This window comes from Podarcis cretensis (assembly GCF_951804945.1).
Source record: "Podarcis cretensis genome assembly, chromosome: 16".
In the NCBI taxonomy this organism is placed as follows: Eukaryota; Metazoa; Chordata; class Lepidosauria; order Squamata; family Lacertidae; genus Podarcis; species Podarcis cretensis.
The window spans coordinates 3,001,955-3,072,918 of NC_137186.1; the positions used below are offsets into that span (position 1 = coordinate 3,001,955).

The 70,964-nt window shown below is 47.9% G+C and overlaps 3 protein-coding genes and 1 long non-coding RNA gene across 4 annotated transcripts in view; 3 read left to right on the forward strand and 1 right to left on the reverse strand.

Moving 5' to 3' along the window:
* S100A11 (S100 calcium binding protein A11) overlaps positions 1-11,500 on the forward strand; it is a 13,271-nt gene extending 1,771 nt beyond the window's left edge. Inside the window, exons 2-3 of the mRNA XM_079958545.1 lie at positions 4,271-4,429; positions 11,166-11,500. Coding sequence (XP_079814671.1) covers positions 4,271-4,429; positions 11,166-11,333 — 327 coding nt within the window. The 3' untranslated portion in view covers positions 11,334-11,500. The remainder of the gene's footprint in view (positions 1-4,270; positions 4,430-11,165) is intronic.
* Positions 11,501-32,431: 20,931 nt separating this feature from the next.
* Positions 32,432-52,890, forward strand: S100A10 (S100 calcium binding protein A10). Its single transcript, XM_079958563.1, has 3 exons — positions 32,432-32,586; positions 50,393-50,555; positions 52,278-52,890. Exons 2-3 carry the CDS (start codon positions 50,424-50,426, stop codon positions 52,443-52,445), a joined length of 300 nt encoding a protein of 99 aa, XP_079814689.1. The 5' UTR covers positions 32,432-32,586; positions 50,393-50,423; the 3' UTR covers positions 52,446-52,890.
* An 11,372-nt stretch (positions 52,891-64,262) lies between these two features.
* Positions 64,263-70,964, forward strand: part of LOC307205711 (acyl-coenzyme A thioesterase THEM4-like) — an 18,339-nt gene continuing 11,637 nt past the window's right edge. The window contains exons 1-2 of the mRNA XM_079958458.1: positions 64,263-64,346; positions 68,340-68,549. Coding sequence (XP_079814584.1) covers positions 68,418-68,549 — 132 coding nt within the window. The 5' untranslated portion in view covers positions 64,263-64,346; positions 68,340-68,417. The remainder of the gene's footprint in view (positions 64,347-68,339; positions 68,550-70,964) is intronic.
* LOC307205904 overlaps positions 69,485-70,964 on the reverse strand; it is a 260,341-nt gene continuing 258,861 nt past the window's right edge. Inside the window, exon 3 of the long non-coding RNA XR_013834177.1 lies at positions 69,485-69,640. This is a non-coding gene — a long non-coding RNA (uncharacterized lncRNA). The remainder of the gene's footprint in view (positions 69,641-70,964) is intronic.

Sequence of the window (70,964 nt, forward strand, 5' to 3'; positions counted from 1 at the left end):
TATTATTGAGTTTTCATATTTAATTACATCTCATTACACAAATTTATAACATAAAACATTGCTCATACTGAGCATTGACTTCCTTCCCCCCTCTGACTTCCAAACATTTTTTGCTAAATTCTCGCATTTCTATAATCACTTTTTTACCTTAAAGCTTCTTCTTCTTTATGATAATTACCTCTTTATATGTAAATCAGGTCCTTCTTTTCACATTACAAAACATTTCAGTTTAAGCCTACAAACGTTTTCAAATGTTTACAATTATTACTTTTATTATTATTAGGGCTAAGGAGGTGGAGATTTTGCACCCGAAATGAAATCTCTCCACCTTCAGAGTCAGGAAGCCTCTCAATACCAGTTGGTGCGACTCTCAAGTAGGGAGGGTTGCTGTGATTCAGGCTTCCTGCTGGGGTGTCTGGGTGGCCAATGCAAGGACAAGATGCTGGACTAGGTGGGTCTCTTTGGACCTGATCCGGCAGCTGGGCTTTTCTGACGTTCTTATGGAACCTCCAGGTCCACTGGCAGTCTATCTGGATTCCTAGAGGGTATTTGGCCACTGCCAGAAGCAGGGTGCTGGACCAAATGGGCCTCCTCAGGACCTGATCCAAATTCAGGGCTCTTCTTGTGATCTTAGCCCGCTGTTCTCTTGAGCCACCAGGATATTGAATTACAGAAGCGCTGAGAAGAGTTGGCAGCTTTTCTCTTTCAGCCGAAAAAGGCCGTGTTATTTTAGCTCCGTGCATTTCCGGGGAATGGGGGTTAGGAGACAATAGCGGCTGGAAGAATGAGGAAGAAATGCTTATTCATCATACTTCCCTTCCAAACATGCTCTCCCCCCCCCCCACCAATGTTGCCAATTGTTCCTCCCCTCTGCGTGGCTCATCCGAGGGGTTGCCAACTTCCTCACAGCGTAACTGCGCTTCCAACAGGCAGAAACCCAACAGAGAGAGTTCCTCACCTGGCGGGGAACCTTGAGCTCTGAATCCATGAGGAACGGCCCTTTTCCCTATTTGATTGCCCCTGTTTAAAGAATCGCAGAATTTTAGAGTTCGAAGGGAAGGAACCGCAACTGAAGAGTCCCTATTCAATTCCTCATGACACCCCAAGCCATAAATTAGTAACTGCAGAAATTCCACAGCTCCAATAGAGCCTCTCTCTTGCATGCAAGGAGGGCTGGGAATCTCCCCTGCCTGGAACCCTGGAATGATGCTGCCAGCCCATGTAGACAGTATCAAGCTAGATGGGCCAGTGCCCTGTCTCGGCATAAGGCAGCTTCTTACATCCCCTGCAAAAAACCCAAATAAACTTGGGCAACTTTAATGCCCCTCCTTCAAAACCCTTTTACCTGGAACCATGAGGACTAGAATCTTACTTTAATTTGGGGAGAAGAGGAGGCATCTCTAAGCGGCTGCCAGTCAGTGCCAAGAAAACTGAGCTAGGCAGATCCTGACTCAGTAGAAGGCCGATTCCGATGTTCTGCCTTCCAGGTTTTTGTCACACAAGGGCAAAAAAATGGCTAGGCTGGAAAGGAGGCCCAAGGGATCATCTGCCTCCTTCTCCTCCCCTCCAACGCCCCCCCCCAAAAAAAAAACACAACCCGCAAATTTCATCCAGACCCGCCCAAGTTTCCCATCCGCCCACCCGGTCCGCTCATTCCTTTGCTCTGAGCAAACAGGCCGTTTCACACAGGCTTTCTTGGCAGGGCAGAGTCAGCGCGGGAGCAGCTCCCAAAAAATGACTCATCACCCATGACATCCCCCCCCCACTCTACCCCACCCCACCGCTGCCCCAGGGCTCCTCTCTCTCTCTCTCTCACTCACTCACTCACTCAGAGGCTGCAAGGACACATAAAACCACTAGAGTGCGGAATGAGGGCAGCTTATATTTCTTTGGATTTGGTCTAAATTTATTCTCTGCGTACCCATTCCACCTTTTTCCTCCCAGGAGCTCAGGGGGGGGACATGCACAATTTTTCTCCCTCCCCATTTCATCCTCACAACAACCTGGTGAGGTAGGTTATGCTGAGAGACACAAACTGCAAGAAAGAAGATTCCACCAAAACATTAGGAAGAGCTTCCTGACAGTAAGAGCTGTTGGACAGTGGAATTTGCTGCCAAGGAGTGTGGTGGAGTCTCCTTCTTTGGATGTCTTTAAGCAGAGGCTTGACAACCAAATGTCAGGAGTGCTCTGATGGTGTTTCCTGCTTGGCAGGGGGTTGGACTCGATGGCCCTTGTGGTCTCTTCCAACTCTATGATTCTATGATTCTATGAGATGGGTTGACGGCTGAGCGAGAATCTGAACCCGGCTCTGCCAAGAGTCCTATTTGATAGCAGGAAGGCTTCCTAGTTACTGGGAATATCAGGTAGGAAAAGGGCTCGGTTCCGGCTGGATTAGATGCCCCCCCCCCCAATAGACTGATCCAGCCAGGGTCTTCCGGTGTCCTTCTGGAACCCCCAGGTCCAGAAGCAGTCTATCTAGAGCAGGGGTCGGCAAGGTGTACCGGCCATGGGCCGGATCGCTCCCACGGAGATCATCCGTGGAGCAGACTGGCACAGCGCAACGCTGGAAACCACGTCTGCACATGTCTATGGCGCCGGAAATTGCTTCTGCACATGCCCAGATGCCAGAAATCACGTCTGCGCAAGTCCACAGTGCCGGAAATTGCTTCTGCGCATGCCCAGATGGCGGAAATCACGTCTGCACATGTCCATGGCACCGGAAATTGCTTCTGCGCATGCCCAGATGCCGGAAATCACGTCTGCACATGTCCACGGCACTGGAAATTGCATCTACGCATGCCCAGACACCGGAAATCACGCCTGCACAGAAGCAATTTTCGGCGTCTGGATATGCGCAGGCGCAATTTCCAGTATCTGCACATGCACAGACGCCATTTCCGGCACCACTCGCTGAGAACCCGCACCGGTTTAGCAGGCAGCTCAGTTCAGGGGCGGCTCATGGGCCAGTAAAATGGTCTTCATGGGCCGCATCCAGCCTATGGGCCGCACGTTGCCAACCCCTGATCCAGAGTCCTATGTTCTCAGGGGTATGCGGCCACGGCAAGGACAGAATGCTAGACAAGGCAGGCCATTGGCCTAGTCTTCTGATGTTCTTCATTAAAACAATTTCAGATTTACAAATGATTTGAATCCAGTGCAAACACAGATTTTAAGGAGGTGAGCTGCTTCCAGATGTTCCTTTTATTATGCATTAAAGATAACAATATCAGGGTGGTTATCTGCAAACCTGTTTTCAATACCATTTGCAGCTGCAAAATTGTGCACACACAGAAATTGATACCCAATACGAAGTATTTTTTTATAATACAATGGAACCTCGGTTTTCAAACGGCTTGGCTCCCAAACAGATCAGCTCCTGGACGCCGCGAAGTGAGTGTTCCAGTTTGCGAACATTTTTTGGAAGCTGAATGTCCGACGCAGCCTCCTATTGGAAGCTCCTGCAGCCAATTGGAAGCCGCGCCTTCATTTTCTAACGGTTTTGGGAGTTGAACAAACTCCCAGAACAGATTAAGTTCCAGAACCAAGGTACCACTGTACATCAGAATAAAAGAAATACTTTAAAAATCTAATCTAACAAGGAAAAAGAACAAAATAAAGGAAAAAGAGAAAAGAAAAAGAAAAGAAAAGGGGAAAAGATTTTTAAAAATACTTCTGGCTCTGTGTCTTACAGCTAAATATAGTATTCACTGATTAACATCCAACTACAGTCCATACCTCGGGTTAAAGACACTTCAGTTTGTGCGTTTTCAGGTTGCGTCCCGCAGAAACACGGAAGTAACAGAACAGGTTACTTTAGGGTTTCGCCGCTCACGCATATGCAGATGCACAAAATGACGTCATGTGCAGAATCTGTAAATCGCGACCTGCAGACGTAGGTTGCGTTCTGCTCTGGTTGCGAACGGGGCTCAGGAACGGATCCCACTCGCAACCAGAGGTACCACTGTATTTGTAAAAAAAAATTAAGCTCCTGCTTCGTTTCTGATCTGCACATGGCCCATAGCTTCCTACTGAAATCCTTTAATTTTTTCAACCATAAAAGTGTAATATGAAAACTTCAGTAAGTCGAAAGTGGTGTTGTGTAATTTTTCTGTTGCTAGTTACCGTATATATTGTTAAAATCAGTGAATTGTAATGAATTGGTGTAACAATTATTGCGGGTGTTTTCCTTTGTTTTTGTTGAATTCTAAAGAAAGTATTATTCTTCTCTTAAAAAAACAAAACAAAACAAATCGCTCTCTCGTTCCTCCAGTCGTCCAAGTACCCCGTCGGTCCCACGGAAACAGAGCGCTGCATCGAATCGCTCCTCGCCGTTTTCCAGCGCTACGCTGGCCGGGATGGCAACGCCTGTACCCTGTCCAAAAGGGAGTTCCTGACCTTCATGAACACCGAGCTGGCAAGTTTCAGCAAGGTATGGTTTCCAAAGGTTCTGGAGCAGAGAAGGTTGGTCTCCTTGGGCGAATGGGGCATTGCCCCACCAACCTCTGCCTGCCTTCTGACTTCTGAACAGCCCAGCATGTGGGGCTAGCTATAGTTTTCTCCTCCTCAGTCTCAGCACTGACCCCTTCTAGGACTGAACAGGGAGGAGGGTGAGAACAAAACTAGAATTGGTCTGCCCTTGGCACTCTGGCACCACCTACTGCTGGGCTCCCTTCCTTCCAGCCTACCAGCATCCATGGTCTGGGCAGGTGTCAAAACTATAAACCGATGGACCTCCAGATCTTTCTTCAGCTTTCCCACAGCGAGAAAGTAGAAACAGACCAGCGTAGAGACAAGGAGCCAGAGAGGGAGGGAAGGTCGAGAAGGAATCAAAGAAATCAGGGGACACACACCAAAGATAACTGAGGATGAATGAATGAATTTTATCATTTCGGTCCTAGACCAGTTCCAGCCCACATACAATATCAAGGAAGTCATAAAACACGATAGTGATACATTTGAATTTGCAATTAGGTATAACAGGGACAATACAGATATAGCAACAGTTTAAAAATATATAAATTTAAACTTATGCAGGAACACTCTGGAACTCAGATTATATTGCTCAAGAAAGGGGCAGAACACAGAGGTCATTTCTATGTTGATTTGTAGCAGTGTCCGTGCACAGCGGAATGATGAGGAATACGTGCTCATACTCTAAGTTGCTTTATTTACATTTCAAAGCTGGTAGATTACAGAAAAACATCTTTACTCTGCCGGAGCAGAAAAAGGCATCCTCTCTCCTCTGAAGCACGGAGAGAATCACACACTGAGAGAACAGTGAAAAACAGGAAACCAGTGTACGTCACATCCAGTCTCCCCTTTCCCGTGGGAAAACCCAACAGTACAGACTGTGGAATGTAAACATTGTCTTGTGACAAGCCTTTCGCTGCACAGTGAAGAGAGCAGAAACCAACATCCTCCCCCTTTCTGTGAACATCACTGGGCAGCGTGTTCGTACAATATCAGTACAAACCCAACTTCTGCACATAGGTACAGTGTTGATCCCTTGATACAATCTTGGACAATACATCAGCAGGAATTTCATTACCTGGCATATAGGACACCGTTACGAGTCCCTTCTGAATACGTTCCCTAGCATGTTGCAACTTCAATTGCAAGTGCTTCGTGCTTTGCTTACAACCTTCAGAATTCAGCAAAGCCAAACATGCTTTGTTGTCCTGGTAAACCTGGATTGGACATTTGACAGGAATTTTCATGTCTTTGCACAATTGTAACAACCATTCACAATCTTTGAGTGAATAAGACAGTGCATTCAGTTCAGCTTCACAAGTACTTAAGCTAACTGTTGTTTGCTTCTTGCATGACCAATCAAATAGACCCTGATTGTACATATAGCAAACTCCAGACGTGCTTTTCCTGTCTGTTGTGTCACTTCCAAAACTTGCATCTGCAAATATCTCAAGACCACCAGACTTCTGATTGTTAAATCTCAGTCTGTAATGCATAGTGCCTTTCAAATACCGCGCTATGCGTTTCAGAGCTTTCCAATCCTTAACAGTAGGATTGTTGACTTGTCTGCTTAGCAAATTACAGCTAACAGCAATGTCTGGTCTTGAACATCTGGCAATGAAGTTTAGCTTGCCTAGCACACTTCTGTACAGTGTAGTGTCAGAAAATGCTTCTTCAGTGTCATCTACCTGATAACCTGTTATCATCGGTGTGTCTACAGGGTTAGCATCCATCAGGTTTAGTTTGCTTAACACATCAGCAATTTTCCGTGACTGGTGTACTAGAATATTACCATCTTGATCTCTCTCTATTTCAAGAGATAGGTAGTTGTTTACCTCACCAAGATCTTTCATGTCAAAGTGTTCTTTCAGTTGAGCTAGGGCGTTATTGTACATTGTGACATCTTTCCAAAAGAATAATAAATCATCAACATAAAACAAACAATACAGTTTCTTTTGCCCCTCCTCTTTGACAAATACACATGGATCAGCTTTCCCTTGCCGAAAACCTAGAGAAAACAATACTTCAGTGAGTTTTGTGTGCCAACACCGTGCACTTTGTTTGAGACCATAAAGGGACTTCTTCAGAGCACAAACAAATCCCTGTTTTACCTGTACGCCATCAGGTGGAAGCATATAAAGTGATTCATCTAGAGATCCGTACAGAAAAGCTGTATTCACATCATGGTGACTAATGTGTAGATTCTCCTCTGCAGCTAGCTTGAGCATAAGCCTAATGCTCTCATACCTCACTGTGGGTGAGTAGGTCTCGTGATAGTCTTCACCTGGTACCTGTGCAAAACCTCTGGCTACCAATCTGGCTTTGTGTCTGACTATCTTGCCATTTTGAACAGTCTTCGCTTTGAAGACCCATTTGCTTCCTAGCAGTTTCATTCCTGGAACTACTGGAACAAGTTCCCATGTTTTGTTCCTTTCCAAGGAATCAAGCTCAGCCTTCATGGCATTTAACCATGGCTCAGCTTCCTTTGAATCCAAATCCTGGATCTCTTGGAAACTTGAAGGTTCAAATACCTTCTTGGAGCTTTTAACAGCTGTTACTGCTATCTTAGCAAACTCATCAGCAAATCTCTTTGGAGGTCTGCCTTTTGTGGCTCTTTGTGACCTGCGAATTAGCCTTAGGTCTTCAACACTCTCCTCTTCCTTCTTAGGAGAAAAGCGACCTATTGTGAACAATGGTTCCTCCAATTCCTGATCAGAGCTTTCAGAGGGTCGCATAGAGGCTTTCGCACTCTTGAAATCCTCTGAATCACCTGATTCAGTTTCAGACTCAGAATCAGAACTTTCATCAGTGGGTGTGGGTTGCTGTGGTTGCTTTTGACTATCCTCAGTCTCCTCACTGTCATCAGGATAACATTGGAAAATTCCCACATTCTCCCCCCACTTGGCATTGTACTCAACACTTCTTGTGAGCTTAATTGTCTTAGAGTCAGTCATCCTTATTCTGTAAGAACCTTTCTCATAACCTAGAAAGATACCATGCAAACCACGCTTGTCTAACTTGGAGTTTTGTGGTGAGTGAACCCACATGTCAGACCCAAAAATTCTCATGTGTTTGATGTATGGCTTCTTGCCAAACATCTTCTCATAGGGGGTACAACCAATCGCTGAAGATAACCTGCGATTATAACTGTAAGTGAAACATGAGAGAGCTTCGGCCCAATAACTCTCTGGAAGATTTGCATCATGTAGCAAGGTTTTTAACCCTTGAAGCAATGTCTGATTTGCTCGTTCCGCAAGTCCATTCTGCCATGGCGAGCGAGGACTAGACAAATCGTGTTGAATTCCTTTCTCAGACAGAAAAGCTTCAAACTGCTGAGAAGTGAATTCTCCCCCACGATCTGTGAAAAGAATTTTTACCTTCTTACCATGCACATTTCCAACCAAGCACAGAATTCCTTGAACCTAGGAAAAGCCTCTGATTTCTGCTTGAGATTGTACACATAAATATACCTGGAAAATGCATCAATGAGAACCATGAAGTACCTATTTCCACCCAAAGAGGGCGCTAGTGGTCCAACCAAATCAGCATGAATAATTTGGTATGGTTCTGTAGCTTGCCTACTAGACACCTTACCTTTCGCAGCCATTTTCACCTTGTTTGCTGCGCATGCCTTGCACTTCATGTGGTACCTGCAGGGTTTAATAGTCATACCTTCAACCAAGGCAGGCATTTTAGATACTGCCTCAAAACCCAAATGACCAAATTTTCGATGAAAATCATGAATACATTCTGCATGCAAACTTTTGTTAGAACCTGCAATGCAACAAGTGTCATCCTGCACAACATCATCATAATATAAAACATATAAACGATCAACATATTCAGCATACAATACATAATCATTTTTCTTTGTGATGATGCACCTTTTGTTCTTAAAGGAAACGTCAATGTTCCGCTCATTCAACTGTCCAACGCTGAGCAGATTATGTTTGGCATCTGGAACATAAAGTACATTCTGTATCGATAAGTCCAAACTGTGAAGAACAACAGTTCCGTAGCCTTTACTGGGGATTGTGTGGTCATCTGCCTGGTGAATCGCACCTTCCTGCGGTGTAAAAGACACGAACAGTCGCTTATCGTTGCACATGTGGTGGGTAGCCGCTGAATCAACAACGAAGAAAGATCTAGACGTCTTCTGGACCTCTGCAACTTTTGGAGTGAAGCGTGAGACCATTGCTTTGTGCTGCGTTGTCCTGGACACCGGACCTTTGCCTTTGCCTCGGCCTTTTCCACGCGATGAGCTTTCGCTGCGCTGCTCTGTCTTGGCCCTGGGATATTTGCATTCCCTCTTCATATGGCCTAGACGTCCACACGAGTAGCATTTCACTGCCTTCAACGCTTTGGCGCCATCTGGTGGTTCCACTGCACTATGGGATGACGTCTGTGAAGACTCCCCCTTACCCATGCAGCTATCACCCTGGCGGTTTGCTTCATTCTGAATCATGGCAGTATCACAAGCTACTCTGAGCTGAGCATGTGGCTGATTGGCATCAGATTCCCCACTTGCATCAGCCAGCCTTCTGCAGCTAGCCATCTTATGCAGCTTGTTAAAATAAAACATAGTAGATCCAGCTTCTGTCCTCAAGTGAGCCTCTCTCAAAGCGCCCCAAATTTCTCTGGCTGAGGTCTTATCACGCAATAGACAGAGCTCTTCTGGGGATACTATCAATGTAAGAGTTCCCCTTGCTTTGGAATCTTTAGCCTTCCATGCATCTGTAATTGGAGCTGGGGGGGTGTCTGTAATAACTTCAAACAGAGCCTCTGCATAGATAACCCAGTCCACATAATTTTTCTTATTGAGCTTGGGAATCCCACAAGCATCCTGAAGGGCCATCATGACTCTGGCATTAGCCTTCTGCGTCATCTCTGCTGCTTTAAACAAGCTGCTTTATGCAAGCTGCGTCTCTGCTGTTTCAAGCCTCATTCCAAAGGCAAGTTCAAAAGTGCTTTCTCTCTGCTGCCCTAAATCATGCTGCGTCACTTCTGCAGCTGCTTCAGCCCTTTTAAAAGTTACTTTCGATTTCCCCAGCATAGCCATAGCCGCTGCCTGTTCCCGGCAAACGGACATAAAAGTTCAAAGTCCAGCCATAAAGCCATTAATTAGATGCTGGCAGGCTGCCCGGAGCAGTAGCACATACCTCATCAATCATCTTGACGCACAGATACCGTCCGATCCGTCCTTCTGCATTCCGATCCTTTTGCCGGCATCAGATGACTGCGTTGTTTCTGGGCCCGATAACCATAAATGTTGATTTGTAGCAGTGTCCGTGCACAGCGGAATGATGAGGAATACGTGCTCATACTCTAAGTTGCTTTATTTACATTTCAAAGCTGGTAGATTACAGAAAAACATCTTTACTCTGCCGGAGCAGAAAAAGGCATCCTCTCTCCTCTGAAGCACGGAGAGAATCACACACTGAGAGAACAGTGAAAAACAGGAAACCAGTGTACGTCACATCCAGTCTCCCCTTTCCCGTGGGAAAACCCAACAGTACAGACTGTGGAATGTAAACATTGTCTTGTGACAAGCCTTTCGCTGCACAGTGAAGAGAGCAGAAACCAACATTCTACTCCCAGACTATGAAATTCCCAGAGTGGTTAAACCAGGCATGTCCAAAGTCCGTTTTAGGGGCCTAATCTGGCCCACTGGTCAATTTAATCCGGCCCTTGCGGCAATTTATTTCCTCAACAACTTCAATCCTAAAAAAAAGGTCAACAAAACCTTGGTTGGCCTTTTGGCCGGCCCTCACGGCCCTTCACCATCAAAAGATTGGACACCACTGGGTTAAACAATCACGGGCGAACTCTGGGAATTGTAGCTCCGGGAGGGGAATTGGAGTCTCCTAACAACTCTCAGGGACACAGGTGGCGCTGTGGGTTAAAGCCTCAGTGCCTAGGACTTGCCGATCGAAAGGTCGGCGGTTCGAATCCCTGCGGCGGGGTGCGCTCCTGCTGCTCGGTCCCAGCGCCTGCCAACCTAGCAGTTCGAAAGCACCTCCGGGTGCAAGTAGATAAATAGGGACCGCTTACCAGCGGGAAGGTAAACGGCATTTCCGTGTGCGGCTCTGGCTCGCCAGAGCAGCGATGTCACACTGGCCACGTGACCCGGAAGTGTCTCCGGACAGCGCTGGCCCCTGGCCTCTTAAGTGAGATGGGCACACAACTCCAGAGTCTGTCAAGACTGGCCCGTACGGGCAGGGGTACCTTTACCTTTACCTTTAACAACTCTCAGGCATGTGGGTGGCGCTGTGGGTTAAACCACAGAGCCTAGGGCTTGCCGATCAGAAGGTCGGCGGTTCGAATCCCCGCAACAGGGTGAGCTCCCATTGCTCGGTCCCTGCTCCTGCCAACCTAGCAGTTCAAAAGCACGTCAAAGTGCAAGTAGATAAATAGGTAACGCTCCGGTGGTAAAATAGGTACCACTCCTAATGGTCAGGGGTCCCTTTGCCTTTACCTTTAACAACTCTCAGCACCCATAACAAACTACAACTCCTAGGATTCTTTGGGGGAAGCCGTGACTGTTTATTGTGGCATCGTGGTGCTTTCAATGTATGGTGTGTGTGTGTGTGTGCGTGTGTGTGTGCGTGTGTGTGTGTGTGTGTGTGTGTGTGTGTGTGTGTTGTATAGCCTTATGCAGAGTGAATCCTCATCCAAAACTCCTCCCTGCCTTTCAGAATCAGAAAGACCCGGGTGTCCTCGATCGCATGATGAAGAGGCTTGACATGAACAACGATGGACAGCTGGACTTTGCCGAGTTCCTGAACCTCATTGGGGGCTTGGCCGAGGCCTGCCACAACCAGGTGCTGGCATCCCCCACAGCTGGTGTCCCCCAAAAACCATGAAACACCCCAATTTCTTGGCCTTTCTGAGCTAAGACCAACGTCTTCCCAAACATTCCGAAATCTAGCACTTCTGTGAGTCACCAAAACACATCCGACATGGAAAAGCGAGCGACCCTCTCTTCATATATATTTTTTTTTCTCAATAAAACGGATGGGTTAAACACAAAGGTCTTGTCGTTTTATGTACAAAGCACCCGGTAGGAAACATTTGACTGCACTCTTGCCAGAGGACTTAGCCATGTGAGGCCCCTGCCCCAGAATTTTTTTAACAATTAAAAAATAAGACTCTATAGTCCTTTACCTATTTATCTACTTGTACTTTGACATGCTTTCGAACTGCTATTAGGTCTGTAAAATGCCAAATAGCATATATTCAACACAAAAAACAGCGACAATTTGTTGTGGACAAAGGACAGCTGGACATAGAAAGGGCCCCATCACCTTCAGGAGCTGAGGGCCACATCAAACCTAAATCTGGCCCTGTTTCTGCTCTACCAGTTACAGGGCAGTCTTAAGCATATCCAGGGCCGCGGTGCAAAGATCCCTCTGACGCCCCCCCCCCTCAGCAACTCCAAAACAAGAGAGGGGGCAGTGGAAAATGTCCTCTGCCTCCCCCACCTCCCTGATCCCCGGCGTGGTGGCAGCGATCAAGCAGGATCAAGCTGGCGGATATGCTCTCCAGTGTCGCGGCGCCCGAGAAGGCAGCCCAGGAAGGCTGCACATCGCCTTTCACCAGGAAGCAGGAGGACGACGACAACTTGGATCAGGGCCGTCTTTAGCAGATGCAGAGTCTTGGGAGGGAAGCTGCATGTGATCTGTGGGGATCACTCTCCTCCTGCAGAGGCTTGGGAAGGAAGCTGCACGCCCGCACGCCATATACCGTATTTTTCGCCCCATAGGACGCACTTTTTCCCCTCCAAAAATGAAGGGGAAATGTGTGTGCGTCCTATGGGGCGAATGCAGGCTTTCGCTGAAGCCTGAAGGGCGAGAGGGGTCGGTGCGCACCGATGCCTCTAGCTCTCCAGGCTTCAGGAAGCTATCCGCAAGCCTTGCTAGCCCGGCAGGAGTTCCCGCGGGCTCACAAAGCTTGCGGGCAGCAGTCTGCAGCCCGAAGCATGGGGCACCCTCCGGAGGGCTCCCCGTGCTTCGGGCAGGTGTGCACAAGGCTTGGGGCTGCAGCCACGGCTGGGGGGGGGATATTTTTTTTTTATTCATTTCCCCCCCAAAAAACGAGGTGCGTCCTATGGGCCGGTGCGCCCTATAGGACGAAAAATACGGTAGTTGGTGGGGCACAGCTGGCGGGTGTGCAGGGAAAGGGGAGGCTGCTGGCAAAGCTGCACAGCTTCCTCAGTCGCTAGGACACCCCTGAGAGGCCCGCGCCCTGGCGCAACGCACCACTAACACCAATGGGAAAGACGGCTCTGACCAGTTGTAATGGGCACCAGCCAACACTGCAGAGTTCTGTGTACTGGGAGGCCTGCCCTGATCCCCCTAAAAGCTGGCATGCTGACCTCATGAGAGGTGGTGGAAACTGCCCCACTGGCGGCGTCCAAGAGATAACCGCCAGCCCAGTTGGTTTCTGGGTGCTGAATGAGGAGCGGGAGGCCACAAACCACCTTCTCCTTTGCAGAGGCAGCAAAACATTCCTGGCAGGGGAGATCCTTTGAGATCAAAGGTGATAAAAAGTCCCAAATGCTGTAATCATTCCTCCTAGGGGAGTTCCTCTACCAGGCATGTCCAAGGGCCTAATCCAGCCTGCCGGTCACTTTAATCTGGCCCCTGTGGCAGTTTATTTCCTGGGGTAAAATCATTTTAAAAAAACCTTAACAGCTTCAATCCTAAAAGAAGCTCAACAACTCCAATCCTAAAAATTGCTCAACAACTTCAATCCTAAAAAAAGCTGAACTGTGGGGTAAAATCATTCAAAAAGGTCAACAACTTTGGTCGGCCCCCACGGCCCTTCACGTCATCAAATCTGGCCCTCTTTGAAAAAAAGTTTGGACACCACTTGATCATTTTGCTCACCCCTTTTCCAATTCTCCAATATCCTTTCTGAGCTGACAAGAACCACACATGGTATTCCAAACGCAGCAGCATCACAGATTTGCATAACAGCATTATGATACCGGCCATTTTATTTCCAATTCCTTTCCTAACGATGGCCAGTGTGGGATTCGCCATTTTCATGGCTGGGTTGGCATTTTCCTTGACCTGTTCATGATGCCGCCAAGGTCTCATTGCCACCAATTTCAGAACTCCTGAGTGCATTTGTGAAATTAATATTTCCTTGCCCACTTTACACTTCTTTGCACTAAATTGCATTTGCCATTTTACTGCCCTTCCACTCAGCTTTTGGAGCTCTTCACAATCTCTTTGTATTTAAAAGACCCTGAGCTATTTAATCTCATTAGCAAATGCAGCCACCTCACTGCTCACCCCTATCTCTGGATCGCAGCCAAGGTCCTGGCGGGTGGAAGTGATTTCATCCTCAAAATGCTTTGCAAATATGTACACAGTGACACACAAGTCCCAATACTGATCCATGGGGGACCTCCATCTTTGGACGTGGGTGGCACTGTGGGTTAAACCACAGAGCCTAGGACTTGCCGATCAGAAGGTCGGTGGTTCAAATCCCCACAACGGGATGAGCTCCTGTTGCTCGGACCCAGCTCCTGCCAACCTAGCAGTTCAAAAGCACACCTGTGCAAGTAGATAAATAGGTACTGCTCCAGTGGGAAGGTAAACGGCGTTTCCGTGCGCTGCTCTGGTTCGCCAGAAGCGGCTTAGTCCTGCTGACCACATGACCTGGAAGCTGTACACTGGCTCCCTCGGCCAGTAAAGCGAGATGAGCGCCGCAACCCCAGAGTCGGCCACGACTGGAACTAATGGCCAGGGGTCCCTTTACATGCAGAGAACTGTGCACTTATTTTACTCCTCTCTGCTTCCTGCTGCCTAACCAATTCCTGATCCACAAGAGGCCCTCTCCTCTTATTCCCAGCTTACTCAGGAATCTTTGGTGAGGTACTTTGTCCAATGCTTTTTCAAAGACCAAGTGCTTTTACCCTTTCGTACCACAGTGGTACATCGGTTTGCGAACGTCTTGAAAGTCGGACCTTTCGGTTTTTGAACGCCGAAACCCCAGACGTAACTCATTCGGTTTTTGAATGCTTTTCGGAAGTCAAACGTACCACATGGCTTCTGTATTGAGTTTTCCAGAAGTAAATGCTTCTGGAAGTAAATGCTTTGGTTTTCAAACATTTCAGAAATTGAATGGTCTTCCAGAACGGATTACGTTCAAAAACCAAGGTAACACTGTACCAGTTAGGAAAGAAGCTAGTTTTAGTTCCATAACATCTTATATGTGGTCAGTTTAGAGCAGCCTTTCTCAACCCGTGGGTCCCCAGCTAGCAAGGCAAGAGCTCAGGGATGATGGGAGTTGTAGTCCAACAACATCTGGGGACCTACAGGTTGAGAACCGCTGGTTACAGGGAACATTCTGCGGTCCCTTGCGGCAAAATATAGGCGCAGCCAAAATCTGAAGCAAGACTTCAGGCGCTGCAAAGAAGGCTTGTTCCAACCGTATCTGCCACCCTGAAAGCAATTGGTGCGCAGGTGTGTATATATAAATATGTATGTATGTGTGTGTGTGTGTGTGTATATATATATATATATATGTATATATATATATATATATATATATATATATATATATATGTATGTATATATATATATATATACACACACACACACACACACACACATATATATATATACTTTTATTAGATTTTCTACAATGATAACAAAAACCACAAAGCAGAGTGATACACAAAAACAGAAAAAGAAAGATAAAAAGAAAAGAAAAAGAATAACCAGATAAACAATATCAACAAACTTAATTCTTCACAAATCCAAACTTTTAAGCATCTTGGTTGACTTCCTCAAGTCCCTCCCTTCTGAGTTTCCTTGTAGTTAAAAGCAACAGCTTTCCAATATCATTACTAAACTAAAACAATTTCCAATTATAGTCCATCTTATTCACTTTTCTTAACATTCTAAATCCCATTTATTTAATTATAACTTAATTTAATCTTAGGCCTATTTGTCTTCTTTCAAGTAATTTCTAATTTTTTATGTTACAATATTTATCCAAATAGTCCTTAAATTTCCTCCAGTCCTCTTGGAACTCCTCTTCTTTCTGGTCGCGGATTCTTTCAGTCAGGTCAGCTAGCTCCGAAAAGTCCATCATCGCGATTGGTGGGCAGGTTAGCCACTGGGGGGCGCTGCCATGCCTACGAATCAGCTAGCCAAAGCTCTCTGTGGCGGAAGGCCAAATTCTTAAGTGCCATTTGCATTCCTGCCTAATCTGATCTAACACACACAGTCCGGCTGACTCTCCTCTACCCAGCCTCCGGGGATTTAGGGAGATTGCGGTGCAGAGCGATGGGACTGACCCATTCACAGGGAATGCTGGGCTCCTTTGCAAAAGGACAACACCCAAGGGGCGCTGAGAGAATCCATGGCTCTCTTTTGAGTTTTAGAGTCGCAGGGCGTGAGCTGCATTTCAGGTGAAATAAAAAATTAAGGTCTTATATATATATATATATAATAAATGTTCATAAATGTACCAAGCAAACACGTACATAAATATATAAACCACATGTCGGAAGCAGCACAGGAAAAGAGCCCTGAAACCATTTTGACTCCCAAACTGACCAAATGTTTTCTCTGCAAGGTCAAGGAAAATGGAAAAGCCTCCCCATTGTCTTTTCCTTCACAAATCCTGTCTTAAGGGTATGTCTGTGTTTGAATAGGGTGGGCCTGTGACCTGGCTCAGGAACTAAGTATTTGACATTACAAAAGACTGGCCAGGCTCCCCAGGGTATCCAATCAAGTAAGCATTAACAGGTAACCTGCCAGACAGGAGGTAAACAATGCACTCAGATTTCTGTTGTAGACCACCCTTTCTGTGATGTAGGTATGATGTTTCTGGGGGTGGTCTTGGACTCCAAGGCGGGCAATTTAAAATGTCTATATAAGGGCGGGCACACCTTGGCTCTGGGTCCTCCTCCTTTCCTGCGTGTGAGGGGAGCACCCTGTTGCAACAATTCAATAAAGATCAGGCTTACGAGCTGCTTTGCTTCTCAATATTCTCTGGTTGGCCTCTGTTATTTTCTCCGACCGATGGAGAACCTGCAAAGGCTCTTGTGTCCCCCATAAGGGAATAAGGGCAGATTTTCATTTCTTACACAGGGAAGCCTCTTTCTTGCCCACCAGATGTTGTTGGACTACAGATCCCATCAGCCTTGGTAAACCAGCATAGTCTATAGCCAGCGGAGAGGATGGGAATTGGAGTCCAACAACCTATGAAGAGCCACAGGTCCTCCTAGGGCCGCGCAGGGGGACGTGTGGCCCTCTGAATGTTGTTGGATTACAACTCCCATGTTTCTTTAGGGATGGCGAGGGTTCAATTCAGGTCACATTTAATTTTGGACCTACAAAATTCACACTTTCCAGCACAACATGCGAACCGAAAAGCTACCTTCCTTCAAAACCTGCACCTCTCTGAATTTTGCAATGCAGTGTGAGCGAAGGGTATGCAAAATGTTATCTCCTAGGGCAGTGATGGCCAAACGTGGCCCTCCAGCTGTTTTGGGACTACAGTTCCCATCATCCCTGACCACTGGTCCTGTTAGATGGGAGTTGTAGTCCCTAAACAGCTGGAGGGCCAAGTTTGGCCATCACTGCCCTAGGATAACCTGTGCAATAAAAAAATTGCATATGCTTGTGAAAATTGCACACAAGGAAGTCAATATATTAGTGGGAATTGCTTTGCAAAAGTGTGCAACTTGGGCAAAACCGCAGAGGAATATTGCGCCCTTGGGAAAATCCATACTAAAATGCTTCCAACAACATAAAACGAGCTTGCCGGATCGGGTCCATGGCCTGAAGTGGCTTAATGGTCAATCACTCCTCCCAGGGAACTCTGGGAATTGTAGTTCTGGGAGGGGAATGGGGGGCTAACACAGTGATGGCCAAACTTGGCCCTCCGGCTGCTTTGGGACTACAACTCCCATCACCCCTAGCTGACAGGACCAGTGGTCAGGGATGATGGGAATTGTAGTCCCAAAACAGCTGGAGGGCCACGTTTGGCCATCACTGTCCTAACAGTTCTCAGCAACCTTAAACTACAGATCCCAGAATTCTTGGGAGGAAGCCATAACTGCTTGAAGTGGTATCAAGAAAGATGTCAGGTTGTTTTTGGATGCCACAACTGCAGCTAGAATTTTGCTGGCCCAAACCTGGAAATTACAAGAAGTACCAACAGTGGAGGAATGGCAGATGACGATGATGGACTTTTGGGAGCTAACCGACCTGACCAGAAGAGTCCGCGACCAGAAGGAGGAGGAGTATCAAGAGGAATGGAAGAAATTTAAAGATTATTTAGTTAAATATGTTAAGATAACTTAAATAGAATTACTTGTGAGTAACAGATTGGCCTAGGATTTAAATATGTGAAATTGTATAATACTATGGATAGAAGTCAAAATGAAAAGAAAGAAAGATGTTAATTGAACAAGTAAATCTTATATGAAAATAGTGTTGGAAAACTGCTACAATGAGCTATATGGAAACTCAGCTAGGGGGATTTGAGGAAGTCACTCAACAATGATAACAAAAGTGGGACTAGTTAGGATAATTGTTTGTTTGTTCTTTGATATTGTAATGTTTTTCTTGTTTGTCGTTATGTTTGTTATAATTTTGGAAAATCAATTTTAAAAAATTGAATAATAATAATAAAGTGGTATCACAGTGCTCTGAACATTTGGTGTGAAGGTGGCCAATGTTTCACAAACTTCTGCTGAAGCCCACACTGACTCCGGTGGGATTCATTGCCAAGCGGGTGGTCCATGCCCCGTGCAGGATGAGTGCCTTGTTATTGCTGCTGAATAATAGCTGCTCTGGAGGCAGTGAGAGGTTTTACTTTCTTGGGCTCCATGATCACTGCAGATGGTGAGAGCAGCCACGAAATTAAAAGACGCCTGCTTCTTGGGAGAAAAGCAATGACAAACCTAGACAGCATCTTAAAAAGAAGAGACATCATCTTGCCAACAAAGGTCCATATAGTAAAAGCTCTGGTTTTCCCAGTAGTGATGTATGGAAGTGAGAGCTGGACCACAAAGAAGGCTGATCGCCGAAGAATGGATGCTTTTGAATTCTGGTGCTGGAGGAGACTCTTGAGAGTCCCATGGATTGCAAGAAGATCAAACCTCTCCATTCTTGAGGAAATCAGCCCTGAGTGCTCACTGGAAGGACAGATCCTGAAGCTGAGGCTGCAATACTTTGGCCACCTCATGAGAAGAGAAGACTCCCTGGAAAAGACCCTGATGTTGGGAAAGATGGAGGGCACAAGGAGAAGGGGACGACAGAGGACGAGATGGTGGGACAGTGTTCTGGAAGCTACCAGCATGAGGGAGGCAGTGGAAGACAGGAGGGCCTGGCATGCTCTGGTCCAGGGGGTCACAAAGAGTCGGACTCGACTAATCGACTAAACAACAACAACAATCTGGCCAGCAGCTGGAAGAATCAGCCTCCTTTATTCCAAGGACGTGGCAAATCTTCCCTCCAGCAGATACCCACCTCTGCCAAGCCAGGATGCATGAACCACCAAGTGAGATCCACACGGTTGCAACCCAGCCAGAATATCACCTCCCGCTGGAAGTGGCAGCTGCAAAAGCCGGACACGGAAAAATATCTAGCCCCGCCAGTTTGGGTGCCTTTGTTTAGTTTTAGTAGGCATTTGTTTAAAGTCCAGGTTTAGTGTATTTATTTAAAGCACAAAGCAGCCGTAAACGGAAGCGGTTCTTAATCAAACAGAAAAAAAAGAAGTAGCAAATTCTCTGTGCAAACAAGATAGGGCTTGATCTGGCTGAAGGAAAGTCATGAAAACCAAGCAAAGAGTGTGGCTGGCCCAAGGTTTTAATGTTTTAATGTCATATTTTAATCTTGTTTTTAAGTTGTATTTCAATCAGTTGTTTTTCTACCTGGTGTCAGCCGCCCTGAGCCTGGTCTTGGCTAGGGAGGGCAGGGTATAAATAAAATTTATTATTATTATTATTAAGGTCTCCCAGGGGGTTCTCGTGGCCGAGTGGAAATTTGAACCCTGCTCTCCCAGGTCATGATCCAGTACGCTAACCACACCATCCCACTGGCCCTCAAAGTGCTAGGATACCTCTTTAAATAGTCATGGCTTCCCCCAAAGGATCCTGGGAGTTGCGGTTTGTTAAGGGTGCTGAGAGTTGCTAGGCCAGCAGTTCTCAACCTGTGGGCCCCCAGATGTTGTTGGACTACAACTCCCATCATCCCTGAGCTCTGGCCTTGCTAGCTAGGGGTGATGGGAGTTGTAGTCCAACATCATCTGGGGACCCACAGTCTTTGGGGCGGGGGGTTAAAGGGGGGAAATAATGAATATGATAGGTTTTGATATTTTTATTAGTAATTTAAACATACAAACTATTTTTTTTAAAAAAAAAGTATGGGGCGAATGTGGCCCTATAAACTTGACCACGCTGCTTTAGATCAACTCGATCTACCCAGATCTTACTTAGGAAGCAGGTAAATCCGTCAACCCCTTCCCCCCCCCCCCACGCAAAAAAACCCACATGATCTCAACTGGTCCTGTTCAGTGGCATAGCGTGGGTTATCAGCACCCGGGGCAAGGCAAGTAATTTGCGCCCCCTAACCCATGGATTTGCGCCCCCTAACCCGTGGATTTGCACCCCCTAACCCTAACCCCCAGATGTTGCGCCCGGTGCGGCCGGCCCCCCCTGCACCCCCCACGCTACGCCACTGGTCCTGTTTATAAGGAAGGAAACTTTTCTGAGGCAACAACCCTCTGTTGATACACACCGTGTGTCGCCAACATCCTCCCGTCAGGGAACACGCAAAACCCACAAAATTGTGCAACCAGTTTGAAGGTTGGCATTGGAAAGTTCCTTGTTTTCTCAGAAATGCTGGGGTGGGGGCAGGAAGGTGCAGTGGTTTTTGAAAGCGCACATGCAACTCAAATAAAGGAACTGCTCCTCAGCAGGGAGGAAATCAGGGGACATGTTCTCTGGGCAGCATCTCCAACGAAGGACTCAGCTATGCAGCTGCATATATAAAGTTTTAAGTGTGTTTTAAGTGCATTATACAAAGGTGGCACCAGGTGGCGCTGGTGAGCTAATGGCAAATTCCATCTATATTTTAAAACCTTTATAAAAAATTCACAGCGTTTTTTTCAAATATATGTGTAGATTCTGCCTTAGAGAAATTAGGCACAGTCTGACCCCCTCCTTTGGTAATCCTCATAGAACTTTAGCCCAATGGCTATTAATGGCCAATGCCATTACAGAGGTACCTCTAGATACGAACGGGATCCGTTCCGGAGCCCCGTTCACATCTAGAGGTAAACGTAACTAGTGACGGCACGTCTGCACAAGCGCGTGTCGCTTTTCGACGCTTCTGCGCATGCGCGTGACATCATTTTGAGCGTCTGCGCATGTGCAAACGGCGAAAACAAGGATCACAACTCGAAGGTGCTCAACTCGAATTTAACCCGAGGTATGACTGTAATTTGATTTTGAATTGATTTTAAAACGAATTGATTTTAGAATGCTGTGTTACTTTTATTGTTGTTACCTGCTCTGAGCCCGGCTTCAGCTGGGGAGGGCGGGATATAAATAAATTTTTATTATTATAATTACAGTGGTACCTCAGGTTACATACACTTCAGGTTACATATGCTTCAGGTTACAGACTCTGCTAACCCGGAAATAGTGCTTCAGGTTAAGAACTTTGCTTCAGGATGAGAACAGAAATCGTGCTCTGGCGGCGCAGCAGCAGCAGGAGGCCCCATTAGCTAAAGTGGTGCTTCAGGTTAAGAACAGTTTCAGGTTAAGAATAGAGCTCCGGAACGAATTAAGTACTTAACCAGAGGTACCACTGTATTAGCCACAATGGCTATACTTTGCCCTCCATAGCCAGAGGCAACGATGCTTCTGGATACCAGTTGCTAAAAAACCACAGCTCCAATCCTGCTTGCTGGTTGCCCACAGGAACCTGGGTATCGCCTGCAGTTGTCGCCAGGAGCTCTACAGCTGTCAGAGCTGCCTCTAGGTCCCAGCTCACAGAGGACCAACGCTAGGCTGTAGTAATGTACAAAAGTCTTTATTGAAGTTCAGTTTCCATTTCAAAGCCACAGCGTGCAGCCCTACGTCTTAAACCCTAGATCGGCGAAGTCCCGTCTGAGTCTCCTCCCCTATGACACCAGTTTAAGATCCTAGCCCTGCTCCACCTTTTACGCTGCTCTCTTCTCCTCTGGGTCCTCCTGCCCGCTGGGGCATTGCCCTTTCTGGACTCTTCCGACGCTGAGTCGCTTAGCTCCTCCCCCTCCCTCCGGCGGGCTTTAGGACCCGGTTCCCAATCCTCATTCTCTGCTGTCCCGCGCTCCTGTACATTTGAACTTGCCTCTCGCGCCAGCCCAGTGACCTTTCTCCTAACCGTTACACTACTTCGGTCACTGCTTCCCTCTTCCGGGACACTGGCCGGATCTGACCTCTCCTCCGTTGTCCGACTTTCTGATGGAGGCGTGGTCAGCCCTGCCTTATCTTCTCTCCCTGGTGGGGAATGCACTGGCCCCGATCCTTGGGACTCTTCCCCCCCACTCTGCTCTGGTGGGGAAGCTGGTCCTGATTTCCAGCTACTGCTCTGGGAGTCCCTGCTGCCCCCTTGCTCCTGGGGCGTTCCCCTTGGGAACCCCCTACCCCTGGCCACTGGCGCCCCCTTCTGTGAATCTTCCGATTCGCTGGAGAGGCTCATGGAATCCCTCGGTCCACTGTCCTCTTCTCCTACGCTCCCCTCGGATTCTTCCCCTTCGCTCTCCATCTCCTCTCTTCCCTGTGCCTCTGCTCCTGAGCCCCTGACATAGAATCGTAGAATCGTAGAATTGTAGGAGGGACCCTGAGGGTCATCTAGCCCAACCCCTGAAATTTCAGGCAGGGGGCATTGCCAGCGCTCCCAAGCCATTCTGGGGATCAAACCTGGGACATTTTGCATGCAAAGTGGGCGCATGAGCCACGGCCCTCGCCTAACAATCAAGTACACTTCTACTCCTCATGGTTCTGAAGGGCTGGTTTAAAAAGGATCAGGGGAAGCCGCCTCGCAGCAACTGAGGCCCTTGTCCAAGAAGCTCAGTACTGTATGCACTGACTGGCAGCGGCCCAGTATACCGGAAGGAGCGTCTCCACCTCTATCGTTCTGCCCGGACACTGGGGTCCAGCGCCAAGGGCCTTCTGTCACTTCCCTCCCTGCAAGAAGTGAGACTACAGGGAACCAGGCAGAGGGCCTTCTCGGTGGTGGCTCCCGTTTGTGGAACGCCCTCCCATCAGATGTCAAGGAAAGAAACAACTATCTGACGTTTAGAAGACATCTGAAGACAGCCCTGTTTAGGGAAGTTTCTAATGTTTGATGTTTTAATGTCTTTCTAATCTTTTGTTGGAAGCTGCCCAGAGTGGAAACCCAGCCAGATGGGCGGGGTATAAGTAATAAATTATTATTATTTCTGAGCTTTCAGCCAAAGGGATGTCTCTCCCTCAGCCCTACCTGAAGAGGCTAAGGGCCTGGGACTTGCTACGTCTACCGCAGTCCATCCAGAGTATTGGGAAAGTGCATGGAGCTTGCTCCAAAGCTAACTGTCCAGCAAAGTCCAGAGTTCACCTTTGCTGGTCTCCTTTCCCATTGCGTGGCTCCTCCAGCCCCTCTTCCAGGTGGACTCCAATGGGCTGTCGTCAAGAAAGGCCCATTAGCTACTATCGCCCCAGCCACTGCTTCCTATTTCCTGGTCGCTTGGCAGCTTCCCAGGGAATGCTGAAATTTCTCCGCCTGTTGGAAACTCAGAGAACAGCTTAATCACACTCTTCTCTTGCTCTCTCTTTCAATCTCTCTCGCTGAATCGCTTAACCTCAGCCTGGCAAGGTGTCCTACTTCAAAGGATCGTTGCCGGCTGGTCTCTTGGGGCGAATGGGGCATTGCCCCACCAACCTCTGCCTGCCTCCTGACTTCTGAACAACCCAAAGGATGGGGTTGCCTATCAGTTTCCTCCTCCTCAGTCTCAGCGTTGACCCCTTCCAGGATTGAACAGGGAGGAGGGTGAGAACAAAACTAGAATTGGTCTGCCATCGGCACTCTGGCGCCATCTACTGCTGGGCTCCCTTCCTTCCAGCCTACCAGCATCCATGGTCTGGGAAGGTGTCAAAACTATAAACCGATGGACCTCCAGATCTTTCTTCAGCTTTCCCACAGCGAGAAAGTAGAAACAGACCAGCGTAGAGACAAGGAGCCAGAGAGGGAGGGAAGGTCGAGAAGGAATCAAAGAAATCAGGGGACACACACCAAAGATAACCAAGGATGAATGAATGAATTTTATCATTTCAGTCACAGACCAGTTCCAGCCCACATACAATATCAAAGAAGTCATAAAACACAATAGGGATACATTTGAATTTGCAATTAGGTATAACAGGGACAATACAGATATAGCAACAGTTTAAAAATATATAAATTTAAACTTAGACGGAGGATGCAGGAACACTCTGGAACTCAGATTATATTGCTCAAGAAAGGGGCAGAACACAGAGGTCATTTCTACTCCCAGACTATGAAATTCCCAGAGTGGTTAAACCAGGCATGTCCAAAGTCCATTTTGGGGGCCTAATCCGGCCCACTGGTCAATTTAATCCGGCCCTTGCGGCAATTTATTTCCTGGGGTAAAACTCTAAAAAAAACCTCAACAACTTCAATCCTTAAAAAAAGGTCAACAAAACCTTGGTTGGCCTTTTGGCCGGCCCTCACGGCCCTTCACCATCAAAAGATTGGACACCACTGGGTTAAACAATCACGGGCGAACTCTGGGAATTGTAGCTCCGGGAGGGGAATTGGAGTCTTCTAACAACTCTCAGGGATGTGGGTGGCACTGTGGGTTAAACCACAGAGCCTAGGGCTTGCCGATCAGAAGGGCGATTTAATCCAGCCCTGGCGGCAATTTATTTCCTGGCGTAAAACCCTAAAAAAACCCTCAACAACTTCAAACTTTGGTTGGCCCTTTGGCTGGCCCTCACGGCCCTCCACTTCATCAAATCTGGCCCCCTTTGAAAAAAGTTTGGACACCACTGCAGAAGGGAAGAAGGGCAGATTTTGTTCACAGTAAGGGGGAGGAGGTTCAGTAGGAAGAGTCTTGGCAGAAGGTCCCAGGTCTGGTCCAGGCGTGGCTTGGAAGGCTGCCACCTGAAATCTTGGAAAGCACAGACGATGAGTACGCAACCTAAGGCCCGGGGGCCGGATCCGGCCCAATCGCCTTCTCAATCCAGCCCATGGACGGTCCAGGAATCAGCGTGTTTTTACATGAGTAGAATGTGTGCTTTTATTTAAAATGCATCTCTGGGTTATATGTGGGGCATAGGAATTCGTTCATTTTGAGAAGCAGGACTAAGTTGCGAAGATATGCTCCAGAGATCTAGACCGTGGGGAAACCCATGAAATTAATAAACACAATTTGGACTATAATTTGATTTTTCTATTTTAGTTTTTTATTTTTAATTGAAGTATTATGATTCGATATTTAATTGGATGTTTCTTATTGGAAAATCATTAAAAAATATTTTTTAAAAAGGAATTCGTTCATTTCTCCCCCCCCCAATAAAATATAGTCCGGCCCCCCACAAGGTCTGAGGGACAGTGGACCGGCCCCCTGCTGAAAAAGTTTGCTGACCCCTGGCACAAACAATCCTGAGCGAGATAGACCAATAGCCTGACTTGCTACAAGACAGCATCCCATCTGACTATTTAAATGAGCCAGAACCATAAGGGTTCACCCTGGGGGAGCAGCTGCCAGCCCGTGGGACAATACTGAGCTTGATGGACACCCCCCCCCCCCTCAGCCTGACTCAGGGTAAAGCCACTTTGTGCGTCATCTGATCTAGGGAAGATCCAGCCAAACAAGCTGGGGCGGTTCCGCCAGTGTTCAGTAGGTGGGCTACTCAAGATGGCTCTCCCATTTTATTCTGCTTTTTCAGACAGGAATGGGATTAACAGGTGAGGCGTGGAAAGCTCCGCAAAGCCGCAAAGGAAACATCGGCAGCAGCTGTGCTACGCCCTTCGGGAGAACAATGGGGCTCACATTTGGGAGGGGGGAAAAACACCACCGATCGCATTCTTCCCAAAGCAATTTTGAGCCATAAATCAACACTTAAGAATGCAACGCGGCAGATATCAAGTTTGAAAGGCACTCCTCAACATTTCGGGGAGGAAAGGGATACTGAAAGCTACCAGCAAGATGGCTCGGCTCTGCTTCCACAGTCAGAGGCAGAAATGCTTCTATTTTTATATATTTTCTGTTTTGCAATTTAAAGTACTCATTTTTACATCCTTAAAATACCAAATGACTTCCCTTCTTCTCTTTCCATGGTTCATTTTACATATCCCTGCATATTTTACAGAAACGACACCATTCAGTATTCCATTATTGCATCCGTCAAAACTTATTTACACTGCTGAATTTATCTCAATGCTCCCAGCGTTTCCAGCTGTACACAGTTATTTCCCATATACAGTGGTACCTCGGGTTAAGTACTTAATTTGTTCCGGATGTCCATTCTTAACCTGAAACTGTTCTTAACCTGAAGCATCACTTTAGCTAATGGGGCCTCCCGCTGCTGCCGTGCCGCCGGAACACGATTTCTGTTCTGATCCTGAAGCAAAGTTCTTAACCTGAGGTACTATTTCTGCGTTAGCGGAGTCTATATGTAACCTGAAACGTACCGTATATAATCCAAGGTACCACTGTATTCAATAAACGTCTTCCAATCTTCAATTCAATAAACGTCTTCCAATCTGGTGGCGCTGTGGGTAAAAGCCTCAGCGCCTAGGGCTTGCCGATCGAAAGGTCGGCGGTTCGAATCCCCGCGGCGGGGTGCGCTCCCGCTGCTCGGTCCCAGCGCCTGCCAACCTAGCAGTTCGAAAGCACCTCCAGGTGCAAGTAGATAAATAGGGACCGCTTACCAGCGGGAAGGTAAACGGCGTTTCCGTGTGCTGCGCTGGCTCGCCAGATGCAGCTTTGTCACGCTGGCCACGTGACCCGGAAGTGTCTCCGGACAGCGCTGGCCCCTGGCCTCTTAAGTGAGATGGGCGCACAACCCTAGAGTCTGTCAAGACTGGCCCGTACGGGCAGGGGTACCTTTACCTTTTACCTTATGTTAAATCTGCAAGCTGAGCATATTCCATCAGTTTAAGTTGCCATTCTTCTTTAGCTGAGACCTTGCTCGTTTTCCATTTGGGGGCTAATGAAACACAGGCTGTAGTAGCAGCATACATAAAAAACCTTTTTTGACACCTGGGGATTTCAGTCTGAATTATCCCCAACAGAAAGGACTCTGGTTTTTTTGGAAAGGTACAGCCATACCTCATGTTACGTTTCCTTCAGGTTGAGCGTTTTCAGGTTGTGTTCCACGGCACCCAGAAGTACCAGAAAGGGTTACTTCTGGGTTTTGCCACATGCGCAGACATGCAAAATGACATCACGCGCATGTGCAGAAGTGGCGAATCGCGACCCGCGCATGCGCAGACGCGGGTTGCATTCTGCTCATGTTGCAAACGGGGCTCCGGAACGGATCCCGTTCGCAGCCAGAGGTACCACTGTAGTTTTAAACATTTTTTTCCAATTTGTTACAGATCATTTCCCAATACTCTTTTACCCTTTTACAAGTCCACCACATAGGAAAGAACGTTCCGTCAACCTAGGCAGGAATGCTTATAAATAGCAGCTACTGGAAATCACAGGAGGGGAGAAGATTCTCGCCCCTGGATCCTCCTTCCAGGTTTCCCATGGAGGAATCTGGTTGGCCACTGTGGGAACAGGATGCTGGACTAGATCGGCCACTGGTCTGATCCAGCACGCTCTTCTTAAGATATTTGGACCTAGGGGCACAACTGCATACCTGCCAAGCGTCCTGGGGGGGAAACAGAACATACCATTTTTTAGCATGAGATCATGGCGCCCGTTTTTTGTGCTGTGCTATCGTACCACGCTTGTAAACACAAACACACACCAATTTTGGGGCACCACGCAAGATCGCATCCCGAAAAAGCTCTTTTCCGGGGTGCGATCATGGCATGGGTCACTTGACTTGCGTCCCAGAAGGTGGGCATCCGGGGTTTTTTACCTGAAGGGGCTGGACGGTACGCAACTGTTGTGGGCACTCTGAAACCACCCATTTCACAGAAGGAAATACCTGAGGACAGGGCTCTCAAAAAACAAGCAACAGCCCCAAAAGCAAATATAGTCATACCTCGGGTTACAGACATTGCAGGTTGCACGTTTTCGGGTTACAGACGCACCGAAACCCGGGCGTACCGGAACAGGTTACTTCCGGGTTTTGGCGCTCGCACATGCACAGAAGCACTAAACCGTGCTTTGCACATGCGCAGAAGCACCAAATTGCAACCCGCGGGTGCAGGAAAAAAAATTGAGTTGCGGACGCTGCAGGTTGCGAACGTGCCTCCCGCATGGATCACATTCACAACCACTGTATCTACTAAAGAGGGGGGAACGTAACACACACACACAAACATGAGAGCAGGTCCACACACAAAAATCCTCTTAAAAAATAAAAAATCCAGGACAGGAGACTTTGGCAGGCACTCAAAGAGGCGTCCGAGGCCCCTGTGGGGAGGCAGACTTAACGATTTCAAGCATTTCACCCCAATATGGCCAATTCACAGCATAAATTTGAAGTGAAATGATATAACTTCAAACAATCAAAGATTGTACCCCCCCCAAAGAATCCTGGGAGCTGTAGTCTGTTAAGGGTGCTGAGAATTGATAGGAAACCCACCCCCCATTCCCCTCACAGAACTACAATTCCCATAAAAGTTTAACAGTCAATCTCTCTTCCCAGGGAACTCTGGGAATTGTAGGTTCCTATGGGGTCTCCTAAGAGCACTCAGCACCCTGAAGAAACCACAGCTCCCATAATTCTTTGCGGGAAGCCCTGGCTGTTTAAAGTGGGGTGACACCGCTTCAGTTGTATGGCGATGTGCTTGTGGCCTGAATTTTAGGGGGGGGGGTGGAGCCTAGATTTAAGACATCTCAAGTCATTGCATCCCATCCCATAATACTCAGCGAGGTCATGATTCAACACACACCTAGGCCCGCAGTCCCGTTGTAGTGAGCAGGACTTTACCGTGACGCAGACAGAAATTCAACAGGTAGGTGTGCAAACGGTAAGGCACCAGTTTAGCTTTCCTGAGCAGTGCACGGAAACGCCATTTACCTTCCCGCTGGAGCGGTACCTATTTATCTACTTGCACTCTGATGGGCTTTCGAACTGCTAGGTTGGCAGGAGCAGGGACCAAGCAACGGGAGCTCACCCCATCGCGGGGATTCGAACTGCCAACCTTCTGATTGGCAAATCCTAGGCTCTGTGGTTTAACCCACATCGCCACCCACCTCCCTCTTAGAAGGTTACAAACAAAAAATAAAAACATTGCAAAATATAACTAGCTAAAACCATACTTAATTGGTTAATTACCAATTTACCAATGGCTGTATGACTATATCTCCTGATTGTCAGGAGACCAGCACAGCTGAACTTTGTTTAGACTCAGAGACCGTAAGACCAAAAGGCTCTTCCTTCGTTCCCAGGCATCAGGCTCCTAAATTGTAAATTACTTGATAGCCTCCTGTGCCTTTTTACAACCCAATCCACACTCAGGTCCCCAGCTGTGCCAGGCTCTTCAAATCAGATAACATCTCAGCCTGCCTAGAGCCAAGACATAACTGACTCACCCTTCTATAGTTTTACATTTAAAGAGACCAAACACCCATTCCCCCAGAAGGCCACAATTTTATCTCTCCCATAATGCCTCACTCCTGCGTGAACCAGCGTTTGGCATACCATGATTTCCCAACTTTGCTCCACCCGTCCATTGAGGAAGACCCTCCCCACCACTGAAAAAACAAAAAGAAGGGGGGAAACCCAACCACGTATGAGTGGAGGCGTTTACAACATGGGGAGGACAGCCAAGAACAATGTGCAAGTCTTCTGCTGACACTCTGCCAGTGGAATTTTAAGAGCACTGGGGAGGGGAAAGGTGGGGGACGGGGGGGGGGGCAGAGGGAGATGGCCAGGGTTATCTATCGTGTGATGGAAAAAGAAACATCAGTGCAGCAGGGTGGGCCGACAGCTCAGTGGGCAGGGTCCTTGCTGTGCACCCAGATGATCCTGGGTGGAGCCACCCTTTCCCTTTTCACATACTTTGTCACATTTTCTCTCTTTTGTAAATATATATTTTTTATCAAATTTTCTGATTTACAGTTTAAACCACTCATTTGAACATCCTTAAACTACCCTTCTTATCTTTCCATGGTTCGTTTTGCAGGTCATAAATCCCTGCCGCTTTTACAAAAACTAAACCAGACATAAAGAAGGCTGATGGCCGAAGAATGGATGCTTTTGAATTCTGGTGCTGGAGTAGACTCTTGAGAGTCCCATGGACTGAAAGAAGATCCAACCTCTCCATTCTGAAGGAAATCAGCCCTGAGTGCTCACGGGAAGGACAAATCGTGAAGCTGAGGCTCCAATACTTTGGCCACCTCATGAGAAGAGAAGACTCCCTGGAAAAGACCCTGATGTTGGGAAAGATGGAGGGCACAAGGAGAAGGGGACGGCAGAGGACGAGGTGGTGGGACAGTGTTCTCGAAGCTACCAGCATGAGTTTGACCAAACTGTGGGAGGCAGTGGAAGACAGGAGTGCCTGGCGTGCTCTGGTCCAGGGGGTCATGAAGAGTCGGACACGACTAAACGACTAAACAACAACAAACCAGGCATAGGCAACCTTTGGCCCTCCAGATGTTTTGGAACTACAACTCCCATGATCCCTAGCTAGCAGGACCAGTGGTCAGGGATGATGGGAATTGTAGTCTCAAAACATCTGGAGGGCCGAAGGTTGCCTATGCGTGAACTAAACCATTCAGTGTTCCATTATTGCATCCATCAAAACTTATTTACACTGTTGGATGTATCTCGATGCTGTCAGAGTTTCCACCTGTACACAGTTATTTCCCATATATTCAATCAACGTTTTCCAATCTTCTCTAGACGTATGTTCTTCTTGTTCTCTTATTCTATATGTTAAGTCTGCAAGCTGCACGTATTTTGTCAGCTTAAGTTGCCATTCTTCTTTGGCTGGGAATCTCGCGCGATTTCCATTTTGGGGCTAACAAAACATGGACCACAGTAGTGGCAATATATATAACCCTTCTCTGTCATCCTTCTCTCTCTCTCTCTCTCTCTGCCACTCCAACATCTCTTTCACACTCATTTTCCTCTTTCTCTCTTCCTCATCCTCTCTCTTCCTCTCTCAGATCCATGCTGAACAGTTAAAGCACATAGCTTCCCTCAAAGAATCCCGGGAACCATAGTTCCACCCCTCACAGAATTACAATTCCCAGAACCCTTCACAAACTTCAGTCCCCGGGATTCTTGTGTGTGTGCATAGGGAGCCATTATCATTATTTTTCATTTCATTTCTATATACCACATTCTGTTTCCAAGCCAAAAATCTCAAAGTGGTTTACAGCCCTACATTAAAACATCAAACAACGCAATCCAAAAGAAAGTCGAATACAAAGTTCAAAGCAGCGTAATTAACGGGAAACTAAAATATTATGTTAAAAAGTTTCAAAATAAAACATTGCAACGGAGGTCACATTGAACACAGAAAAGTTAGCAACAAAATAATCTTAAACATTTCGAAATCAAATGTTTCAAAATCAAAATAATCTTAAATGTTTCAAAATCAAAAGGAAGTCAAATACAGTGGGAATCCATTCCAGAAGTCCGTTCAATTTCCAAAATTTTAGAAGACCAAGGCACAGCTTCTGATTGGCTGCAGGAAGCTTCTGCAGCCAATCGGAAGCCGTGGAGGGTGTTCAGGTTCCAAAGAACGTTCGCAAACCGGAATACTCATTTCCAGATTTGTGGTGTTCGGGAGCCAAAACATTTGACTTTGGGATCTAAGGTACAACTGTATGAAATGCACATTTAAAACAGCATATGTAGTCTACAGCCACCCGCAAGGATGACTACCTAAGGAAAGTCATATTTAAACTACTGTATGGATTTTAAGGGACATGGGTGGCACTGTGGTTTAAACCACAGAGCCTAGGACTCGCCGATCCGAAGGTTGGCGGTTCGAATCCCCACGATGGGATGAGCTCCCGTTGCTCGGTCCCTGCTCCTGCCAACCTAGCAGTTCGAAAGCACGTCAAAGTGCAAGTAGATAAATAGGTACCACTCTGGCGGGAAGGTAAACGGTGTTTCCGTGCGCTGCTCTGGTTCACCAGAAGCGGCTTAGTCATGCTGGCCACATGACCTGGAAGCTGTACACCAGCTCCCTCGGCCAGTAAAGCGAGATGAGCGCCACAACCCCAGAGTCGGCCGAACCGCCGACCTTCTGATCGGCAAGTCCTAGGCTCTGTGGTTTAGCCCATAGTGCCACCCGCGTCCCTAAAGTTCAGGGTAAAGAAGTGCAGTTCCTCCATTTGGAGGGCAGCCAGAGGACAGAAGATCACTAGCAGATCCAAGTTGGATCAGGCTAAAGGCCCACACCACCCTATTAATTATAACAGTGGCCAAATGCCCCAGGGAATCTAAAAATGTAGATAGACTGCCCCTAGATCTGGAGGTTCCACCAGAATATCAGAAAGGCCCTGTACTGTAGCTAGCCAGTGGCCCACCTAGTCCAGCATCCTTCTCCCCCCCATCTCTCTCTCTCTCTCTCTCTCTCTCTCTCTCTCTCTCTCTCTGCACCTGCTGAATGTCTGCCTTGCGTTTGTTCTGGAGAGGCAGAAAAGCCCTTTTGGAAAAGGGAGAAAAAGCAAGAAATGTCCAGTGGATCCTGTGAAACCGACCCTCTTCGCTAGTGGGGCTGAGGCGCGCTGGGCTCCTCCTGGTAACCCCACGTGGCTCCTCTCCAAGAGGCCGGTCCTCTCTGGCTCTCCCCCGGCGGGGCTGGAGCTGCCGGCCTCCGTCTCCGCCCCTCTTGCCCAGCCCAGCCCAGCCTGGCGAGGGTTGCGGAGGCGTTGGCCGAGAGGCCTCACTCTGCCTCCTGCCAGCCGTCGCTCCAGGCTCCCTCTCGCGCTCTCTGCAGCTCCTCCGCGGTGAGTCTCTTTGGGGCGTTGCAGCCGCGCGTAACGGGGACTTTTTGGAGAGGCGCAGAAAAAGACGCGCGCCTCGCTTGCGCGCTCGCTTGCTAGAGGAGGATAGAAAAGGGGTGAGGCGGGGGGGGGGCTGGAAGAAACATTCAGAAAAGTGGGGTTCTCCCCATTGAAATGGAGCACCCTCCTCCCCACCCAAAAATTTCTGCACCCTAGGGAGGGGGAAAAACTGGACTGAGGTTGCTGTGCAATTTTATTGGAAACCAAATAAGTTTGGGGGGTTTTTTTGCAAGGGAACGTTTGTTTTTTCTGCAGTGGAAAAGCCTGCAGTTCTGGGAAAAGGGTGTGGTCCGCCCTGGGGAATGAGAGCGGGGTGGTCTCCTCTTGAGAAAGTGGGTTGGGTGTCTTGGGGCAAGGGGGTCTTTTCTCCTGAATCAATCGGTCTCCGCTCAGAATTCATTTTGGAGTCCTCGTGTGTGTCCTGCGTTAATCTGGCTTGGAGTATAGAGGCAGGTCCGTTGCCGTGAATGGGCACGGGGGGGGGGCTTAGGTCCCTTTGATTCCACTGGGTCTACTCGTGAACCGGACCAAGTGGATTGAAACCCCGCGTCCTTATTCTTGCGTACGGGCTTGCAGTAGAAATAAAATAAAATAAAACCTCTGGGTCTGAAAAGCATCGCTAAAATTGGGGGGGGGCGTATTTATTTTTATTTTAGGGGGGATTTTAAAATCTGGTGTCCTGAGCAAAAAGGGTGGTTCGTTTCCTCCTTCCCATTTAGAACTATGGGAGGTTGGATTCTCCAGGAAGACTTTATTTAGGGGGAGGGGGTTGTGGAAGGGGGTAACCCCAAGTTTAGTGCTTTGAAGGGGTGGAGGAGCTGACCATCAACACCCCAAAACTAAAACTAGAGGACGTGGGGGTCCCAGAGGCAGAATTTGGGGGGACATGGGGCTGAGTAGGTCCTGCCATCATTTGGTAGGGTGTGCTCCCAACTACGGACATGTCTGGAGTTCGAGTTCCCCACCCAGCCATGTGGCTGACTAATCCCAGTTGTGGAGAGCGGGAAAGTGCAGATCCATGAAATGGATGCATTTCTGAAGTATGTAGGAAAAGAGGAGGCTCCTTTAGACGGAGTCGAGTGATTGGTCCATCCAGTTCAGTGTTGTCTGCACTGACTGGCAGCGACTCTCTGAGGTTTCAGACGGGGCTCGTTCCCCTACCCCTAGCTGGAGACGGTGGGCTTGAACCTGCCACCTTCTGCATGCTAAGCACCTGCTCTCCCACTGAGTAAGGACACCTTTTGGGGGTGTCCTGGACCCGTAGCCGAGGGTGACTATTCTGCACTGAGAGAAAGAAATGAATGGGTTATAGATCCAAATGCATGTCCTGCTCATAGTAGGTTCGTTAATAGACATGGCTAGTTCGGGGTCATTAATTCCAGTGGGTCTACTCTTGAGTAGGGCCTAGCTACCTCTTTAAAAAAGCTCTGGGACTACACCACGCCACTGTCAATCTAGCGTAGCCTGTTCCTTTGGGGACTGAAATCCCTTGCATTTGCTACGGGAGCATGCATAAGAAGGTTCCAAAGGTGTGATGGATCTGTATGAGGTTACCTGCATTCCACACCCAGAGAGGCCCCAACCCCTCCAGCTGAGGTCAAAGTCCATCTTGCTCAGAATGAGTCTTGGTTCCTAGGCCAGAGACAACCAAAGCTATTGCCTTCAGATGTTGTCAGACCAACCCCACCTGGTTGCGTTTTTAAACACACACACACAACTCCAGGAATCCTGGAAACTGCACTTTATTCCCTCACTGAGCTACAATTCCCAGCACCCTTGGCAGTCTATGGTTCCCGGGATTCTCTGGGGTGCTGGGGAGAGAGAACGTGCTTCAAATGTATGCTGTGTGGCTCAAAAACTGAAAGCCGCATGGCTGCCAGCTTGGAAAGAGTGGCCCCATGAAGTTTTTTGGGAAGCCGTCTCCAACGACAAAAATAATATCTAAGGCGAAGCGTTGCAAGCAAATTCAGAAATAAATTCTGGGAGAACTGGTTGCTCTCTTTGAGAAAATAACCACCTCCCATGAAAGCAAACCCAAGTTGCTTTTGCAGGTTTAGAAGAGATGTTTTAATTTTGCGATAGTTGTGTTTTCTTGTGGAATATTGTGATCTGGAGGTGGGTTTTTCCCCTGGAGCAGTTTCTTGGGTTTTTGTTAATGATCGATTGAATAAATTAAGGGGGGGGGGAGAATGCATGGTATGTGAGTGGCCATGGGCCGTTGTGTCTCATGGGAATTAGCATTGGGTGTCAGTCTGGAGCATGGGTAGGCAAACTAAGGCCCGGGGGGCCGGATCCGGCACAATCCCCTTCTCAATCTGGCCCGTGGACAGTCCGGGAATCAGCGTGTTTTTATTTAAATCAGCATCCTTTTATTTAAAATGGTGTTTTTACATGAATAGAATGTGTTCTTTTATTTAAAGTGCATCTCTGGGTTATTTGTGGGGCTTAGGAATTCGTTCAATTTCCCCCCCCAAAAAATATAGTCCAGCCCACCACATGGTCCGAGGGGCAGTGGACCGGCCCCCTGCTGAAAAAGTTTGCTGACCCCTGGTCTGGAGGGTCGTGCTTTGTATCCATCCATTCAAAACTTGGCCAGCAGTCCTTGATGTAGCTTCCAGTCTATGGGGAGAAAGGCTCTTATTTGCTTTCCCCTGTTTCACACTACAGCTGCCCCCCCCCCAGGGTGTGGCATGCAGACTGATTACCCAAGGAGCTGCCTTATAACAGGGAGGGTCTGTTACAGGACAGGACAAGAATAGAGAATTTCCTTCCTTCCTTCCTTCCTTGCTAAGATGGGCTGGGGATTGGATTTGGGGGGCCGCTCAGCTACAGCCCTTCCCACGGAGCCCTGAATTTCAGTTCTCTGATCTTCCCATCCTCTCCCCTCGCTTTCGACCCCTTAAAGTAACAACAAACAGTTTTGCGTTTGTTGTTTCATATATAGGAAACACAGAGAGGATAATTGTAGCAACAGACTGAAATGTTTTTTAAAACACCCAAAAATGCAAAACAGGCACGTTAAAATAAGTTCGGTTGCCTATGGGTTTGGGAACGAATCTCCGAGTCGCGAAAGGAAAAAAAGCGAGATGTTTTCTTCGCCTAAAGAAAGAAGATTTGTGTTATTTCACGGTTGGGATTTGCCGGGCTTGCGACGATGGTGGTCTTGGAAAATGATGTTTCTGCTGTATGGGATGCCAGACAGAGCCTGGTGGCAGGATTAGGCCAAAGAGGACCTATCTCATGTAGCATCGTGTTCTTACAGCAGCCAAAAGGCCTGAGGATCCTCAGAATCTAGATAGACTGCCCCTGGAACTGGAGGTTCTATAGAAACTTCTGGAGAGCCTGGTAGGGACCGTGAGGGTCATCTAGTCCCAATGCAGGGACCTTTTGCCATACATGGGGCTAAGTGTCACCATAGAGACAGAACCGCCACTCCATAAAATGTGTTTGAAGGTTGCAGGCCTGTCAAGATCTCAAAGGAAGCCAGCAAACGGTTCGAAGGGTTTGTGTGTTGTTGAAAGGCTCTGCCGTCACAGCATTTTAAAGCCGCTCTTGCGGTTTCTGGGGGGCAAATTGTGGGGCATAGTTGTCAGAAGGGGACTCTGGTGTCGGGGTTCAGGGTGAGGAAATGGAAGGGCCCGGAGTGAACTGTAACCAGACAGCACAGCCGGAGAAGACGTTCCCCTTGTGCGTTTCTGTGATCTACTTAAGGCAGCGTCAGACCACATGTTTGTTGGCAGGGAGAGACCCTCCCTGGCCTTGTCACAAGAGTTGGATCAGTAGTCCTGGCGAAGAGAATTTCTCTTCCCAGATCTGGAAAGAGAGAGGTGGGTGGGGTGCCTCCAAAGTTTCTCAAAAGGATATTTGTTTTCCCAGGGTGGCAAAGCTGTTTGCAGGGTCATAATAAGATAAGCAGGGAACCCTTCTGAATCATACCAAAGGCCAGCTCCTCCTCCTCCTCCTCCTCCTCCCTCGATTACTCCAAGCAAGTCGTGATACAGCCACGCCTGTCACCCCCATCTGAGCCTCCGAGGTAGACTGTCCCTGTCCCTGGAGGTTCAGTTCCTCGCAGTCACAGGCCATGCCCACAAACCGTACATTTAAAGCATTTTCTGCTGCTTTTAATGGCCAGGAATCCCAGGAAGTGTAGTTTGCAGTGTTATGGGGGGTGGCATGTGACTGTAATTTGGGAGCTGTGGTTTGTTACGGATGCTGAGACCTGTTGGGAAACAGTCTCAGAGCTCTAGTTCCCTGTGTAAAGGGATTCACAGTTAAATCGCTCTGGTTTTAATTCAGGATCATGAGGACTAGAAACCTGCTTTAGTTTTTTTCATATAGCCAAGCGCAGAGCATATGCTTTGCATGCAGAAGGGCCCAGGTTCAACCCCAGTGCCTTCTCCAGGTAGCGTTGGGAAGGTGCATGGGCCAGAAACCCTGGGGAGCCTCTGCCAGTCAGTGTAAACATTATGGAGCTAGGTGGACCAATGGAACTGATGCAACGGTGCTGCAACACTTAGATGAAGCATCCTCCTTGCTCCCACCCACTTGGCCCTCGGAGGGCTGACAGACTACGGATCTGGCCCTCGGGGCGGAAAGGATTCCCCTGCCCTCCTCTCCTCGCATTCCTCCGATGACGATGACGCCAGCGCTCTGCTCTCTTTAAATCCATCCTGAATAAATTAACTGGTTGCCCCAGTGGAAAAGAAGAATCGAGCCAGTTCAAAATGCCTTCTGGCTGTGAGCATGACTTGCGAGGAAAGAACGCTTCCTCTTTATGTATTCCATTTATTTTCTGAGTTTGCATCCCGCCGTTTTTCTTCCTCCAGAGAGCTCAAAGTAGCGTTCCATGCTTCTCCATCTCCTCATTCGACCCCCACAACAATCCTGTGAGGTAGGGCTATAGGCTCAGAGGGATAAGTGACTGGCCGCCAGGGTCACGCCCAGAGAGCTTCATGTGGCCAAGTCAGTTTTCGAATCCAGGACAGTAATAAATAAACCACAGCTCCCAGAATTCTCTGGGGGAAGGCGTGCACTTCCAACATGATTCGGATGTGCTTTAGATCCGAATCTAAAGCCTGACCCGGTTCTCACAGCAAACTCTGATTTTGCAGCAATTGGCGTTGCAAAGCATACTGCCTCCAACAGGGGACAGCACCATTTCTGCTAGCAGCCGTTGGCAGCCTCCACAAATTTGTCTCGCCCCCTTTTAGGATGTTTGGCACCTGTCCCAGATTCTGAATTGATTCTGTGTATGTGTTGTTGTTTTTAAAACCGTCTCTATGCTTATAATTGCCTCATCATTTAAAAAAAACAAAAAAAACAATTACATGCAATTGTTTTTTAACCGATGCGACTGCTTTCTTGTAAAATGCTTTGAGCTGCCTCCTGGGGGAGAGATGCGTAAATGGAATTAAGAGTGCCAATTTCAGCCCACAGTGGCAAGCTGTCAGAAAAGGGCGGGGTTGTCTCAACAAAGTCCTGCTCAGAGGAGACCCGTTGCAATTAAAATGGACCCAAATCAGCCACATTGTTTCAGCGTTCTGCATGGACACTGAGGTCCAGCTCCGAGATCCTTCTGGTAGTTCCCTCCATGCGAGAACCGAAGTTAGAGGGAACCAGGCAGAGGGCCTTCTCGGTAGTGGCACCCGCCCTGTGGAACACCCTCCCATCAGACATCAAGGAAATAAGCAACTATCTGAATTTTAAAAGGCATCTGAAGGCAGCCCTGCTTAGGGAAGTTTTTAATGTTTGATGTATTCATTGTGTTTGTAATATTCTATTGGGAGCTGCCCAGAGTGGCTGAGGAAACCCAGCCAGATGGGCGGGGTAGAAATAATAAATTATTATTAGTATTTTTTATTATTATTATTATTATTATTATTATTATTATTATTATTATCATCATCATCATGTAAGTGATCTAGTTAGCTGCTCTTCGCTCCCCTTGGAAGGAAGGGGGGGCAGATCAATCAGTCCAGCATCCAGAGCACTCAAAAGTCAGTAACAAATTAGATAGATAGTAAAAGGCCACATGATAGAAGTTTATAAAATGGTTCATGGCCTGCGGGAAGTGGGCAGATCAGTGTTTTTCTCCCTCATAGCACTGGACATCCAACGTAGCCAAGTGTTGGGAGATTTGGGACCGACGAACGGAAGGTCTTCTTCACGCAGCACACAGTTGAACTGTGGAACTCCCTGCCACAGGAGCCAGGGATGTCCACCCACTTGGCTGTCTTAGAGAGAGGATTACACAGCCATTCCTGGAGGAAGGGAGGGCTATCAATGGCTACTAGTCCTGGTGGCTCTGCCTAATTGGCTGGAGGCAGCGATGCTCCTGAGCATCAGCTGTTGGAAACCAGAGGAGGGAGAAGTGTTCTTGTGTTTTGGCGTTTTCCAAAAAGAGGCCTCTGGTTGGCCGTTGTGAGAACAGGATCCTGGGCTCATTGGTGAGCCATTGGCCTGATTCTGGAGGTTATTCCTATGTTCTTATATCTGCACCAATACCTTTCCATTTACAGCTGCTAAGTTCTATTGCTTGTCGAAACAGTGTGCTAGAAAACTACGTTCTATTGCTTGTTGAAATAGTTGTTTTGATATTGGTGGATCCGCTGTGCTAGAAGACTTGCAAGTGTGTGCATGTCTTTTCATGTGCAAATACACACACACACAGAGAGAGAGAGAGAGAGAGAGAGAGAGAGAGAACGCTCACCATGGAATAAGGGCATCTGTGACCGACTGTCGAGATCTGAGCAGAATTCTGGGTGGAGTCTTTAAGAAAGGGATTGCTCTTTGAACAAAGGACAGCCCTTAAAATAAACAGGGTTTGGCACTGTGTGGGCGCATGAGCGCATGCCTTTGAAAGCATAGGACCCCATTGCTAGACTTACTCATCATGAATGGAATGCCATCTGTGAGTTACTTGGGGAGAATGTGAGGCTGCTCACACTCCTAACCAAAGAGATTAACCCTGAACTCAGAGCCCCATCATTCTCTTCGCCCTGTATCAAGAGGGAAGGCAGTATCGTGCAATGGCTAGAGCAGAGTCGGGGGAGAGCCTCAGGCCCCAGAACCAGATGTAGTCCTCTGGACATCTCTGCCCACATCCACACCATACAATTTAAGAACATGTCTACTCCTTTAACGGTCATGGCTTCCCCCCAAAGTGGCTTTTCCCACCACAGAGCTAAGATTCCCAGCATCCTTTGCAGGTAGCCATGTGCTTTGAATGGATGCTGTGGGAGTGGCCTCTCACTAAGCCACGCCCCCTTCCAGGCCACGCCTCTTCCCTGGTCCTGGTCCTGGTCCATACCCTTAGGGCCGGGCGGTATCTGGTTTTCAAGATCAAGATACTGTCTTATCGCCAGCTAAACATCGCGATATACCGATATATCACAATGTCTGAAATAAGGATGGCATCATCTGGCTTCAAGGTTTTTCTTGCATCGTGACTTTTGCATAGCACATGCACACACTCATTAGGGCCGGGCAATGTATCATGATGTGTGCCTGTGCTATGTAAAAAAAGACATGATGTAGGAAAAACCGTGAAGCCAGACATCGCTTCTCTTATTAGTCCCACTGCCCTTCTGCTCTGTACAGTGGTACCTCGGGTTACATACGCTTCAGGTTACATACGCTTCAGGTTACACACTCCGCTAACCCAGAAATAGTGCTTCAGGTTAAGAACTTTGCTTCAGGATGAGAACAGAAATCAGGCTCCGGCGGCGCAGCAGCAGCAGGAGGCCCCATTAGCAAAGTGGTGCTTCAGGTTAAGAACAGTTTCAGGTTAAGAACAGACCTCCGTAACGAATTAAGTACTTAACCTGAGGTACCACTGTACTATAAAACAACAGTTGCAGCAATAAAAGGTAAGTAAAATAAAAAAGAGTGCTAGTTTTAGATCCCTGAGTTAGGATTGCGATATGTCCGGAATTACCCAGACATAGCTGAGATTTGCCTGCTGGAAACTGTGGGCAGAAATCACTGAAATGTCTGGGAAAATCTGGACTTACGGCAACCCACGTCGGAAGAGTAGATTTTGGCGAATTTCATTAAAAATAGCTCAAAAACATAAGCTCAGCAACTTTGGCCACCCCACCCCCTCCAAAAAAAAAGCTCAACAGCTTTTGTGTTCTTATTTTCACTTTTTGAAACATGGCAGCCCTACCCAATTAGCAGTACCAGTTGCCAGGATGTGACCCTGTTCTCCTCTACAAAGTTACATCTTTATTTCAGACATCATGATACATTGGTCTATCTTTCTTTCTATATTCTTTCTTTCTTCTGTCTTGAATCTTGCAACATTCAGCTTCACTGTATGTCCAGGGGTGTTAAAACATATATATTTGTGGGTGTCTTTAAAGAGCGAGGGAAAGAGAAACACTTTGTATTCTTCCCGGTACAGTATATGTTCTCTGCATTGCACAGACGCTTCCGAGAAGCCGTTAAAAGGGTTTGTGGGTTTCAGCACTGGCTGCCATCTGCTTATAAATCTTTTACACTCTCTCTGTGCGATGGCCGAGGCTCCCGGCTGCAGAAGGACCTCCATACGCCACGCGGGGCAGCTGGAGCCTGGAAAACCTCTCAGCACTGACCCCAAGGGACTATCTCAGAGCTGCAGAACATCAGGACTGAGATTTTGGCGTTTGTGAGATGGATTCCGGGCCGAGAAAAGGCCAGCGAAGGACAGCCTTGCAGCCAAGTTTGCAGTCAATCTAGTTCTATATTGTGAACACTGATTGGCAACAGCTCTCCAGGGTTTTGGGTAGGGCGTTTTTCCCAACCTTGCCTGGAGATGCCTGGGACATTTTGTACGCAAAGCAGCTGCTCACCAGACTACGGTCCGCAAAAAGATGGTGCAACCTGCAAAACAGGGCATCCTAAATTCTCTCCCTCTATTCTGGGAGAGCTGGACCATAAAGAAGGCTGATCGCCGAAGAATGGATGCTTTTGAATTCTGGTGCTGGAGGAGACTCTTGAGAGTCCCATGGACTGCAAGAAGATCCAACCTCTCCATTCTGAAGGAAATCAGCCCTGAGTGCTCCCTGGAAGGACAGATCCTGAAGCTGAGGCTCCAAGACTTTGGCCACCTCATGAGAAGAGAAGACTCCCGGGAAAAGACCCTGATGTTGGGAAAGATGGAGGGCACAAGGAGAAGGGGACGACAGAGGACGAGATGGTTGGACAGTGTTCTCGAAGCGACCAGCATGAGTTTGACCAAACTGAGGGGGGCAGTGGAAGACAGGAGTGCCTGGCGTGCTCTGGTCCAGGGGGTCACGAAGAGGCGGACACAACTAAACAACAACAACAATTCTGCTTCATCTTGTTTTTGGGGAGTTTGTGTCCTCTGTCTCTTGTGTTGGAGATGCTTTCTCCCAGAGTCATCTACCCACGAGGCCGTCTCTTGGCAAATGCTAACCAAGTCCAGGCCTCGCCCTCCGCCTGGGACTCCGTGGGGAGGGCTGTCCCGCTCCAGAGACAGCAGCAGATTTGGGGAATTTGCCAGGACCTCTTAAGCCCTGTTTAGTCATTGCATTAACAGCCAAGGGATGAGGAGTCCTTCCCCTCCCCTCTGCCTCCCTCCTGCCCCCTCCTAAGACAACTTCTCCTCTGCAGCCTCCAGCCAACACCCACCCAAGGGGAACACCCAGAAGGGAGCGGGCAATGACAGGAAACATGCGTGATTAAGCAAAATCGCTTCCCCTTTGAAAGAGTGTTCTGCAGCCATAGCTTGGAGTGTGCAGCCTTCTGTGTTCCTCTTCAGCCAGCCCCATGAGGACCACAACCTTGCACTCTTTTTTAGAGGGCAGGCAGTAGTTCTGGGGCAGAGCCTTTGCCAAGGTGCTGATCTTGACCTTTAAAGCCCTTTGTGGCTTAGAGTTTAGAGGTCCCGGGTCCTAAGGAAGTCAGTCTATCCTCCACCAGGGCCAGGGCCTTCTCAGTGATGGCTCCGGCCTGGTGGAATGCTCTGTCCCATGAGACCAGGGCCCTTCAGGATTTAACCTCCTTCCGTCGGGCCTGTAAGAGAGAGCTATTCCACCTGGCGTTTAATTTTAATTCAACCTGATCTTTCATTTCCCTTCTCTTCCCTCCCCCTCCCCTTTTATGAAGACCACCCGCTCTGAGACCCCACAGCTAATTCTCCCCTGGTCTCCTCGCCGGCCCAAGTAGGACCAATTCAGCCAGCTAGCCCTGGGGATTATCTAACTGTTTTTTGATTTTTATTGCTATTCATGTTTATACTGTATTTTATGCTGCTTTTATAATTAAGTGTTTTAAATTTGTTGTTAGCCGCCCTGAGCCCAGTTTTTCAACTGGGAAGGGCGGGGTATAAATCAAAAATTATTATTATTATTATTATTGCATGCCAAAGGTCTCAGCTTTGATCCCCAGCTTCTGCATGAAGGGTTGGCAATCGTCCCCTGTCTCAGAGCCCATTCATTTGGAATCATGAGGACTGGAATCTTTCTTTCTTATTTGGGTGGGGAAAGCCGTATCTAAGCCTTAAAGCTCATGCTTTGCATGCAGAGGGTACCAAATTCAATCTCTGGCATCTCCAAGTAGGGCTGGGAATCTCCCCTGCCCTTCGAGAGCCACTGCCAGTCAGTGCCGACTTTACTTAGCAAGAAGGATCCCAACACTCTAACAAAGTATTTGAGTTGGCCTTTCGTTCAGAACCCTTGAGGACTAGCACCTTGGTTTGCATTCCCAGCCCAGCGCAAGAGCATTGGCTTGGCATGCTACAGATTCAATCCCCGGGCTCTCCAAGTAAGAACATCAGAAGAGAGCTGCAGGATCGGGCCAAGGGCCCATCCAGAATCCTGTTCTCACAGTGGCCGACCAGAGCCCTGTGAGTAACCCCCAAGCAGGATTCGAACTCAAGAGCGCTCTCCCCTCCCCTGCGGTTTCCAGCAGCGACTGGAATTGCAACTGCGACGAAACCATGACAATAGAAACAGTATACAGTGGTACCTCGGGTTAAGTACTTAATTCGTTCCGGAGGTCCGTTCTTAACCTGAAAGTGTTCTTAACCTGAAGCACCACTTTAGCTAATGGGGCCTCCAGCTGTTGCCACCGTGCAATTTCTGTTCTCATCCTGAAGCAAAGTTCTTAACCTGAAGCACTATTTCTGTGTTAGCAGAGTCTGTAACCTGAAGCGTATGTAACCTGAAGCATATGTAACCTGAAGTACCACTGTAATGAGAACGATTGGAAGTTTTATGCAGAATTTTTGTTTATTTGATGGATATGATTTTGTATAAATTGTTGGTTCTTTTTTTCTTACTTTTATGTTTTGATGTTTTCTTCTTCTCTATTTACCGTAACTCTTCTATACTTATCTTCGTTGTACGTTTGTATTTTAAATCAATAAAGATTTACCATGGGAGGGGGATTGCAATTGTAAGGGAACCGATGCCCCGTTGGCGGTGTGGGATTCCTTCCAGAAGGCTCCAGGCATCAGACAAGAAGCCTCAGGTTAGGAGCAGGCAAATGGGCCAGGAGCCAAGAGGAGACGGCTTAGACCTTAAGACAACCTGGGGGCCACGCCCATCGGGTATTTGGACTCCCTTCTCCCTCTCTCGTCCCGCCCTGCTCTTTGCACCGAGATTTATCACCAGCAAAGGACTTGGCTCCGTTCCTGTCTTGCGATTATTAAACCGCTGGGGCCTTACCTGAGGAAGGGAGGGGAAACCGAGGCAGTGTGAGCAACCTCGAGGGTTGGTGGATCTTGGGGAGAGAGACTCAACAATTGTGCTGTGAGTCTTTCTACGCCGCGTCCGGCTTCCAGGAGAAGCGGATGGAGCTGGTGGTGTCTTTGCCTTCAGACAGGATGCCGACACGACTTTGGAGAGCTTGGCATTGGTAAAAGTTGAAGTGGCCCCCGTAGAGTCGCCCAGAACAGCCCACCCAGCTCAAAGCAGATAGCTAGGGGATCCTCAACACAGTTCTTTGTTGACCTCCCAAGAGAGAGGGAAGATAGCATCCCATGAAGGTGGGGAGTTGAGACTTCGTAAGAGTTGGAGGGGCCATGTAAGGTCCGCTAGACCAACCCGACTCATTTGAAGCAGGCAGCCTGGAAACAGAGCTTCCAGAATGCAGGGCTGTCCAGCTTCTCCTTGTAGTAGTAGTAGTAGTAGTAATAATAATAATAATAATAATAATTTTATTATTTCTGCCCCATCCATCTGGCAGGGTTTCCCCAGCCACTCTGGGCGGCTACCAACAGAACACTAAAAACAGAATAAAACTTCAAACATTAAAAACTTCCCTGAACAGGGCTGCCTTCAGATGTCTTCTAAACGTCAGGTAGTTGTTTATCCCCTTGATATCTGCTGGGAGGGCGTTCTACAGGGCGGGCGCCACCACTGAGAAGGCCCTCTGCCTGGTTCCCTGTAACTTCGCTTCTCGCAGGGAAGGAACCGGCGTGACCAAGATGCAATTCACGGCTGAAATTGCCAGCGGATTAATGTTTTAATTGTTGAATTAATTCATTATCCTAATTGCACACCTGGTTACAGCAGCCAAGTTGGAACTGGTCCAGAATCAGCCGTACCTTTTCCACTTCACCTTAAAGGGACAGTGGAGTCGGGTCTGGCAATTTAGCGGCGGTAGAAAAAGTCACGGCTGGTAACAGACAACTTAGAGGAGTTACTTCTCAGGGGCTTTGCCTCTGTTTATTGGGTTTCTTTTGTGACAACCGCCCTTCTCCACCCGCTGCCAAATCTCTTGCCACCCACGATGGGCATGTGTTATATACCCAGACAGTTTTCCTCCTTAGCTTAGAAATCTGTAAATGATCTTTGCTGGCTCTCCGTCTTGCTTATTTTCTTCAAGATTGTTTGGTGTTTCTGTGCATCCACAGTTTGCACCGGCAATTGAGTTCGTAGTCATCTCTTGGCGGGTCTGGTCCCATAGAATCATAGACTCTCAGAATTGGAAGGGAACCCTGAAGATCCTCTAGCACAACCCCCAGAACGGCAGGAATCTTCAGCTACCCCATAGGGAGATGGAACCTGCAACCTTGGCATCACCAGTGCCATGCTCTCACCAACTGAGCTGTCTCTCTGACTCTGGCGCATGCAGCTTTTGCTTGCCTGTCAAATCTCAATAGAAATGTCAAAAGGAAATGCCCGTGAACTGGGAAGGGGGTGGTGTTTTGTATAAAAACTGTAGTGAAGTCTGTTGGAGATGCAACAATGGGGCAGGAACATTTCTACATTTGTGGTGGGAGTGCTAAGAGATAGTGGGATTCTGGGAAAATATCTTCAATGAACTGAAAAAGATGTTTAGATTTTCATTTGAGGGGAAAAAATACCAGAATCCTTTCTCTTAGGTGTCATGTCAGGGGAAATGGAAAGAACAGTCAGACCAATTTTTTTTTATTGCCAAAAATTGGAAAAGCAGCAGCGTCCCAACTAAAACAGACTGGCTATCTAAAATGATGGAATACTTCCATATTGCCGAACTAACAGGGAGGATAAGAGGAGATAAGGTACAAAAAGTGAATAAGGAGGGGGCTATCTTTAAGGAATACATCAAAATTTATGTGGGAAAAGTAGAATTTTTGACAGATACTGAGTGAATCCAGAAAATGATTAGCTTGAAAGGAGAATAAAGTCAAGATAGAAGAAGAGATTAAAGAAACAATGAAATGTGCTTAAGGCAGTTGGAAAAATAAAGTAGTGTAACAAGAACGGCTGGAAGTCAGGTCACTTGGTGGGTGTCCGTGTGGGGTAGGTGTGTAGGTTTGCTGATATGTACAGTAAAGGGATGCAGGTGGCGCTGTGAGTTAAACCACAGAGCCTAGGGCTTGCCGATCAGAAGGTCGGCAGTTCGAATCCCCGCGACGGGGTGAGCTCCCATTGCTTAGTCCCTGCTCCTGCCAACCTAGCAGTTCGAAAGCACGTCAAAGTGCAAATAGGTAAATAGGTACCACTCCGGTGGGAAGGTAAACGGTGTTTCCATGCGCTGCTCTGGTTCGCCAGAAGCGGCTTAGTCATGCTGGCCACATGACCTGGAAGCTGTACGCCGGCTCCCTTGGCCAGTAAAGCGAGATGAGCGCCGCAACCCCAGAGTTGGCCATGACTCTGGACCTAACGGTCAGGGGTCCCTTTACCTTTATCTTTAAGGAATACATCAAAATTGATGTGGGAAAAGTAGAATTTCTGACAGATACTGAGTAAATCCAGAAAATGATTAGAGTGAAAGGGAGAGTAAAGTCAAGACAGAAGAGATTAATGAAATGACGAAATGCGTTTAAGCTAGTTGGAAAAATAAAGTAGCGTAACGAGAATGGCTGGAAGTCAAGTCACTTGGTGGGTGCCCGTGTGTAGGTTTGCTGATATGTATAGTATAGGTAGCTATTATATAGAGTAATGTAGGTATGTTTTATGTTAAGAAAATAAGGTAGTGTGTTGTGTACGTCTATTGTGTAAATGTATATGTATGTGATTTATATATTAATAAAGTTTAAATTTAAAAAGGGGGGAAGGGTGGCATTTTGGCCGGCTGGTGTGCTTGTACAAAGTGCAAATCTCCCAGTGGGAGCCTGAAGCGCCGCTTCTTGTCTGGAGAGGAGTGCGCCATGTGCTTAAGGGAAGTCTTTGCTATATTATATCTATATACTCTATATAGAGTTTGATAAATGGAAGGCTTTATGGTGTAAAGATATGAACTTTTCAGCATGCACGACACTTAAGGAAAATATGTACAAGATGATGTACAGATGGTACATAACGCCGATAAAATTGCATAAAATTTATAGAACAGGCGACAAACTGTGTTGGAAATGTAAGAGTAAAGAGGGCGAATTTATTCACATGTGGTGGACGTGCGAGATTCTCAAAAAATTCTGGGAATCTATCTATAATGAATTAAAAAAAATTCTCAAATATACATTTGTTAAAAAACCTGAAACCTTCCTGCTGGGGATAATTGGCAAAGATATTAAAGAAGAAGATAGAACCCTTCTTCAATACGCAACAGCGGCCGCTAGAACCCTCATAGCACAGTACTGGAAAACAGCAAAAACCCCAACATTCAAGGAGTGGCAATTTAAATTAATGGATTACTTAGAATTGGCAAAATTGACTCAGAAAATAAGAAATCAAAAACGTACAAAATTTAGTAATGAATGGGATAAATTTAGAATATATATGGAAATAGAGACAAGGGGAAAATCAAAATGTTAATCAGAAATATAGATGTATTTAAAAAAAAAAAATCACAGTAGGCATGAGATAACGCTTACTACGTTATAAATTGTATTTTGGAATAGATACAGCAGAAAGATAATTAAGATAACATTATCCGAAATCGAGATAAAGGGAAGTCGATCAATGTTGTTGTAAAATTAATGTTGTGTTGTTTAAGTTGTAAAATTAATGTTGTGTTGTTAAAGTTGTGTTGTTTATGTTGTACGTATTTTATGTTCTTTTTCTTCTCTTTTTTTTCTTTTCTTTTTATGTTTATTTCATTTACTTTTGTCTGTTGTATGTCTGTGAAATATAGTTATGCAAAACTTAATAAAAATATTTAAAAAAAAAGGGAAGTCTTTGCTGGTGAAGGGTTAAGAGGCTGAGTCAGGAGGCTGATCCCGGGTCAGCGTGTGCTTCTTCCTTGTATTTCTTCCTCGTAGTGCCAGCCAGGAGGAGGAAGGGGAAGGTGGGTGGACGGGTGGGAGAGACTCTTTGGCTGGGACGCCGGCCAACGCCTCCTGCCCCAGGCGCAGCCCTCCCCAGATAGGAACCAGATGGTCTGTCCCCAGTCCAGATGCTCTTGGCAGCCTGCAGGGTCCAGGGATCAAAGACAAAGCGTTTAGTGGAAGGAATGTGAAGGGAGCAGGAAAGAGAATGAACTCCACTGAGCCACACAGAACCAGCCAGTCAGGATTGGTGCTTTGCTTCCTCTCTGTCCTTAGGGAGGAATTTCCCAAGAGGTCAGGACCTGCAATCACCATCCCAGTTGCGCAGTGTTTGTTTGTGGGGTGCACTTTGCACATGCTCAGACGACCTCCTGAGCATTGCGACACACTCATCCCAGAGGCTTGGCATTTTTTGTGGAATTTTTTGCTAAGTGGAGGGCAGGGTAAAATAAGAGACTGGGGGAAACAGGCCAGTTTCGCACCAACAGAAAATAGTGCCTGTACACTTTGCCACCTAACTCAGTTTCTGCACATGCTAGAAACATATTCCTTTCTTCATGAACGCACAGAATATGGGGATTGTTGTTCATCTGGGAGGATGACTGCAGAGGTAACTGAAACCAATCGCCCTTCCAAGAACAGCTGCACCGGTTGAATTTTGTCCTGTCTTCCAGTGTATGGCCAACGAAAGAAAGCCAGACTCCATGGCCCTGTTTCTCACACCCATACTTGTTCTTTTGCTGTGCTTTTCTGTCTGACCATGAGGACTAGGAACATATGCTATTTAAATTTTTAAAAAACCTCAACAGAACCACCAAGGCCATTTTAAGAGCAGCACAGCTGTGCCGGTACTCCACGGGAACCAGAAGTGCCAACTTGGCCCCACAACTGTGGGTGCCCAGGGCCAGGGATGCCATGCTGTGTGCCTGGCCCTGGCACCAAAATTTGTGGTTGCCCGGCCCCTTCATGGGGAATTTTGTGGGCCCCAGGGAGTTGGCTCCTATGAAGGGTACACAGGATGCATCTTACAGAGAATCTTCACTCTCTTTTTCAAAAATCAAGCTTTCCAGGCCTTGGTGCCGCCAAGATATTTGTGTCTCGGCTAAGTCTGCTCTGAAGCCCAAGAGGTGATGGAACGGTGGTTGAGGAATGAGCTCGGTTGTCCTATGTTGGCTCCTCATCCCATTGCCTGTGACCGAGGAAAACCAGTACAGTGGACGCTCGGGTTGTGAACGTGATCCGTGCAGCATGCACGTTCGCAATGCACGTCTGCGCACGTGCGGGTTGCGATTTGGCGCTTCTGCGCATGCGTGACCGCTGAAACCCAGAAGTAACCTGTTCCGGTACTTCTGGGTTTCGGCAGTCCGCAACCCAAAAAATAACAGCCTGAAGCATCTGTAACCCAAGGTATGACTGTACGAATTATGCAAAATAGTTAAAAATAATACACTGCGAAACATTCCATCAAATGGGAGAAATCATGCCTGTTTTGCTCAATGCATGTGATTCGCATAGCTCTGGCAGTTTGGATCAGAGGTGGCGAACCCACAGGCTTGGGAGACTAGTGTGGCCCTCCAAGCATCTCTGTTTGGCCCTCAAGAAACTCCTTATGCCGCACACTCTCTCGGCTCCACTCTGTGTGTGGTTTTGCAAGACTGGAGAGCATCTGCGAATTTTGATCATGCCTTTTCATTCATTGGATGGAGGATACAGAAGGGGGTGTTTGTGCTCCGCCCATTTTCCCCGCTGGTCCCACCCACCTGGCATGTGGCCCCTGAAACATTGCCCAGGAGGGAGTGTGGCCCTTGGGTTCATGGCAGTATGAATCATAGAATCATAGAGTTGGAAGATACCACAAGGGCCATCGAGTCCAACCCCCTGCCAAGCAGGAAACACCTGCTTGGCCTTAGATCGCTTGGCCTTAGAATTTCCTTCCTTCCTTACCTTCCCTTTTCCCTGCTTTTTCTTGTTTTAAGCATCAATGCAGCAACAGAGAATTGGTCCAGTCTAGTAGTCTTCACTTCCTACGCTTCTTCCATCAACCACCAGGGGAATTTAAGACAGCAAAACTCAACATCTCCTTCTCTCTCGCCCGTTTATCCGCAGACTTCCTCGTGCCCCAGAAACCAGCGCCAAGATGCCATCCCAGCTAGAACACGCCATGGAGAATATCATGTTCACTTTCCACAAATTTGCGGGTGACAAGAACTATCTGACGAAGGATGATCTTCGGCAGTTGATGGAGAAGGAAGTCCCTGGGTATATGGAAGTGAGTAAGGCTGAAACGGAATTGTTATTGGATGATGGTGATGATTATTATTATTACTTTTCAGACTGCAGATGATGACGTTGATGTCATTGTTTGCAGAGGAGGGTGTAGGAAGGCAGGGGTACCCAACCATAGGTGGAACCAGAGCCAATCACAGGCAGAGACAGAGACAATAAAGGTAAAGGACTCCTGACCGTTAAGTCCAGTCGCGGGTTGCGGCGCTCATCTAGCTTTACGGGCCGAGGGAGCCGACATTTGTCTGCAGACAGTTTTTCCGGGTCATGTGGCCAGCATGACTAAGCCGCTTCTGGCGAAACCAGAGCAGCGCATGGAAACGCCGTTTACCTTCCCACCGGAAGAGTGGGAAGTAGATGCCTATTTATCTACTTGCTCCGGTGTGCTTTCGAACTGCTAAGTTGGCAGGAGCAGGGACCGAGTAACGGGAGCTCACCCTGTCACGGGGATTCAAACTGCCAACCTTCTGATCGGCAATCCCTAGGCTCTGTGGTTTAGACCACAGGGCCCAATTCATTCCGAATGTTGTTCTGATCATCCCTGACCGACGGAGGCTGATGACAGCAGAAGTCCAATATGTCTGGAGGGCACTGGCTTTATATTGTGCTGTTTAGGACATGAAAAGGGAGCGGGTGGCGCTGTGGTCTAAACCACAGAGCCTAGGGCTTGCCTGTCAGGAGGTTGGTGGTTCGAATCCCCGCAACGGGGTGAGCTTCCATTGCTCTGTCCCTGCTCCTGCCAACCTAGCAGTTCGAAAGCACACCAGTGCAAGTAGATAAATAGGTACCGCTCCGGCGGGAAGGTAAGCAGAGTTTCTGTGCGCTCTGGTTTCCATCACAGCGCCAGAAGCGGTTTAGTCCTGCTGGCCACAGGACCTGGAAGCTGTCTGTGGACAAACGGCAGCTCCCTTGGCCTGAAAGTGAGCTGAGCGCCGCAACCAACCCATAGTCGCCTTTGACTGGACTCAACCATCCAGGGGTCCTTTACCCCTTTACCTTTTTTATTTGGGGCACGGCAGCAGGGTTGGTGGGAGGTTGATCCTGCAATGCAACTGGCCAAGGCCGCTACCTCTTTGGAATTTCTCCTTCTATAAAAGGAGGAATCGGAGCTAAAATCGTCCTTGAAATATGGACACCCAACCTCTGTTTAGAAACCTCCGAGGAAAAAGAGGAGGCCACCTTCCAAGGGAGTCCATTCCACTGTCCGCTGGCTCTTACCCTCATTTAGTTCTTCTCAACATTTACTCTGAATCCCCTTCCTTGTCATTTGAATCCCTTGGTTCGGATCCTGCCCTTCGGAGCAGCAGGAAGAAAGCTTGCTTCCGTCTTCCATAGGATGGCCCTTTAGGTAACAGTAATGATAATGGCAGGGACGCGGGTGGCACTGTGGGTTAAACCACAGAGCCTAGGACTTGCCCATCAGAAGGTCGGCGGTTCAAATCCCCGCGACGGGGTGAGCTCCCATTGCTCAGTCCCTGCTCCTTTCCGTGCGCTGCTCTGGTTTGCGAGAAGCAGCTTAGTCATGCTGGCCACATGACCCAGAAGCTGTATGCCGGAAGCTGTACGCTGACTCCCTTAGCCAAAAAAGCGAGATGACCGCCGCAACCCCAGAGCCGGTCACGACTGGCCCTAATGGTCAGGGGTCCCTTTACCTAATGATAATGGCCTGTTGTTGTTTTTCCCTGCCTGCCCCCTCTTTTTCTCTCAGAACCAGAAAGATCCGATGGCCATCGACCGGATCATGAAAAACCTAGAAGAGTGTCGGGATGGGAAAGTCAACTTTGAGGGCTACCTGTCTCTCATTGCCGGGCTGACCAATGGATGCAACGAGTATTACGTGAAGAAGATGAAGCCAACGGGAGTCAAGAAGTATTGATGGGATAGCGTGCGTCATCTCGCACCCGGAGCACTGGCGGCGCGCTTTGGCGCAGCCGGGCTCACGGGGCTGATAACCCCAGAAGAGCTTACCTGCCTAACCTTTCCAGAGCCGACTGTTCCTGCTTAAAAATAAAAGGTCGTGTCGTGCCTCCGATCTTAATAATAACACAAGTGCGGCTGTGTACCTTTGAAGTACCATTGATACACGCGGAGCATCTTTCCCTCAAAGGATTCTGGGCGATGGAGTTTCTTTGACGGGGGAATGTGATTTGGTTTACAGCCTTACGTGCGGAATAATCCAGTCCCTAACAAAGACCTCCCTGTCCACCCCTTCTGTGAAATCCCAAAGCTTCGTTGCCAGGGATGTGTCAGCCCTTTTCGTTCCTCCCTCAGCCGTGCCCTCTCCTTGGCCGTGAAATAAAACATTTTTCTAAAACCCAGAAGGCCTGTTTTTGTCTTTCGAGAAAAGATAAATACCCTAAGAGCAACGTGTTCTTTCAAGCTCACCCCATCTTTGTGAGGCGAGGGTGGAGCTGGAGGGATTTAGCTTTTGAAAGGGAGGAGAACTGGTTCCGTCAACCCCAGGTCACAGCTGACGGATGTCAGGACTCGAATCCGGGTGCGCAGCCCAGGTGTTTGTTTCTTGCTTCTTCCGATTGAAGGGTCCCTTGGAAAATATGCACTTTCCCACACATTGATGCATGTCAGGCATCTGTTAAAGGCAGTTATTTACCAGTCACTGCCTCCACCAACTGGCAGCAGCTCTTCAGGTTCTCAGACGGGATCTTTCCCTGCCTTGCAAGCAGATTCCAAGGATTGAATCTGAGATCTTCTTCATGCAAAGCAGAGGCTCCACCACGGAGCTGCAGCTTTTTCATGAATGCCCCAGAGATTGAGCAGTGCTAGTATAGTCATTAGGGACGTGGGTGGCGCTGTGGTCTAAACCACTGAGACTCTTGGGCTTGCCGGTCGGAAGGTCAGCTGTTCGAATCCCCACGACGGAGTGAGCTCCCGTTGCTCGGTCCCCGCTCCTGCCAACCTAGCAGTTCGAAAACACGTCAAAGTGCAAGTAGATAAATAGGTACCACTCCGGAGGGAAGGTAAACGGCGTTTCCGTGCGCTGCTCTGGTTCGTCAGAAGCAGCTTAGTCATGCTGGCCACATGACCTGGAAGCTGCCTGCGGACAACTGCCAGCTCCCTCAGTCTATAGAGCGAGATGAGCGCTGCAACCCCAGAGTTGTCCGTGGCTAGACCTAACGGTCAGGGGTACCTCATGAGAAGAGAAGACTCCCTGGAAAAGATCCTGATGCTGGGAAAGATGGAGGGCACAAGGAGAAGGGGATGACAGAGGACAAGATGGTGGGACAGTGTTCTTGAAGCTACCAACACGAGTCTGACCAAGCTGTGGGGTGCAGTGGAGGACAGGAGTGCCTGGCGTGCTCTGGTCCAGGGGGTCACGAAGAGTCGGATACGACTAAACGACTAAACAACAACAAATAGAAAATGTATGACCTCCAACTCTGGTTTCCATTTGGGGATACAGAGTTGATCTAGAACTTGCTGACGGAGATCAGCATATAGTTTACAATTGAGAACCGTATGTGTAAGAGTTTCCACCAGCTGGTCTCCACATGGGCAAACTAGATGTAGCCACTGGTGACCAATAGTCCTTGATAGCCTTGTCCTCTGTGAATTGAAGCCGTCCAACTTCACTTCATTTCATGGTACAAATTCCACAGTTACAGTGGTGCCCTGCAAGACGAACGCCTCGCAAGACAGAAAACCCGCTAGACGAAAGGGTTTTCCGTTTTGGAGGCGCTTCGCAAAACGAATTTCCCTATGGGCTTGCTTCGCAAGACGAAAATGTCTTGCGAGTTCCTGCGGGTTTTTTCCCCTTCCCCCCCCCCTTTTCCTAAGCCCTAAGCCGCTTATCAGCTGATCCGCTAAAAGCCGCTAAACCGCTAATAGCGCTAATCCGCTAAGCCGTCAATGGGCTTGCTTCGCAAGACGAAAAAACCGCTATACGAAGAGAATCGCGGAACGGATTCTTATCGTCTTGCGAGGCACCACTGTATAACAATGCCTTTAGCCTGCCCTGAGCCTCCCAACATTCGATCTCCCTAATGTTGGGTCATCCATGCCAAACATAAACTTCCTTTCTTCTACCATATCCCTCTGCCTTTCTTGCCTTTTCTCTAGACGAAAACAGCTTCAAAACATGCAAATGCTTGTTTTGATCCAGGGTAAATATATGGTAAGAGGGACGCAGGTGGCGCTGTGGGTTAAACCACTGAGTCTAGGACTTGCCGATCGGAAGGTCGGCGGTTCGAATCCCCATGACGGGGTGAGCTCCCGTTGCTCGGTCCCTGGTCCTGCTAACCTAGCAGTTCGAAAGCACATCAACTGCAAGTAGATAAATAGGTACCGCTCTGGCGGGAAGGTAAACGGCGTTTCCATGCGCTGCTCTGGTTCGCCAGAAGCGGCTTAGTCCTGCTGGCCACATGACCAGGAAGCTGTATGCCAGCTCCCTCGGCCAGTAAAGCAAGATGAGCGCCGCAACCCCAGAGTCGGCCACGACTGGACCTAATGGTCAGGGGTCCCTTTACCTTTACCTTTAAATATATGGTAGGAAGCTGCTGATGGAAAGGAAAAGAAATGCTTCAAAGCACCCAAGTTGAGCACGGTTCCTCACCAGGTATAGTTTTTCTAACATCTGTCAACACGGACCCTGTGCCCTGTAAACTGGCCTTAATATGCACCAGCCTAGGGTTGAACTACTCCACAAAGCTCATATGGATTTCTCCCACCCAAAACGGTGAGGGTACTTGGGACGTTCTCAGCTGTGTGTTTAAAGCTCATAGCTTTCCCCAAAGCATCCTGGGAACTGTCTTTTGTTGAGGGTGCTGGGAGTTGTAGCTCGGCGAGGGGCAAATGACAGCTCCCAGAATGCTTATGGGGAGTTGATGTGCTTTGAATGTATGGTGTTGCTGCATCCTTCACGCCATCCTAAATGGGCTGTCCCACTCTGAACAATCATTGCTTCCCCCAAAGCATGATGGGAGCTTTCATTTGTTAAAGGTGCTGAAAGTTTCCAGTCCCTGTCCTCCTCTCAGTCTGGGAGTCCCAGAGCTACAATTCCCAGCGTGGATTAACAATTTCTCTTCTCAGGGGACTCTGGGAATTGTAGTTCCGTGAGGGGAATAGGGGTCTCCTAACAACTCTCATAATCCTTAGCAAACTACAGTTCCCATAAATCTTCTGGGGGAAGCCGTGGCTGTTTAAAAGTGGTGTACCTCCCCACTCCAGTGGCAGTGAGTTCCATAGTTTATGTGTTGTGTGGCACCTCAGTCTGGCAGTACTATTTGGGAAGATGGCGGCCAAGGCCTGTTTTCCATGGTGCTGTTGGTTGGGTTGGCCTCTCAATCCCCATCCACATTACAACCCGTCAATTTCGTTTTGTCTCAACTGTCGACGGGCATCACCCCCTCTCTCACTTTTAGTCTGCGATGGCATTACCAGAGCTGGCAAAGGTGGAATCCCCTGCGGATTAATGTGTCGCCAAGGCGGCTTGGCGTAATTACGGCCCCGAACGCTGCACAATCCCGAAGAGCTTTTCATCTCCAGGAAACAGACCGCTTCCAGATTCCCCCTCGTTCATTCGGCATAGGAATGTGTGTCACGAGCGAGCGCAAAACAATCAACTCAGAGGAATTTTATCAAGGAAGCTCCTGGAACCGAGGCAAAATATGAAAAACAAAAACACTCCCAACCTCTCAACTTCCACTCCCAAGCTCATCTTTATCTGGGATCGCTTTATGTTTTAAGAGCGATTTAAAAATAAGGGAAGGAGAAAGAAAACACCTGTCAACTTTACTGATAACAATGACCATCAAAACAAAATAAAAAAATTCCTTCCAGTAGCACCTTAAAGACCAACTAAGTTAGTTCTTGGTATGAGCTTTCGTGTGCATGCACACTTCTTCAGATGAAGTGTGCATGCACACGAAAGCTCATACCAAGAACTAACTTAGTTGGTCTTTAAGGTGCTACTGGAAGGAATTTTTTTATTTTGTTTTGATAATGGCAGACCAACACGGCTGCCTATCTGTAAATGACCATCAATGCAGCCATCTCCATTTATACATTTTAAGTCCCCATCCTCCCTATATATTTAAAGCAGTACCATACTGCTTCCAACAGTCATGGCTTCCCGCAAAGAATTCTGGGAGCTGTAGTTTGTTATGGGTGTCAGGAGACCCCACCCCAATTCCCCTCACAGAGCTACAACTCCCAGAGTTCCTTGGGAAGACGTATAGATGGGTAAAGCACTTTGAAATATGCATTATAAAAACACATACATTGAAATGCATGTCCGATTTTTACAGGTGGGCTTGCTTCATCGGCAAGCACCGAGAAGAAAACAGCCACTGCCTAATTTCAATGGGCAGGGAGTTCCAAAGGATAGGTGCCTTTGTACTTGGACACCTTCAAGATTGCTTGGGGTCTCCACACACACATACACATACACATACACATACACATACACATACACATACACATACACATACACACACACCCCATAGCTGTCAACTTACAGATTTGAAAATAAGGGACCAGCAGCCTCGAAAATAAGGGATCAGCAGCCAAAATAAGGGATCAACAATTACTTTCATAAAATACATATTTTGTTGTGTGCAAATGGCTTTAGATACCTTTTAGGTCCATCAGTTACCATATAGCACATATTCAACACCAAAAAAAGCAACAATTTGTTGTTGACTAAGGACAGGTGGCAGGACGCAGGTGGCGCTGTGGGTAAAACCTCAGCGCCTAGGACTTGCCGATCGAAAGGTCGGCGGTTCGAATCCCTGTGGCGGGGTGCGCTCCCGCTGCTCGGTCCCAGCGCCTGCCAACCTAGCAGTTCGAAAGCACCTCCGGGTGCAAGTAGATAAATAGGGACCGCTTACCAGCGGGAAGGTAAACGGCTTTTCCGTGTGCGGCTCTGGCTCTGGCTCTGGCCAGAGCAGCGATGTCACGCTGGCCACGTGACCCGGAAGTGTCTCCGGACAGCGCTGGCCCCTGGCCTCTTAAGTGAGATGGGCACACAACCCCAGAGTCTGTCAAGACTGGCCCGTACGGGCAGGGGTACCTTTACCTTTACCTTTAAGGACAGCTGGACATATAAAGGGCCCCATTACCTTCAGTAGCTTATTTAAGGGACATCATCAATAAGGGACAGCAGCGGGACATGGCGCTGGGATAAGGGACTGCCCCGCCAAATAAGGGACGCTTGACAGCTATGACACACCCCGATTCACGCCTCAAGATGTTGTCACCGGCCAGCTTGAGAGGCTAGCAGGATGACCCCCCCCCCCCCCAGGGTTGGGCTGGGATACAGAAATACCGGAGGCATGACTGAGGCAGGACAGTGCATGGTTTGTTGAGGTGTAGCAGTCCAGAAATAGCCCCCTGGAATGAATTCCACTGGCGCAGATGGGGTGCTAAGAATTCACAGCTGGGCAAAGAGAAAGGAGGAATTGTCATCGCGTGTGCATGCAGTTTTGCAAGGCCAGCAGATGTTCCAGTATTATTACTCTGCTCAGCTGCAGGATTTGCCGCAGGGTCACTTTGTTAGAAGGCATGTGGGTGGCGCTGTGGGTTAAACCACAGAGCCTAGGGCTTGCTGATCAGAAGGTGGGCGGTTCGAATCCCCACGACGGGGTGAGCTCCTGTTGCTCGGTCCCTGCTCCTGCCAACCTAGCAGTTTGAAAGCACCTCAAAGTGCAAGTAGATAAATAGGTACCACTCCGGCGGGAAGGTAAACAGCGTTTCCGTGCGCTGCTCTGGTTCGCCAGAAGCGGCTTAGTCATGCTGGCCACATGACCCAGAAGCTGTACGCCGACTCCCTTGGCCAGTAAAGCGAGATGAGCACCGCAACCCCAGAGTCGGCCACGACTGGACTTAACTGTCAGTGGTCCTTTACCCTTTACCTTTAGTCCAACCCCAGCAATGCAGGATGGGGGGGGGGGCGGGAACTGTAGTTTCAGAGTTGTTGTTAGGCGGCTCTGAACTGCAGCCCCCGCAGAGCTACAATTCCCAGAGTACCCTGGGATTGATTCTCAGACCCTTCTGGGAATTGTAGCTCTGCGAGGGGAACAGGGGGGTCTCTGAACAATGCCCCAGAGGGGTTTAACAATCTGAGCAGCCGCAAGTTCAGCCCGCCGTCTTCAATTTCCCCCGTTAACTGGGATCTTCTCCGCGGAAGACGAAAAGTCAGTCTGCCCTTCCGTCGGCCTGGCACAAGCGAGCTTCTCTGCTGAATGAGAAACAGCTCCCTGCCCGCTGCTCACTATCAGACTTTAACCACAAACACACAAACTCCACACTACGGCGGCTGTGAGTCACCCACCACGGTTCCTGTCCCGGGTGTGTGTTTTGCCAAAAATATTTGACGTTGCCAGGGTGATGGGGATGAATTCCTGCCACAGCACCACCAGCAACAGCAGTTGCCGTGTGGGGTTTCTTGTTTTCGCTCTTGCTTGCTCACAACTGCTTAGCTCACTTGGGACGGTTGCGCAGGAAGTGGGTTTGCCTCGCCTGCGGAATTCTGGGTATACGGGCCTCTCCAGGGATGAGGCAATAGCTAATTTTTCTTTTTTGTAAATCATTTTTATTCTTATTTTATTATGGAGACGACCCTTGCCTTCCAACTCAACACATGGTTCTTAAAGCAAGCAACACAACCACAGCTTGGAAAATAAGACTTAGGGCTGCAAGGTGCGCACCAGTTCTTGACCATGTTCCTCCTTATCTACAAATGAGAGAAAGGGGTAAGCTACAGTTCCCAGGATCTCATGAGGGCAGGGATGTGGGATTCCATGTGTTTTCAGTGTCGGCTGTGTGAACTCACCCAGAGAACAGGTGAACAAAAAGCAGTAGCAAGGGCTCAGCTAGAATTTTCACAAAATATATTTTTTTAAAATATCATTGCGGGGGCTTTGCACTATCTAATTCCGGCAGTCAGCCCAAGGGGGGAAGAGCCACTTGCTCTCAGAACAGGATCCGTAATCAAGTTACTTGTTTGGAGAGAAAAAAATTGAGGGGAAAGAGACGCCCTTCCTGTGCATAAGCCCCTGACTCATTCTTGCCGAACAGCAAACCACAGAGGCTCATAAAGGGAATAAAACAGTCACTCTGTACAACCAGCCTTGTAGTGGAGAAGAGAGAGCTGGGGGGATGGAGGAGAGGACATTGATGACTCAGACTTTGCATCAAATGATGAACAGCAAGACCTGGGAGAGTTTCAGGGTGCACCAGCTAGAGCAGGGTTGCCATTAACGACTCATCTGATCGCCATAGGCGACCAGGAACTCCACAAAGGGTGAGTGGGAGGACTGAGGAAGGACATGTCTCTCCCACCCTCTACAACCCAGCCTGCTTGGTTTCTGGGCTGGCCATCGCTCAGCTCCGTCCCTCGTAACCGTTTGTTTATGGCATTAGTACCCCACCATTAGGGACACGGGTGGCGCTGTGGGTTAAACCACAGAGCCTAGGGCTTGCCAATCAGAAGGTCGGCGGTTCAAATCCCCGTTATGGGGTAAGCTCCCATTGCTCGGTCCCTGCTCCTGCCAACCTAGCAGTTCGAAAGCACATCCAAGTGCAAGTAGATAAATAGGTACCACTCCGGCAGGAAGGTAAGCAGCGTTTCCGTGCACTGCTCTGGATCGCCAGAAGCGGCTTAGTCATGCTGGTCTCATGACCCAGAAGCTGTACACCAGCTCCCTCGGCCAGTAAAGCGAGATGAGTGCCGCACCCCCAGAGTCAGCCACGACTGGACCTAATGGACATGGGTCCCTTTACCTTTTTCCCCCACCATTTATTCAAAAACAGCCCCTGCCCTCAAGCTTTCATTCTGAGAAGGCACGGCACACAAGGAAAGAGGAACAGGAGGGAGGAGGGGAAAGCATACTCAGGCACAAGCTCCTGCTGTTGCGCTGGAGTTGTCGTAGCTGCCTTTTGGCAGCGTGACGACAGTCCTACAATATTATTATATAGCAGCGATGCTGTTATCACTGTGAGCCACTTGAAGCTCACAACACCACTGCTGTAAAAGTGTAGTGCAAATATTAAATCACAGGCAATCAAATCAAAATCAAGGGTGAAATTTGCACTCAGTGTCCCAACCACTTGTCCATTGTGCCTTGCCCGCTGCTGGCAAGGGGTCCCCAATAAATTTGCCCACAACAGTCTGAAAAAAGGCTCATGGGAAGGTGGCAAAAAGTCTCCGACAATACTCAGTGGTGTAGCGGGAGGGTGAAGCTTACGGAGCAATCCTTGGAATGAGACGTGTAGCAGATGCAGCTTTGAGCATTATCAGCGCACCTCATGGACCGAGGCCAGACTGAAGTGGACGCTCCCAGGCATGCGAGCTGAATTCCAGTCTAAGGTGGAAGTCAGGCCTGAATTTTTTTTAACATGTGCATTCCACACATGCTCAACTCCCCCAGTTCTCTTCTCCACCCAGGATACATTATTTTCCCCAAGAGGATCTGGGTTGATGGTCAGCATTTTCTAGCAGGGAAGGGGAGGCCTCTCATGGATTGGGAACCAGCCTCGCCTTACAGTGTAACTCAATCAGGAGCATCCACTGGAGAGATTCGGTCTATCGGTGAGCAGTGCACCAGCCTGACTACCGAACAGGGGCCTTACCTAAAATGCACACCTGGGAGTCATTTTGGACTCACAGCTGTCCATAGAGGCGCAGGTCAATTCTGTGTCCCGGGCAGCTGTTTACCAGCTCCATCTGGTACGCAGGCTGAGACCCTCCCTGCCCACGGACTGTCTCACCAGAGTGGTGCATGCTCTAGTTATCTCCTGCTTGGACTACTGCAATGCGCTCTATGTGGGGCTACCTTTGAAGGTGACCCAGAAACTACAACTAATCCAGAATGCGGCAGCTAGACTGGTGACTGGGAGTCACCATTCACCACTTCTAGCCACTTTCTGAAGACTGGAGAAGAGACCCTCTTAAGAATATTAGGGGGGTGGGCAGGGGAAGGACTAGATCATGGGTAGGCAAACTAAGGCCCGAGGGCCGGATCCAGCCCAATCGTCTTCTAAATCCGGCCTGCGGATGGTCTGGGAATCAGCATGTTTTTACATGAGTTGACTGTGTCCTTTTATTTAAATGCATCTCTGGGTTATTTGTGGAGCGCAGGAATTCGTTCATTCCCCCACCCCCAAAAGATATAGTCCAGCCCCCCCCCCACAAGGTCTGAGGGACAGTGCATTGGCCCCCTGCTGAAAAAGTTTGCTGACCCCTGGACTAGACCATGTGAAAAATGAGCGTAATATTTTAGCTGCAGTTCATTCATTTCCAGCTTTGTATTCTCGTTATTAAAAAAGAGTGCCTACACAATCTGTTGTTGCACCCATAACCTCGATTTAAGGTGTCATATAGCTCCTAGATTTCATATCTCAGTTTCTAACAATGCATAACTCCCGCTGCAACCCCTGAAGAACCATAGCCCAGACAGGGTTTCCGAGGGACGCAGTGTGGATTTAATGCCAGGGCTGCAGGCAGGATAAGTTGCCAAATGAAGCATTAAGAATATAAAAATATATTTACTGTTACACAGTGTTCTAGCAGTTTTTTTTGTTCTTTCCCCCACCCTCCAGTACAGTATTTGATCACGTTCCTGTTGCTTAGCAGAGACAAGTTTCCTTGCCATCCGCCCTGAAAGCCCTGCAAATAAAACGTCAGGATCAGAGTTGGCAAAAGCACCATTGTTAGGCCGTCTGGAGTTAGCAGAACAGGCCATGCGCAGTTTAGCCCAATTGCTCCCTCTTGCGTCTGAAAAAGCAGAAGATTGAGGGCAGGCAAAAGAAAGGACTTGCTCACGCAGCACATAGTTCAGCTGTAGAACTCCCTCCCACAAGAGACAGGGATGGTAACCCAACTTGGACGGCTTTAGAAGAGGAGCAGCCAAATTTAATTTCCATTTCCTCTCACTTTTGAATCTGTATACTGCCTTTCTATATTGCTGCGCACAAGGCGGTTTGCATGCCAACAAAGCAACAAAACACAGCAAGAAGAGAATTTCTTCTAGGGCAGAACCCGATCCGTAGATGTCCTAGAATTGTAGAATGGGAGGAGACCCCAAAGGCCATCTAGTCCAGCCCCCTGCAACACAGGAGTCTCAGCTAAAGCATTCATGGCAGACGGCCACTAAAAACTCTGCCCAGGAGTATATATGACAATGGTTATATTAATCTTGTTGAATCTTATAGTGTGGTGGTTTGTTTGATTTTTCTGTCATTTGTTTGTTTGATTGTATCTTTGTTTACTTGTTTGTCCGTCTGTTTTTTCATAAATGTATTTATTTTAAATTTATATATATATATATAAAATTAAAAAAATTAAAACTCTTGCTTAAAAACCTCCAAGGAAGGAGAGGGAGACCGTTCCACCATCAAACAGCTCGGAATGTCAGAAAGTTTTTTCTGCATGTTTAGTCGGAATCTCCAGTGTAACTTGAAACCATGGGTTTGAGTCCTACCCTCGGGAGCAGGAGAAAACAAGCTTGCTCCATTTTCTGTTATTACCACCCAGGGTGGATAGGGTATATATTATAAATAATTGTTGTTTAGTCATGTCCGACTCTTGGTGACCCCCTGGACTAGAGCACGCCAGGCACTCCTGTCTTCCACTGCCTCCCGCAGTTTGGTCAAACTCATGCTGGTCGCTTTGATAACACTGTCCAACCATCTCATCCTCTGTCGTCCCCTTCTCCTTGTGCCCTCCATCTTTCCCAACATCAGGGTCTTTTCCAGGGAGTCTTCTCTTCTCATGAGGTGGCCAAAGTCTTGGAGCCTCAGCTTCAGGATCTGCCCTTCCAGTGAGCACTCAGGGCTGATTTCCTTCAGAATGGAGAGGTTGGATCTTCTTGCAGTCCATGGGACTCTCAAGAGTCTCCTCCAGCACCAGAATTCAAAAGCATCCATTCTTCGCCGATCAGCCTTCTATATGGTCCAGCTCTCACTTCCATTCATCACTACTGGGAAAAGCATGGCTTGAACTATACGGACCTTTGTTGGCAAAGACAACAGGCATATAAATAATAATAATAATAATAATAATAATAATAATAATAATAATAATAATAATAAAATATAATAATAATAATAATAATAATAATAATAATAATAATAATAATAATAATTTATTATTAGTATTAGTATTATTATTATTATATCTGAAGGTGCCCATCCTATCTCCTCTCAGTCTCTGCTCCAGGTTAAACTCCCCCAGCTGCTTCAACCCTTCCTCATCAGGCTTGGTTTCCAGAACCTTTGATCATCCGGGTCTCCCTCCTCCGCCCAATGAAAACTAAGAACCTCTCAGAAATTAGCATAAACGTCATATGATCCGGCGCTCCAATCAGCACCCGGTATCACTTGGAAGGGCGGCCAAAAGCGGAACAACCGCTCATTTCGAAGCCTCGGAGGGAAAGATGGGAGGCGCCTTATTGGCTTTTACAAGTTGATTGACAGGAGCCCGAGCCAATGAAGGATTGGGCGTAGCGTCAGTCACCAATAGACATCCGACCTACAGTTCTATCTCTCTCCCACCCCGGGCGCCTCTCTCTCCGCGTTGTCACAGCGACGGGCGGGAAGCGCGCGAGCCTCTCTCGCATGCGCAGTGGCGCAAAGCGTGGCGCCGCCTCGCAGGATTCCTCTCGCCCGGAGAGCGAGAGAAGCACATAGGCGCATGCGCGGAAGCAGAGCCTGACTCACTCACTCGGGAGGGAGGGATGGCGGAAGTGACGTTAACGGAAGTCAGATGCCGGCTCCTGATATTGACTGAGGCGGAAGGTGAGAGCGGAGAAGGAGGGAAGAGGTAAAGTTTTCTGTATCCGGAATTTAATTTTTTTTTTGGGGGGGGGGATATGGGTCAAAGGTCAGAGGAGGGGGAGGGGTGACCGTGGAGTTTCCTGGAGTCACGGGGGAAATGAATATTCATGACTTAATGTTGACCAGATTATATGTTTTATTTTTAATTTTTATTTCATTTTATTTGCATTTATGAACTTATATGTTTTATTTTTAATTTTTATTTCATTTTATTTGCATTTATGAACTTATATGTTTTATTTTTAATTTTTATTTCATTTTATTTGGTTTTATGAACTTATATGTTTTATTTTTTTCATTTTCTTTGGTTTTATGAACTTATATGTTTTTTATTTATTTATTTTATTTGGTTTTACGAACTTATATGTACCCCTCCCCACCTTCTCACTATATAGAAGGGTCTGGTAACTTCTGTTTCAGTGTATCTGAAGAAGTGTGCATGCACACGAAAGCTCATACCAAGAACTAACTTAGTTGGTCTTTAAGGTGCTACTGGAAGGAATTTTTTTACTTTGTTTTTATATGTTTTATTTTTTATTTTCCTTGGTTTTACAAACCTTTTTTTTTTTAATTTTCTTTGGTTTCATGAACTTATATGTTTTATTTTTAATTTGTATTTTGTTTTCGTTGGTTTTATGAACTTATATGTTTTATTCTTTATTTTATTTTAATTTGTTTTATGAATGCTTTATTGGTTGCAAACTGTATAACAGAAATAATCAGTAAATACTAAAGACAAAATAAAGATAAGTATCCTTAAGCGATACTTGCTTTGCACATCATTTTGTAAATAAGTTTAACACGACCTCCGATCTTCCCATTATGTTCCCGAATTGAATTCCTTAACCGCGCACTTATCTCTCTTTTTCCCTCCGTGTTATTTAACTTGCTTTAAATCTTGTAAGATTATCCTATTTACACACAGAACTTCAGTCAAAACCTGCCAACGGATTGATATTCTTTTCCATAAACTCTGTATATGTCCCACTCTCTGATAGATAACCTTTTCATCTGTAACCTTGCTGATAGACTTGCCAGTTCGGCATACTTTCTTAATTTATTTTGCCAGTCTGATTTGGATGGGGTATCGTCTCCCTTCCAACCTTTTGCGATTAGAATTCTGGCAGCAACTGTACCATACATAAAGACACTCCTGAACTTTTTTGAAATTGTATGTTATATATGTTTTATGGTGATATATAGATTTAATTAAGGGATGCGGGTGGCGCTGTGGGTTAAACCACTGAGCCTCTTGGGCTTGCCAATCAGAAGGTTCGAATCCCCGCAACAGGGTGAGCTCCCGTTGCTCGGTCCCAGCTCCTGCCAACCTAGCAGTTCAAATGCACACAAAAAAGTGCAAGTAGATACAGTGGTGCCCCGCAAGACGAACGCCACGGAAGACGAAAAACTCGCTAGACGAAGGAGTTTTTCGTTTTCTTAGCCGCTTCGCAAGACGCATCTCCCTATGGGCTTGCTTCGCAAAACGAAGCTTGCCCCGCAAGCTCCGGGGAGAGCGGGGAAGCGCAGCGCGCCTTCCCCTCTCTCCCCGGACCCCTTTTGAACCAAGGGGCGGCAACAGGGAGAAGCGATTCTCCCCGCTGCCCCTTCCCTTGCTTTAAAACAGGTCCGGGGACAGAGGGGAAGGCTCGCGCCTTCCCCTCTGTCCCTGGAGATTGTGGGGCAGGCAACGGGGAGAAGCAATCTTCTCCCCGCCGCCCCTTGCTTTAAAGAGGTCCGGGGACAGAGGGGAAGGCGCGCGGCGCTTCCCCTCTGTCCCCGACGGTCTCCATAGGAACGCATTGATTGATTTTCAATGCATTCCTATGGGAAACCGTGCTTCGCAAGACGGAAAACTCGCAAGAAGAAAAAACTTGCAGAACGAATTAATTTCGTCTTGCGAGGCACCACTGTAAATAGGTACCGCTCTGGTGGGAAGGTAAACGGTGTTTCCGTGCGCTGCTCTGGTTCGCCAGAAGTGGCTTAGTCCTGCTGGCCACATGACCCGGAAGCTGTACTCCGGCTCCCTCGGCCAATAAAGCGAGATGAGCACTGCAACCCCAGAGTCATCTGCAACTGGACCTAATGGTCAGCGGTCCCTTTACCTTTACCTATGGATTTAATTAAGGGACGCGGGTGGCGCTGTGGTCTAAACCACTAAGCCACCTGGGCTTGCCGATTGGAAGGTTGGTTCAAATCCCCGATACGGGGTGAGCTCCCATTGCTCGGTCCCTGCTCCTGGCAACCTAGCAGTTCGAAAACATGTCCAAGTGCAAGTAGATAAATAGGTACCGCTCCGGCGGGAAGTTAAACGGCATTTGCGTGCGCTGCTCTGGTTTCGCCAGAAGCAGCTTAGTCATGCTGGCCACATGACCCGGAAAAACTTTCTGCGGACAAACATCAGCTCCCTCGGCCTGTAAAGCGAGATGAGTGGTGCAACCACAGAGTCGTCTGCGACTGGACCTAATGGTCAGGGGTACCTTTACCTTTACCTTTTTATAGATTTAATTGAAGCACCAAATGCCACCTGCTGTGATGACCTTTGTGACTTATTTGTATTAAGGTTCCTAAGCTGACCTTATTAAAAGCAGCGCCATGTGGGCTGGGATCTTAAGTCCTTTCAAAGGTCCTCCAGGAGGGGCTCCGTGGTGGCAGGGCAGCCAGAAAGGCCCCTGGCTTAGTCCCTGGCAGATTCTCCAGGGAGGGCTGGGAGAGGCCCTGCCACTCTCAAACACCGGGAGGAGGAGCTGCCAGATAGTGTAGGCAGCGCTGACCCAGATGCATAAATGGTCCGACTCAGGATGAGGCAAGCTTCCTGGCAGTTAGTAAAAATTGCCGGGTGGGGACCTCTGTTAGTGGGGAATGCAATTATGAGCAAGTTTTTGCTCCATGCTTGCAATGCTTTGCCACCCAACGAAGCTGAATAAGTTTCGGGATGGGCAGAAGGGAGGCCTTCTCTGCACGGTGCGTAGTTAAAGCTGGACTCTGCTCCCACTGCAGATGGTGACGGCCAGGACAGGACAAAATCTTACCGTATTTTTCGCACCATAGGACGCACCGGACAATAGGACGCCCCTTGTTTTAGAGGGGGGAGAACAAGAAAAAAAAATTCTCCCCCTCTCTGCCCAGCGCCCCTTCAGCGAAAGAGAGGGGGAGAATTCCCCCCCTCTTGTTTTTCTGCTCTAAAACAAGGTGCTGTTCAGGCGGCTACCTTGGAAGCCTGGAGAGCCGACCCCTCTCACTCTCCAGGCTTCAGGTTCCTTTCGACCTGCTCTTTGGGGCTGGCGGGGGAAGCCCACCACCAGCCCCAAAGTGCAGGTCAGGGAGCAGCGGAAAGGCGCAGCGCAGAGGCTGCTGCCATAGTTGCGCGTCACCTCTCCAGCTGGGAGAGGGTCGTGGGGCTATGGCGTCTTCGCTCCATAGGACGCACACACATTTCCCCTTCATTTTTGAAGGGGAAAAAGTGCGTCCTATAGAGCGAAAAATACGGTAATTTCAATTTGATTTAGCCTGATCCTCTACCCCCTTTCCCCTTTCCTCTTCTATGACGAAACCCTTTCTGGGACCCCACATTTAAATTCTTCCCTGGTCTCCTCGCTGGCCCTAGTAGGACCAACTTGGCCAGTTAGGCCTGGTGATCATTTGATGTCTACTGACTGGGTTTTGTTTTCTTTTGTTTTTCCCAAAACGACCCCTGAATTTCATTGATATTGATGCTGCATTTTATGTTGTATTTTATGCTGTTCTTAAGTCCCATTTCGATCATTGTTTTATATTTGCTGTTAGCCGCCCTGAGCCCAGTTTTTAAACCGGGAAGGGTGGGGTATAAATATGATTATTATTAAGAGGGTGAGGCTGCCAAGTCCTCCGCTGTCCCTCCTTAGTCAGAAGCCAGCATCCCTCCGAAGCCCAGATGCCAGGAGAACCTGCGAGGTTTGCATTTCTCTTGCCAAACTGTGACTGGGCCAATCTCCCTTGGCAGGTGTCGTCCCTTCCAGCCGCATCTTGATCAGCAAGAAGAGTGACTAGCGCTTATCCCTGAGACGCGTACGAGTCGGACATGCTGAGGAGCTTTGCCCGGCTGGCTAAGGGGCTCGCTCGCTGGGGGGGCCCCAGATGTGGTCCCCCAGGAGCAGGAGCAGCGTCTCAAGGAGTCTTGCCTTCTTCCCAGATGCCGTTGTGGAAAGCCGCAGTGAGTATAGGATCATAGAGCTGTAGATTTGGAAGGGATCCCAAGGGTGATCCAGTCCAACCCTCTGCAGTCACAGCGTACATGAGGTGGATGTTATTTGTGGCTCTGGGACACTGACATTTCAAGCCATCATCTAAATGAGATCCACCAAATGAGGTCAAATTTGGGATTATTTCAATGACGGCTTCAAGCTTGACCTTTTGCCTGTGCTTTTGGGCACAGAGACTGCTGCCCAGTTGTCTGATTTGCTGTGTTTTTATTGGTTTCCTTTTAAATCTGATTTTTATGATTTTATTGATACTACTCCCCTACCCTGCAATGTCACCTAACATCCTTCTCTGGTTCTGAGGAGGAGCACTTTTTATCTGTCACAAACATACCACCCTTTATGCTCTTGTCACACAGCCTGACTGTGCTAATAGCACTGTGCTGGTAGCAGGATAGGTGCTCGGACTCGCTAAGTGCAGATTTCAACAGCTCGGGGCTGTGTACACAACCTACTCTTAAAGCTCGCATCTGCCCTTGACATAATATTGGGGACTGTAATTTGCCCATCACAGAATTACCATTTCCTGCCCCATCAACAAACTGCAGCTTCCTGCATTCTTTGGGGGAAGTCAGGTGCATTGAATGTATGTTGTGTACATTCAGATACGGTATCAGTTTTGAGCACCAGCGAGACCAGTTTCACAGAAAACAGAAGTTAATTAGGGGAGCTGAAGTTTTGCCAGTTCTTTCGTAGCTTTCATGTTCCCTGACTTTCGGCAGTGTTAGATGGGGCTGGCAGGAATGCAGCAACATCTGTAGAGCCAAAGATTCCCCACCCCTGTTGTAAATAAAGAGATTACGCTCTCGTGCAAGATGGGTGCTGTATCGAGTGTGAAGCCCATGTCACGTTATTGCGCATGGATGTGACTATAAGAGTAATGTAAAGGTAAAGGGACCCCTGACCATTAGGTCCAGTCGTGGCTGACTCTGGGGTTGTGGCGCTCATCTCGCTTTATTGGCCAAGGGAGCCAGCGTACAGCTTCCGGGTCATGTGGCCAGAGCAGCGCACGGAAACGCCATTTACCTTCCCGCAGGAGTGATACCTATTTATCTACTTGCACTTCATACTTTCAAACTGCTAGGTTGGCAGGAGCAGGGACCGAGCAGAGCAACGGGAGCTCACCCCATCGCAGGGATTCAAACCGCCGACCTTCTGATCGGCAAGTCCTAGGCTCTTTGGTTTAACCCACAGCTAAAAACATTATTGTTTAGACCAGGGCTTCCCAAACTTGGGTCTCCAGCTGTTTTGGGGCTACTATTCCCATCATCCCTGGCCGCTGGTCCTGCTAGCTAGGGATGAAGGGAGCTGTAGTCCAACAATAGCTGGAGACCCAAGTTTGAGAAACCCTGGTTTAGACAAGTCTATTCAAATGCTTATAACGTTGAGGCAATTTAAATCTGTTTTAGTATTTTAATTTTTGCATCTTTTAGAGTATGGCTGTTATTTTTTTCTTGATTTTCTTGTTTTATCTTTGAGGTATTTTTTTACAATCAAGTGGAGTATAATTTTTATAAAATAAATAATTACCACTGAAACTGGCTCGGAGCCAGCTGAGGCAGAGTGTCATCTTAGCTGTCTGCCCATTACGTCAGAAAGCAGAAAGCAGCCTCCAGCTTTTGGTAGTGATTCACACCCACACACCCAGGTCTATCCCACCCATCCAGCAATCATGTAACACCTGGGTAGACAAACTAAGGTCTGGAGGCCGGATCCGGCCCAATCGCCTTCTAAATCCCGCCTACAGACGGTCCATGAGTAGAATGTGTCCTTTTATTTAAAATGCACCTCTGGGTTATTTGTGGGGCATAAGAATTTGTTCATTCCCCCCCAAAAAAAAAAATATAGTCCGGCCCCCCACAAGGTCTGAGGGACAGTGGACCGGCCCCCTGCTGAAAAAGTTTGCTGACCCCTGATGGAACATCATGATTTTACTGTGTACTATTAAATTCTAATTATGTTACTTTATTTGATTTAAGTTACTCCAATTTAAAGTTATGTTTTAGGTTTGTGTTCTTCGTTGTATACTTTGTTGCTGTAAACCGCCTTGTGAATAGTGATATAGAAAGGTGGTATACAAATTAAAAATGAAATTAAATCAGCTGTCAAATCATTTCCATCTGCCCCCCTACTTTCCATGACTTTCCTAGGGTTAGACTCATGAGGTGTATGTACGTTTATATATATATATTCATATGTGTGTGTGTGTGTGTGTGTATGAATTCAAAGGAGGACTTGAACAGGATTTCATGGGAAAAACTTTGATAAATGTTTTGGTGTTGTTGTTGCTTTCTCATGCTTAGGTGACCCCCCCCCCTTTTGGCCTCTGCCCACGCCCCCACCCCCCCAGAACCTGGGCCCTGGAAGAT

Excerpts from the sequence above, each read along its gene's own strand:
- S100A10 (XM_079958563.1), top strand. The coding sequence starts at position 50,424 with ATGCCATCCCAGCTAGAACACGCCATGGAGAATATCATGTTCACTTTC. Across the intron at positions 50,556-52,277 it reads AAGTCCCTGGGTATATGGAA|AACCAGAAAGATCCGATGGC; the intron begins GTGAGTAAGGCT and ends TTTTTCTCTCAG.